Source organism: Felis catus, chromosome A3 (assembly GCF_018350175.1).
Source record: "Felis catus isolate Fca126 chromosome A3, F.catus_Fca126_mat1.0, whole genome shotgun sequence".
Classification (NCBI taxonomy): Eukaryota; Metazoa; Chordata; class Mammalia; order Carnivora; family Felidae; genus Felis; species Felis catus.
The window spans coordinates 52543901-52615989 of NC_058370.1; the positions used below are offsets into that span (position 1 = coordinate 52543901).

Below are 72089 nucleotides of genomic sequence, written 5' to 3' on the forward strand. Positions count from 1 at the left end.
TCTTGATTTCAGATGTGATTCATGAGATACAGCCCCACTTTGGGCTCTGCTGACAGCATGGAGCCTGCTTGGGATTCTCTCTCTCCCTCTCTCTCTGCTCTCCCTGCCCCCCCCTCAAAATAACTAACCAGGTAGCTAACTAACTAACTAACTAAAATTGAATGAAGCCATTACTTCTTGTTAGTACTCCAAGTATTGTTTTAAAGCATATATCAGAACGTTGTGAGAGAGAAATCCATGAATACTCTGCAACTGAAACTGATGGAGAATACAAGAATGGAATTTATTTTTATAATGAAAGTAAAGAGAATCTTACAATTCATAAAAGAATAGCTGCACATTTTCCCAATTTGTGAACTCCAGACGCATTACAGATATTCCCTTTATTTGCCCAGGTCATACTGTGTACAGAAAGGGAGTTTTAGCAGTCTGCTGTCTATATTTTTAGGTAGCTAGTAGAATGTGAGCTGGGAATGTGGTGTGGGTGTTCACTGATAAAAAATGTATTTACTATTCAATCATGCTGGTTCACTTCACCATGTATTTCCTCAGAGCAGTTTGGCACTGCACAAATACTGTACTGGATTATTTGCCATGTGGTTAATGATTTTCATGCTTAGAAAGTATGACGATGAAAGAATGCAAATGGGGCTTCTTTTGTTCCTGCACAGAGTTGATAATATTCTGTATATTATGATTTAGTGGCATAGGAATGCAGTACTCCCACAAACTGTACCTTCCTGACATCCTTTTAAAATAATACATTGATATTCACACTACTTGTGTAAATGATGCTAGACACTTTCTTGAGACAGGCTTTAATGAAAAAAAAGAGGCAGAACATAATTACATGTGTAGCTGAATAATTTATCAATATTGACCATTTTGCTTAGAGCCTCTTTTTAAGAAGCATGAAAGATGATCCTTCCAGAGATGTGATACTCAAGATTTTCTTAAAGTGCATGTGGTGCTGGTATTTTATTTTCTTTGAGGGAGGGGGGCTAACTTGAAGATTTTCCTCCATTTCTCTCTAAAAAGCCCATCTGAAATATATATTGTTTTCTGCCTGTCTGCCTTGTGTTGGTCTCAAAAGTGAACTGCATTTGTTTCTGTTTCTTGTGCTGCTTATCACCCATTCCTTTCTGGCCTTTCTTCATGTCTAGCTTGAGACCTCCTGAGTCAGACACAGTTCACTGGCTTCCCTTCTTTTTACATTCTGCACCTCATAACCTAATACTTCCAACAGCTGGGCCATCCTCTGTGTCTCGTTGATGGTTAAGGATAAAACCTGGTTCCCTTTTCACATTCTCCATAGTGTTCACCTTCTCCTTCTCTGCTCCTCACTCACTTTATCTTATGTTGAAGTTCTACTCTTCTCTATTTCTCTCTTTTAATGAATTTTGCATCCAGGAAGCCAGGCTATTGTGAGATAGTGATTGGGTTATATCAGGGGTTTGCAGATAAGCACACCATTATGTGGTGGGTGTCTATGTGAATGATCATGTAATTTAATTTTAAATTTCTACCCAAGATTTGGTTGCATTTGGATGAAGTATATCACAGTGGCATAGAATTTCTGAGAGTGTAGGAAAGCTCAGGATTAAAGTTTAAGTATTCTTGATTATGAGGCTCAAGTGTCTAAAATCTAGGAAGGAGGTCCTTGACTGATGGGCTCCCCTGTTGCCCTCAGATCTCTGTGCGGAAGGTCAGGGTGCTCCCTGCCATCTTCTTCTGGTAGTCCTTGTCAAATTCTTCATTCTGGGTCACAGTGAAATGGCTCTTCCAGTCCCCAGGCATCCCTGAAATGGAGCAAAGTCTCAGTGATTACCACACAAGAGTACAGGGTGGAGTGAGCACACACCCTTGGAACCAGGATAAGAGTGGGGAAAAAAAAAGGAAGTTTGCCTCTGAAAAATTATGTAGTGTCACTGACAAGAATGCATAATGGGGCAAGAAACATTACTGGAAAATCTAAGCAGAGCATGGGGACCACAGAGTCCAATCTGGCATCTGAGAATATGAGTCTTAACGTACCTTTCCTCATAAAAGGGGAGATAGAGTGGTCCAGGAAGCTGATAGGAAAAGTGGTGTAGTTGGCCATTGGGTTGTGCTTCATTACATCAAAGGAGGTGTGATAGATGATTTTATTCAGAGTTTCCTCTGGTATTTCTTTCTCCAAGAACTTCAAAATCTTCTGAATTTCCCGCTTTGGGTCCTGTATGTAGAATAGTTATACAAAGCAAATAATTTTAGTTTTCCATTAAGGATGACATTCTGTGTGGACAAACAGTGTTTGGGGAGAAATGAGGTAAGGGATCAGTTCAAATATATTCAATAAACATCCCTCAGGTGACGACTATGTGCAAAGGTGCTGCCAAGACACAAAAATGAGAGCTGTTCCTGCCCTCAGGAGGCTCACGCTGCAATAGGGAGATGAATGTAGACATAACTAACTGTAAGAACTGGCCCAGAAAACATGCTGTCCACACACACACACAGACACACACAAGGAGAGAGAGAAAGATTGAGAGAAAGAGATCCATGAGATTTGTTGAAAGCAGCAATTATGTTTCCTGGTAGAGATGAGGAAAAGTTGTATAAAGGAGAAAAAATGTTGCAGGTGAGTCATGGTATGACCAAATTTAGTATTTGAGCTACAAAAGATGACAAAAAGTCTGTGAATTTAATAGAAGGTCAGTAAGGGGATGAATACAAAGGAATCTCAAGTTGATACAGAAATGTGAGTTCTTGTGCACTGGTTCTTTGATCAAAGAGTTGCAGAAAAGGAGCTATAGCTTTTGATTAGATTTCTCACCATTGGCACAAGAAGTAGTTTAATTCTAGGACACTAACCCTGGGGTCCTGAGAGTGATTTTGTCATGCCTCTCATACACAATGATTTGAAATGGAAAAATCTGTCCTCTGTCCCAATATGTGAGACCAATCCTGCCAATGATTAAACTTCAGTTTGTAATGTGGGCCTGGGGTGTGGAAGAGGGAGAAGGAAACTCTCCCTGCACGTTCACTGAACACAACTAGGCACTTTGCATATGTGATCTTATAAATCCTTATAATAATTTCATGAGATACAAAATGAGATGATACCCACTTTGTAGGTGAAGACATGGTTCATGAGTGTCAGAATTAATTCAACTATAAAGACATGTGATATTTCCTGAGGAGGAAGGATCTTCCAGAAACTGTGAACTGAAGCAAAAAAAAATTGAGAAGAGCAGAAAAGTAGTTAGAGCTTTCAAGGGTAAAACTGAGTCAAGAAGAGTGTCATGGAGAGAAAGGACTTGCACTGAAGGCTCTCCTGTGGGCAAGCCCACAAACAGGATCACGACTGTGGTTTGCTGCCCTGGAGAATATGGTAGACTGCACTGCCTCTCACCTCCTTCATGTCCTCATAGAAGATGTAGAGAATACGGTGTTGGTCTTTTGCATCCCACCATCCCTTCACATGGTCATACCAGGAGCCCCATAGCACTGGAGGGAACAAGAGAGAAGTGGGGGGGGCATCAATATCAACTTGAAACTTATAAAATGAGCATGGATGTCTCAAATAAAAGGGAAAAAGGCAAAGAAGACAAAGACCCTGGACAGAATTCTTATTTGCAGAAGACAGTTTTTTTTTTAATATTTAGGGAGATGATAAGAAGTATTCTGGATTCCTTGGTTTTATATTTCTTCTCTGGAACTTAATAGCACATTAGATACTGTGTAGTTGCCAGGAGTCATAATCTTTCTTTCTTTTGCATCACTACATGATGCCTAGATTAGTGTTACACAATAAACATTGTATCCTAGTAGGCTGATTTTCATTCTGGAAAATCTATAATTACCAGATATTTGGGCACCTTTACTCTCTGTAATGGTGAATGAGAGGAAGAGAGGTGCACCGGGTGTCTTCTGTTGGCCCTGCCAAATCCACTCTGCACCCTCCTCCACCCTGTGAGATTGACCTCTAAGGACTGCGTTGATGCCTCCTTTGTGCTCAGACTTCCACCTGGGCTTTGCCAGGAAAAGGTACTCAGAGGCTTTTGGGGGTAAAGGAAAGTAGGGAAGGTATGTTTATTTCCCTGATGCTCTTCCTGTTGGCTCACTGTTGTGGTCTGTTTCCCTTAATGAAGGCTTCAGCTCCTGTTAAGGGGCCCTGTCCTTTTTCCAGGGGGCAATGGCTCCCTGCTCGTACTCACCCAAGAACACTGTATTATCACCTGTTTGTTTCTTTAAACTCTGCCCGTAACTTTCTAAATAGTCTCTTGGTTAAATTCTCCCCAAATGATCCAGTTTGAATGTGCCATCACACCCTCCCATGACCTTGATGACTACAATCATTCACTGAAAACCCATCCTTTCTGAAGTCAGTAGTGAACAAGGAAACATGAATGAATAAGGACACATGCACCCACAATTTCCTTTCACTTACCTTTACCAGCTTTGAATGTCTCAACAAACTCCTCCCATGTACCAGGGTTAGGTAGTAGTGCAGCCATTCTTGAGAAATGGTAGTAGGACACCACAGTGTCTTTTGCATTTCTAGCCACATAGATAATCTGAAATCAGCCAGCAAGTGATTGAGACAGAGAGAAAACAAAACACAGAAATATTATTGCTCAATGCAGAGGACCTTAGTATTAGAAGAATCTTAGACTATCCCATTTGAGTATCTGAACGTGTGTGCCTTTTCTGTGATCGGGATGACCACATTTTCCGGTTTGTCCAGAGTTCCAACATATATCTGTGGTTTCAGATAATGATTAGGAGCATCCCTCCTTTTCTTAAAAGTACCCTGGTTTGCCTGATAAATACTATGGTCACCCTAACTATGATATTCCTGGAGGCTAAAGAGGCCCCTGTGTTTTTTTCCAGTGTGTAAGGTAGGTCCTCCTTGGCTTGCACTAAGTGAGGACTCTAGGTTATTTTATGGGGGTAGCTAATGCAGTCAGCCATTTGGTCTCATCTGCACATGATGAACTGCAGCTTTATAGATTAATGATATCACTCCTACTTTTCATTTGTGGTAAGATTGCAGGACTTTTGACGGCAGTGCTAAGTCTCCCTTTGGAGCTGCTCGTGATGATTCTTTTCATTGGAAAAGCAGGGGTGTGGTCTGGCCAGGGAGATCTCACCTCTTTGCTTTGTGTCCTGTGGTTCCCTTTTTCCCACTCACTGTCCAGGCTCTAATGCCCACCTGTGCTGCTGTGTGCATTCTCAGCAGAGCCGGAGAGGAGGAGAACATTAATGGTGTCACAAGCATTTTCCCATGTCTCACTTACTGAACAGAATTTCTGTGTCCAACACAACCATTCACCCAGTGGTATTTCTCTCTCAGCCAATCTCCCCAGACTCTTGCTTTCCCAGCTGCCTTTCCCCCACTGCTGTCTTAGAGGAGCACAGACCCAACATGTTTCTCTGCCTCTTTTCCTACTGATTGATTTTTCTCTGATATTTGTGAAAGCATGTAGGGAACCAAAAAGTGTGACACAGCTGCACCATCTTATAATGTAAATACATTTCTTAATGCTGGTGTTGGTTACTGCCTTTTTGTAAACTTGAGTAATTGTGAAGGGGCAGTCTGTGCTAGACGGGGAACATATCCAGTGTGCTTGTGGCAGGAGTCTGATGACTGGATATGACCTAATGTCCAGGACATTTTCTGAGAGCCTGCTGACTTATCTGTGTGAATCCCTCATGGCTGCTGTAACAAATGTACTGGCTTAAACAATAAGAGATTTATTCTCTTATGGTTCTAGAGGCTAGATTTCACTGGGCTCAGGTCAAGCTGTTGGCAGGGCTGGTCCCTTTGGTGGCAGTAAGGGAGAATCCCTTCACTTGCTGTTGCTAGCCCCCAAAGGCCACTTGCATTCCTTGGCTCTTGACCCAATCCCTGGCTTCACTTTTCACATCTCCTACTTTTTACTTTGATCTTCTTGTCTCCCTCTTCTAAGAATCCTTTTGATGATATTTAGGGCCCACCTATTAATCTAGGATAATCTTCTCATCTCAAGATCCCCAACTTAATCAAATATGCAAATCTCATTTTACCATATAAGGTAGCATTCACAGGTTCTGTTGATTAGGACATGGATATCTTTAGGGGATGGCTATTTAGCTTACCACTGCATCATAAAATGAAAATCTTGGCCTAAACTCTCTAATGTCACTTCCTGCTCAAATAATCCACAATTCTAAACAGATAAAAGGAGGTGCCATCATTGAGATTTTTACATTTTTGGAAGGCCTGATTTTTATAAAAAGAAGGTGCTAGTATGATGACTAACAAAATGCTATTGTGTCTTCTCACATTGAATCTATAATACCATTTGGAAATAATATTGCTTGTTGAGCATCAAGAGTCACATGAGTTATCTACCTGTGGGAACAAAGCAGGAAGTTTTCACAAATCAAAATGACCTGGGTGTAATCTCAGAGAAGCAGGTAATGAATGGGATAGCATATTGGAATGTGGAATTTTATTCAATTGTATTGTACCTTGTTTGGAGATGGGAGATGGGCAAGATGAAGAGCTGGTGACTCATGGAAGCCCAGAAAAAAAAAAAGAGTCAAAAGCAATCACTTGCCCTGTGTATCTGAGCACCACACATAGGGGAAATTGTCTTGACTAAATAGACTTGACCCTTATGGTTTTCTTGGTAAGGGTTCAGTCTGGGTTTCTAAAGTAGCTTGCCTGCAAGGAGAAGATGTTCTGGTCTAGTTGATACAAACATTTTGATTCTGCTGGATGGCTACACTTTTCACTGCAAATTTATAAGTCCGTATTTTGCTTATATTCCATATTTCATTGACTTTAAGACTCACTGATGAAGCATATATCAAAAAGCAACACTAGCATTTTGCTGTACATTACACATTGATCCTGAATTTGGAAGGTCAAAATAAATGAGAATTTTTGAAAACGGAGGACATAGTGTTATAACAGTTCCTGGGGGCTTGCTCCACAAGATATTCTGTAAGGGTGGTCAATGTAGTATCATGGTCTTATGGTTGTTCATCTTTCTTTGTATTGCTCTACCTTTCCCTTCACAAGTTTTCCCTAAATAAATCACTTTTATGCCTTGGCTTTTGCTTCTTAGATGATTCAAACTAAGATAAAAGCCTTCAGGAAATAGGTGCTTTGTTTCACAACTTGCTGTCTTTGGATGTGGCTTCACTGGCAGCTAATCAGAATTATTTTGTATTAAAACTTCCTAGTATATACTCAGAAATAATATTTTGAAAGAAAGTTGGATCCAGGATGGAGTATGTGGGAATGTGGAGGTAAGGACACCATCTGCTGTATACCTTCATTGGTTATTTATCTTTCAACATCTTTGATTGTTTCCACTTAGACAGAGAGAGTGTTTGTCCATATGAACAAAACTGGCCTTGAAGAGTTGGATTTTCCTACCTTTGAATTTTCTTTCCAGAAGGAAGGTGGCAGCAACTGAACAGGAAGGTGAGTCTTCATAATTCTAGGAGAAGGCATTTTTTCGGCCAGATCTAGACCTGGGAAAGAAGGCCACACCATTTACTTGAAAATTTTTCATCATCAGCCCCCTGAATTCAATATTATTGTTTGTTAAATATCTAGAATGAGATTTACCAGTTGTCTTTGACTAAAATTATGGTTTTACATGTCTAAATGCTTCCCTCCTGGTGACACCTCTACCATCCATTCAGGTAGAGGAAATCACTGATGAGATACTGGAAACCACCAACGGAGGCAACATTACTATTCTTATTTGATGGGTTGGTTGTACTTGTGTGGGAAGATGAAGATGCTTTGGGAGGTCTGAGGATGGTGATAACTATGACCCCAACAAGCACTTGGATATTTTGTCCTTTGGGGTTTTCTATTACTGCAATGGAGAGTAGATTAAAGCAGCTGGAGAAGAGCTGGTGTCCCTCTTGATGTAGGTGAATTACTGGCCAGCTCTACAACACAAGCAATTCCATTGATCTTTCTTCCAACCTTTACTTTCCAGGCCAAGAACTGCAACAGCCACTATCCAAACACCACACTGGTCTCTGTGCTAGGATGTATTTTCAGATGAAAAATTGAGCCTTACAGTAGTCAAGTAATTTCAGTAATTTCTCCAAGTTAGTAACTATGACAGCCAGGGCTGGAAATCAGTTAGTCTTTGGTGTGGAAAGCCAGTGGAGTGGGGGGAGGTGGGGCTCAAGAGACTTCGTGAAAAGCACCAGAGAGGCAAGGAACAATTAGATAAATCACAACCAAATCCTCCTTGGAAACAGAATGTCCAATCCTGAGTGTTAAAATACCAAATATAGGCTGGGATTTGGCCACACACAGTACCAGTCTCAGGGAGGGGGCTTGTCACTGAGGCAGAAAGGAAACCTTGGTTGGAGAAGCACAGCTTCTAGTGGAGAATCAGAAGGAGGAGGCACTCCCTGGAGACCTGGCAGTGATGGGAAATAAGGAAGTAAGAGAAAGAAAGATAAAGATCCTGCAGAAATGAAAGAAACAACATGCCAATTCTTCCTCCCCACCAACCACCAATGCTGTCCATGAACACAACTGCACAGTAGAGGGCAGAATGGACAGAAGAGGGTGCTTTCAAACTAGAAATTATGACAATAAAATGAATACAAACATAAAAAATCAGATCTCATGAATACAAAACTGCTATAAAAAACAGAAAAGGCAAACCCGAAGCCTTTAACCTGATGAAAATTCTCCCCCCAAAACCAACTACAATCCTAAACAAAATTGTGATACAATACTCCAATATGATTAAATATCCAAAACAAGCGTTTGGGAAAAGGAACAAACAACTCACAAATATAAAAATTAGGAAATGAAATAGACAAAATTTATTTATAAAAATAAATAAAATAAAATATATAAAAAAAGAAAAGGGGATAAATGAGAAAAGATTTTATGGAACTGAGAAAAGAAAAAGCACAATAACATAAGAAGGGAAGATTAAATCATAAGGTTGACAATGAAGGATAGGTTTGAAAGGAAATTTAAAAAAGGATGTTGAAGAAAAGCAAGAAGGTAACCAAGAGATGGACAATGAGGTAAATAAACAAATAAAAAGGGTCAGAGAGAAAGGGTCTGATCTGGAAGACAAGTCTGGCAGCTCTAACGTTGCTATCAACTGCAGTTCCTGAAAAGAAAATGAAAATGGTGGAATAGAACTAATATTGAAACTTATAATATGAACAAACTTTCTTGAAAAGAAGACTTGAATTTGTTGAGATTTTAGCTAAACTATTCCATAATATTGTCTCGTAATCCATTCTGGGTGGCCAAGCAGCCTACAGGGGCCTTGAGCATGCCATTTCACGCCCCAGCTGCATAACAGTCTGCAGAGACTACCCAATGGCCCTGAGATCAACAGTGTCTGTTACCTCCCAAGGCCTTCCCTGGGAGCACCCCTTTAGACAAGACCCCTGTAGAGCCTACCAAAACCCTGATCCTTTTGGTTTGGATTGACTGTTCTGGACTTAGCCCAGAAGCCCCAAAGCTTTCCACTTATGGACCTTAATAAGGGCATGTGCTCCAGGTCCCATCTCTCTACCAGCATCCTGCCTTGACCTCTCATTTGGTCACTCAAGGCATGCCCTGTACTTCCTCCAGGACCAAGGAGTAGTGGACAGTGCTATTTCAATTCCTTATGGTCTTTCCTTGAACTGAGGCTCACCAGACCACCAAATGTTAATTTAACAAAGTCACAATTAGGTTCACAAGTAGGATGGACTAAATCAGCTTGCTTTTGATAATAAGAAATGCATTTTAGTTTCAATGGCTTACTGACGGGCTTTCTCATGTGCATAATTCCATGGAGGAGGAATCCACTGCCTACTGGAGTTTGGTTGCACTGCTTTGCCCTACTGCATACTGCCTTTTCAGAGAGCTGCCCCAAGTTTCCATCCCAAAAGTGCAAGTTACAAAAAAAGCAATGATAATTCTCCCAAACCTTGAGAGTATTGCTAATCAGAGCTGGTTTGAGGGGCCATGGATGTATTTCCCACTTATTAATGCCCAAGGGTTACCCTCAGTGGCTGTTAGACTTTGAGCATGTTTCTCAGCTTGTAGTACAGACCCAGATGCTGACTGTTAGGGACAACTAGCTAAGATTTTAGCAATATCCTGTTGCCCTTAGTTAACAGAAGGGAATATGTGAGTTGCACACCCGGCTCACATATAGGGCCACATAAATGTGCAGTGCCCCTAAGAGGAGAGGGACACTCCCTGTCTCTGATTGGCGGTGCTTGTGGGATGTACTAGGACTCTAAGTTATAACTTGGATGATAGGGATGTCCTCACTGGGGAGGTAATGGCCCCTCAAAAAGGCAAGAGTGGCTGGGTCCCACGGTCCCTCTGTCACTGCATACCTTGCTGCTGTGGCAGTTTGTCCCCTGACCCTATGAGGTATCAGGGGTCCCACTCCTGGTGTATAGGGGCACAAAATCTAATAGCCAAGTACAAATGACTTGAGCACCTGGTGCCTGCATCAACTAAAACTGTCTGAGGAAATTATCAAGCTCTGTACTAAATGGAAAACACTCATAGAGGTGCTGTGGGCACTGCTCAGTGTTGTGGTGTACCAACAGACCAAGGGACTGGTTCTATACTCTAGGGACCTGGGGCCAGCCCTAATGATTCTGCCACTGCTGGTCTGATGGAGACTAACACTAAACCCAGTGAAGTCAATTGGGACACCCTGGAGAGGGAAGCAGCAGGTATTGGCCACTGGGGACGTCTACCACAGATTTTTCCAGTGAGGATTCAGAAAGTCAAATCAGTGGTGGGTAATAGAGAATTAGAAACTGAAATTTGAAGCTTTACACACCTCAAGATTAAAACTATCTGAAAGGACTGTAGAGCAGGAGGAAGGAAAAGGGGTTGACTGGCTGTTGAGAGTGTTTAATACTGACTCTGAGCTATTATTACTCAACTCACAGACATGAGTCAGTATTTACTAGTCAGTATTTACAAGAAGCCCCAAATGGATAACTTTTTAAAAGTCCAAATTCTGGACAGACACAGATGACCCAACCCCCAACCCACAAGAGACTACCCCAGGACTAATTCAACCAGAATGAAAGCAAAAATTGCAGCCACAGATTGTCTCCATGTCCTAACTGGGATTTCTAATAACAAGGGAGAATCCAAACCCAAAGGCACAAGCCCCAAAGATATAGAGGGCAAATCCCACTCTCTGCTTACTTGGATTTTCAAGGTTTGTTGTGAAGTCTACCCTTTTATCATAGTTATTACTGCAAAGATTCAAAGCCAGTGGAAGATATTCAATGAGGCCCAACTCCTTTCCTGTATGATTGATATGGTCCTGTGGGTATATCACTCCTTTGAATATAGCAACCTATCCAGATGACCTGGATTTCATCTCCAATCTGAGGAAGTCCCAATTGATTATGAATCCAGAGAATTCTTCTTGCAGGGAGCCTCCACCAAATGACAGGACCAAACTTCATTTTAAGAGGACCTCCCATAATATTCTGGAGGCCATGCTGGGAATAGACTTGACAGTTCTTCCTTCATGAGGGAGACACTCTGCCAGCTGGGGGTCCAGATTTCATATCTGGACAGTTATGGTGCAAGCTCCTCTCAAAAACTCATGTTCATTTTGAAAAAGATCCCAATCTCAATGGCCCAGATGACTTTAGGGGGTTTCAAAGCTCCCTCTGCCCCAAACAACATCACTGACCTGTGGGCCTGACAAACCCCCAGAGCATTACCCTAGAACTGAATGGCTCATGGAACTTGTCATCTCCTGGGGATAATTGCCTATTCATGACTCAGTAGTCCACAGGGACTAAGGCAGTAACCTGACATTCTTTTCTTTGTTAAACACCATAGCCCAAGTCATAGTAATCCCAGGTAATCCTTCTAAATTTCTCAAATAATCTCCTACAGCCTACAAGTCAAAGCCAATAAAACCACAAAGGGAGTACAAGGAAAGCTGGCTATGGCTTTCCAAACCAGTTGCCAGTGGTGGTGGCCTCCCTGGCTCTCTTTTTCCCTATTATAGGTTTGCATGCACTTACTTCATGACATGCCTAGTAAAATAAACCCAAATTCCTGGATTTCTCATAAAAGGTGCCAGACAGTAACTTGCCCAATTGCCTCCTCCAGGAAAAAAAAAAAACTAAATACACCACATTATTGACTGAGTACACAGGACCTAAGGTCTGTCATTAGAGATATACTTGAATTGGGGTCAGTAGGCCCCCCATCTCACACTTTAATAGCCTGGTCTTGTCAGTGTGAAAACTGGCTACTAGTTAATGGAGATTAACTATTGACTATTATTGGAGGTGGGGGGGGGGTGCCTGGGTGGCTCAATCAGTTAAGTGTCTGACTCTTGGTTTCAGCTCATGTCATTATCTCATAGTTCATAAGACTGAGCCCCACGTTGGGCTCTGTGCTGACTGTGTGGAGCCCGCTTGAGAATCTCTTTCTCCCTCTATCTCTGTCCCCCCAACCCCCGTTCACCTCTCCCCTTCTCTCTCAAAATTAATAAACTTAAAAAAAAAGAAATACTTAAAAAAACAGAATTGACTATCAAAACTTAAATGCACAGGTTTCTATCATTAAGTTTCCCATTCCCAGTATTATAGACATGGTAGATGACATCCAAAAAGCATGCAGTCCTTACTTTGATGTCCTAGATCTAGCCAACGTGTTTCACTTGATCCTGATAATGGAAGACTCACAACTTCAATTTGCTTTCCGTTTCAAGGGCATTTTGAACCTTTACTTGGGTGCCCATGGGTTATTTAAACATTTAAGCACCCTGCTTTTGCATATAACCAATGCAGACAAGATTTAAATTCACTCCAATTAACCCACTGTAGCCTTTGATATTATATAAGTGACATTCTCCCTTTGGAACCTTTTGAGGATGCCATCCAGGAGACTTACACTTAGTAATGTATTTATAGCAGAGACGATGGGCCATTACCTTGCATAAGAACCAAGGACCAGCCACTTCTTTCAAGTTTCTAGACATAATGTGGCAGCTGAGGACTGTGAAGTTTCTCTCACTATAAAACATCAACTCCTTATAATTAAGCCTCCTGTTACATTATAGCAGGCAAAACACATATCAGGTGTCTTCACTTTTTGGGGGAAACACATTCTACATTTACCATTTTACTAAAACCTATTTGTGCTGTTAGATGCAATCCAGCTTCTTTCCATTTGGGAGAACCTCACCAAACTGTCTTGCATCTGGCCCAGCAAGCCATACAGCAGGTCCTGTCCTTAGTCTCTCTGGGCTCAGGCTTTTGAGTTGAATCAGTGGAGATATTTGATTAGGCCTTGTGGAGTCTTGGGACTAAGCATGGCTTTATCTGACTGTCCATGGGACCTGGATCAAAGATCTGTCCCAGACAGCAGCTTAGCACATGCCACTTGAGCATGAAATTTTGGCAGTCCACTGGGCCCTTTTGGGAAAAAAGGCATTCATAGCCCACACTGATTTGCAAAAAGTCCCCATCCTTCATTGGGTTAGCAATTCAACCCAGCAAAGGTTCAGCATGGTCCTGAGACCTCATTGTTAAAGTGAAAATGGTACCTTTAAAAAAGCTCAATCTGATGTCAAGGGCCTTTCCAGATTACAGGAGGGTGTGGCTCCTCAAAGCTCAGCCTCTTGCTTACTATTAATGAAGGCAACTGGTGGCACCCCCAATGTTGGCCCCTATAGCATTTTGAGAAGCTCCCTGGGACCAGTTGTCTGGCATGGAAAGGGAGTGAGTGTTCTTCACATACAGCAGTGCTGCCATCATACACAGTGCTGCCCACCAGCAGGCTGCAGTGGTCATCCCTAGTCAAGAAGGCCGCTTCTGGCTTGGCCCAGATGGCAGGGTTGGTGGCAGTGTGCTTGGTTCCACAACAGACCACAAAGTGAGACTCCCAAGGGCATATATTTTTACTGACTCCTGAGCTCTTAGCCAGTGGGTTCTCAGTCTGGTCTGGATAATGGCAAAAGGATAATTCAATGTCTCTGGGTGTCTCCATTTGGAGAGGGACAGCCAATTCACTTATGCCAATTATAGTCACTCATGTCTGTGTACAAATGACAACAAACACCAGAAGCACATTCTAATAACATTGCAGACTCCTTGTTCCAACATTCCAATAACATTCCAGACATAACCTCCATATAACTATTCCTCCAGAGATGCCATGCCCACCAGAAGAGCAGACCCCTATTTCAGGCCACAGGGGAGCAACAACACTCACTGATTGGGGAAACAGGCGTGGAATCCTTTTCACCCTTGCTCTATCCAAACTGGTGGTAGATAATTGATTGCTTCTTTGTCGCCAAACAAAACTCTGGAAGATTATCAGGTCAGTGTGACAACTTGTGATGGCAAATTTGTTGTACCAGACTGCTGCTGCCCTCTGCTGGAGCTAGTGGGTATGTAAACACCATCATCAATACCTTCTCAGGATGCCTACAGGCTGTTCTCTCCAGAAACACTGCTTCCTATTGCTCAATATCCTCCTTAACCAGATATGTGCTTGTCCCCTTACACCCACCAGACATTACAGATTCAGATCAAGATCGCCTTCCACCTCCCAAGCAGTTCAATAATGGGCTCTGGAACATGGAATCTTGTGGAATTTCTGCCTAGCTCACTGGCCCCAAGCAGGTGGACGTATGGAGAGGAACAATGGCCTTCAGAGACATGCTTCTCAAATTTTAAACAGAAGGGAGGCCCCAAGTGGACAGAAATTTTCCTCGTGGCTCTAATACTGCTTGATTCCTGGCTCTCAGCTCTTCCTACCCCCACACCAAATACATCTTCTCCAAAAACCCCCTTCTGGTACTGACAGGGAACCCTGACTCCTCTGACATCAAGGAGGATGTCATTCACTTCTGTTCACTGGATGAATGCTTCCCTCACCATTGTGGTCTTTCCATTGTCTCACTGTCTTCCATATGCTGGCAACCTCATCAGGGGTGGATTGTACAATATGACCCTCTTCTAATAGAGAGCTCAATGGAACAAACTCTACCAAATTGCTTAGAGATCATGATTATACCAATTTCTTTGGCATGGATGATGGTCCAGTATTAGCCACAAAGGTAAGGACACTGGCCTTGCTCAATATTCTGGTTTTAAGGCAGGTTAATTAAAGCAATTTCATAGAAAGTTTTGTGGGAGATTGAAATTATGGTTTCAGGGTCAACTAGTGGGATTGTGGATCTCAGAGAGAAGAAAAAGGTATTCTGCCCAGGGGATGCCAGTCACATTAAGAAATGAATCCCCTAGAGAAGCGGCAAGATGGCGGCTTAGGAGGACGCTGGGCTCACCGCGCGTCCTGCTGATCACTTAGATTCCACCTACACCTGCCTAAATAACCCAGAAAACCGCCAGAGGATTAGCAGAACGGAGTCGCCGGAGCCAAACGCAGACGAGAGGCCCACGGAAGAGGGTAGGAAGGGCGGCGAGGCGGTGCGCTCCACGGACTGGCGGGAGGGAGCCAGGGTGGAGGGGCGGCTCGCCTGCCAAGCAGAGCCCCCGAGTCTGGCTTGCAAAAGCGGAGGGGCCTGATGGACTGTGTTCCCACAACAAGCGCGACTTAGCGTCTGGGAGGTCATAAGTTAACAGCTCTGCTCGGAAAGCGGGAAGGCTGGAGGACAAAGGGAGGGAGAGCTGCTGAGCCCCCTGACAACAGAGCTCAGTTTGGTGGGGAACAAAGGCGCTCGCCAGCGCCATCTCCCCCGCCCATCCCCCAGCCAAAATCCCAAAGAGAACCAGTTCCTGCCAGGGAACTTGCTCGCTCTGCGCAAACACCCAACTCTGTGCTTCTGCGGAGCCAAACCTCCGGCAGCGGATCTGACTCCCTCCCGCTGCCACAGGGCCCCTCCTGAAGTGGATCACCTAAGGAGAAGCGATCTAAGCCTGCCCCTCCTGCCCCTGTGCACCTTGCCTACCCACCCCAGCTAATACGCCAGATCCCCAGCATCACAAGCCTGGCAGTGTGCAAGTAGCCCAGATGGGCCACACCACCCCACAGTGAATCCCGCCCTTAGGAGAGGGGAAGAGAAGGCACACACCAGTCTGACTGTGGCCCCAGCGGTGAGCTGGGGGCAGACATCAGGTCTGACTGCGGCCCCGCCCACCAACTCCAGTTATACACCACAGCACAGGGGAAGTGCCCTGCAGGTCCTCACCACGCCAGGGACTATCCAAAATGACCAAGCGGAAGAATTCCCCTCAGAAGAATCTCCAGGAAATAACAACAGCTAATGAGCTGATCAAAAAGGATTTAAATAATATAACAGAAAGTGAATTTAGAATAATAGTCATAAAATTAATCGCTGGGCTTGAAAACAGTATACAGGACAGCAGAGAATCTCTTGCTACAGAGATCAAGGGACTAAGGAACAGTCACGAGGAGCTGAAAAACGCTTTAAACGAAATGCATAACAAAATGGAAACCACCACAGGCTCGGCTTGAAGAGGCAGAGGAGAGAATAGGTGAACTAGAAGATAAAGCTATGGAAAAAGAGGAAGCTGAGAAAAAGAGAGATAAAAAAATCCAGGAGTATGAGGGGAAAATTAGAGAACTAAGTGATACACTAAAAAGAAATAATATACGCATAATTGGTATCCCAGAGGAGGAAGAGAGTGGGAAAGGTGCTGAAGGGGTACTTGAAGAAATAATAGCTGAGAACTTCCCTGAACTGGGGAAGGAAAAAGGCATTGAAATCCAAGAGGCACAGAGAACTCCCTTCAGACGTAACTTGAATCGATCTTCTGCACGACATATCATAGTGAAACTGGCAAAATACAAGGATAAAGAGAAAATTCTGAAAGCAGCAAGGGGTAAACGTGCCCTCACATATAAAGGGAGACCTATAAGACTCGTGACTGATCTCTCTTTTGAAACTTGGCAGGCCAGAAAGAATTGGCACGAGATTTTCAGGGTGCTAGACAGAAAAAATATGCAGCCGAGAATCCTTTATCCAGCAAGTCTGTCATTTAGAATAGAAGGAGAGATAAAGGTCTTCCCAAACAAACAAAAACTGAAGGAATTTGTCACCACTAAACCAGCCCTACAAGAGATCCTAAGGGGGACCCTGTGAGACAAAGTCCCAGAGACATCACTACAAGCATAAAACATACAGACATCACAATGACTCTAAACCCATATCTTTCTATAATAACACTGAATGTAAATGGATTAAATGCGCCAACCAAAAGACATAGGGTATCAGAATGGATAAAAAAACAAGACCCATCTATTTGCTGTCTACAAGAGACTCATTTTAGACCTGAGGACACCTTCAGATTGAGAGTGAGGGGATGGAGAACTATTTATCATGCGACTGGAAGCCAAAAGAAAGCTGGAGCAGCCATACTTATATCAGACAAACTAGACTTTAAATTAAAGGCTGTCACAAGAGATGAAGAAGGACATTATATAATAGTTACAGGGTCTATCCATCAGGAAGAGCTAACAATTATAAATGTCTATGCACCGAATACCGGAGCCCCCAAATATATAAAACAATTACTCATAAACATTAGCAACCTTATTGATAAGAATGTGGTAATTGCAGGGGACTTTAACAACCCACCTACAGAAATGGGCAGATCATCTAGACACATGGTCAATAAAGAAACAAGGGCCCTGAATGAGACATTGGATCAGATGGACTTGACAGATATATTTAGAACTCTGCATCCCAAAGCAACAGTATATACTTTCTTCTCGAGTGCACATGGAACATTCTCCAAGATAGATCATATACTGAGTCACAAAACAGCCCTTCATAAGTTTACAAGAATTGAAATTATACCATGCATACTTTCAGACCACAATGCTATGAAGCTTGAAATCAACCACAGAAAAAAGTCTGGAAAACCTCCAAAAGCATGGAGGTTAAAGAACACCCTACTAACGAATGAGTGGGTCAACCAGGCAATTAGAGAAAAAATTTAAAAATATATGGAAACAAACGAAAATGAAAATACAACAATCCAAACGCTTTGGGACGCAGCGAAGGCAGTCCTGAGATGAAAATACATTGCAATCCAGGCCTATCTCAAGAAACAAGAAAAATCCCAAATACAAAATCTAACAGCACACCTTAAGGAACTAGAATCAGAACAGCAAAGGCAGCCTAAACCCAGCAGAAGAAGAGAAATAATAAAGATCAGAGCAGAAATAAACAATATAGAATCTAAAAAACCTGTAGAGCAGATCAACGAAACCAAGAGTTGGTATTTTGAAAAAATAAACAAAATTGACAAACCTCTAGCCAGGCTTCTCAAAGAGAAAAGGGAAATGACCCAAATAGATAAAATCATGAATGAAAATGGAATTATTACAACCAATCCCTCAGAGATACAAACAATTATCAGGGAATACTATGAAAAATTATATGCCAACAAATTGGACAACCTGGAAGAAATGGACAAATTCCTGAACACCCACACTCTTCCAAAACTCAATCAGGAGGAAAGAGAAAGCTTGAACAGACCCATAACCAGCGAAGAAATTGAATCGGTTATCAAAAATCTCCCAACAAATAAGAGTCCAGGACCAGATGGCTTCCCAGGGGAGTTCTACCAGACGTTTAAAGCAGAGATAATACCTATCCTTCTCAAGCTATTCCAAGAAATAGAAAGGGAAGGAAAACTTCCAGACTCATTCTATGAAGCCAGTATGACTTTGATTCCTAAACCAGACAGAGACCCAGTAAAAAAAGAGAACTACAGGCCAATATCCCTGATGAATATGGATGCAAAAATTCTCAATAAGATACTAGCAAATCGAATTCAACGGCATATAAAAAGAATTATTCACCATGATCAAGTGGGATTCATTCCTGGGATGCAGGGCTGGTTCAACATTCACAAATCAATCAACGTGATACATCACATTAACAAAAAAAAAAGAGAAGAACCATATGATCCTGTCAATCGATGCAGAAAAGGCCTTTGACAAAATCCAGCACCCTTTCTTAATAAAAACCCTTGAGAAAGTCGGGATAGAAGGAACATACTTAAACATCATAAAAGCCATTTATGAAAAGCCCACAGCTAACATCATCCTCAACGGGGAAAAACTGAGAGCTTTTTCCCTGAGATCAGGAACACGACAAGGATGCCCACTCTCACCGCTGCTGTTTAACATAGTGCTGGAAGTTCTAGCATCAGCAATCAGACAACAAAAGGAAATCAAAGGCATCAAAATTGGCAAAGATGAAGTCAAGCTTTCGCTTTTTGCAGATGACATGATATTATACATGGAAAATCCAATAGACTCCACCAAAAGTCTGCTAGAACTGATACAGGAATTCAGCAAAGTTGCAGGATACAAAATCAATGTACAGAAATCAGTTGCATTCTTATACACTAACAAGGAAGCAACAGAAAGACAAATAAAGAAACTGATCCCATTCACAATTGCACCAAGAAGCATAAAATACCTAGGAATAAATCTAACCAAAGATGTAAAGGATCTGTATGCTGAAAACTATAGAAAGCTTATGAAGGAAATTGAAGAAGATTTAAAGAAATGGAAAGACATTCCCTGCTCATGGATTGGAAAAATAAATATTGTCAAAATGTCAATACTACCCAAAGCTATCTACACATTCAATGCAATCCCAATCAAAATTGCACCAGCATTCTTCTCGAAACTAGAACAAGCAATCCTAAAATTCATATGGAACCACAAAAGGCCCCGAATAGCCAAAGGAATTTTGAAGAAGAAGACCAAGGCAGGAGGCATCACAATCCCAGACTTTAGCCTCTACTACAAAGCTGTCATCATCAAGACAGCATGGTATTGGCACAAAAACAGACACATAGACCAATGGAATAGAATAGAAACCCCAGAACTAGACCCACAAACGTATGGCCAACTCATCTTTGACAAAGCAGGAAAGAACATCCAATGGAAAAAAGACAGCCTCTTTAACAAATGGTGCTGGAAGAACTGGACAGCAACATGCAGAAGGTTGAAACTAGACCACTTTCTCACACCATTCACAAAAATAAACTCAAAATGGATAAAGGACCCAAATGTGAGACAGGAAACCATCAAAACCTTAGAGGAGAAAGCAGGAAAAGACCTCTCTGACCTCAGCCGTAGCAATCTCTTACTCGACACATCCCCAAAGGCAAGGGAATTAAAAGCAAAAGTGAATTACTGGGACCTTATGAAGATAAAAAGCTTCTGCACAGCAAAGGAAACAACCAACAAAACTAAAAGGCAACCAACGGAATGGGAAAAGATATTCGCAAATGACATATCGGACAAAGGGCTAGTATCCAAAATCTATAAAGAGCTCACCAAACTCCACACCCGAAAAACAAATAACCCAGTGAAGAAATGGGCAGAAAACATGAATAGACACTTCTCTAAAGAAGACATCTGGATGGCCAACAGGCACATGAAAAGATGTTCAGCGTCGCTCCTTATCAGGGAAATACAAATCAAAACCACACTCAGATATCACCTCCCGCCAGTCAGAGTGGCCAAAATGAACAAATCAGGAGACTATAGATGCTGGAGAGGATGTGGAGAAATGGGAACCCTCTTGCACTGTTGGTGGGAATGCAAATTGGTGCAGCTGCTCTGGAAAGCAGTGTGGAGGTTCCTCAGAAAATTAAAAATAGACCTACCCTATGACCCAGCAATAGCACTGCTAGGAATTTACCCAAGGGATACAGGAGTACTGATGCATAGGGCCACTTGTACCCCAATGTTCATAGCAGCACTCTCAACAATAGCCAAATTATGGAAAGAGCCTAAATGTCCATCAACTGATGAATGGATAAAGAAATTGTGGTTTATATACACAATGGAGTACTACGTGGCAATGAGAAAAAATGAAATATGGCCTTTTGTAGCAACGTGGATGGAACTGGAGAGTGTGATGCTAAGTGAAATAAGCCATACAGAGAAAGACAGATACCATATGGTTTCACTCTTATGTGGACCCTGAGAAATTAACAGGAACCCATGGGGGAGGGGAAGGAAAAAAAAAACAGGTTAGAGTGGGAGAGAACCAAAGCATAGGAGACTCTTAAAAACTGAGAACAAACTGAGGGTTGATGGGGGGTGGGAGGGAGGAGAGGGTGGGTGATGGGTATTGAGGAGGGCACCTTTTGGGATGAGCACTGGGTGTTGTATGGAAACCAATTTGTCAATAAATTTCATATAAAAAAAAGAATGTAAAAAAAATAAAATAACTCATTTATCCTCACGTAGTGTTAAAAAAAAAAAAAAGAAATGAATCCCCAAAAGAACCATAGAATCCAATGGTGGCTCTCAGTGGATGCAGGCCAGGTCTCTACCCCACCTTAGATGAAGAGGTAAATGACCTCTTGCTCCTAAGCAAACATGCTCCTCCTTTTGTTGCTATCCAGATTGCTTTCCCTGAAGGACACCCCACAAGCTAATCAAATGCAAATGCTCTCTTTTACTGTGGCTACCTTGGATAATAGGGTTGTTGGTAGATCCCTCCAGCCTAACTCTATCTCAGGAGATGAGCTGGAACAAAATTAGCCAGGTATACAACTGTACTGAACGATGGCTGAGCACCAAGTGTTGCAGGCTCTATGTAGCAGGGGTCAATTCAGCAGGCACAAATTCTGACCCAGAGTTCATCTCTTCTACATTAAATGGTGCCAATGGAAGTGATGCTTAAAAGAGACATTCCATCCTTACACCATGCCTCAAATTATATTTACCCCAGGCCAAATGGCCCTACTGTCATAACCAAATCAGACCCATCTTGGCTGGCAGGTTTGTGCTCTAACCACCCTATCATAGTTTTCATGGGGTTATCTCTGGATTGTACATCTGCCATCCACAAAATATCCCTACTGTGAGCCTATCAATGTATCCAGAATCTATATGCATTATGGATGTGGTCCCCACAAAGTTCAGTCATGGATATTGCATGCTCCTTTGCAAAGTGCACCCTGATGATCTAACGGAGCCCAATGAGGTCTGCCCATCTAGTAGTAGAGTCCACACTTGTAGTCCCACCCCGAGCCAGGCCTCTAGGACATGTACTTGGTATTTAACACCAGCAGCCACTTCTACCCTTCATGGATCTTCACCTGGGAAACCACCCTCTCCTGGCCTCACCATCCCCAAGCACAGCAATGCCACAGATGACATCGCCCCAGCCCAAGAGCTCTTGCTGCCATTAGAGTTGTGACTGCCTTACAGACAGCAATGCCACAACCCAAGGGAAAGATGAGAGACAATGTACTTCAACCTTACTTGGCCTTGGGATTCCCACCTTGAGATCACCTCTGCCCCAGGAAGGAAATGACTGTGGTAACTGTCAGCACAGAGGCCTCCATTTGTAAAAATGCCTCCACTTGATGGAACCTGAAGACCTCATAGATTCTACTTTTCTGAAAGAGCTATATGCTTCTCTGGAGAAACTTGCCTCCATCAAAACAATTGCAAAACCTCTGTTGACTGCCTGGTGGTGGTAGACATCATTTTACCTTTGTGGCAGGCCAAACAATGTATTCTTAAACACGCTAGCCAAAATATAACACTTCTTTGCAAAACTTTCTTAACCATGCATATCATAAAAAGTTGATTATTATTGATCAACTCTGAAACATACCAAACTAAAATTATTATATTTTAAGATAGAGAAAAAAATTCTTACTCCAGGTAAAAGATGAAATGATTCATAAAGTCAAGAGAATTAAACTGGCATCAGACTTATCGAAAACAGCACACAAAGCAAGTAAACAGTAGAACATTTTCAAGAAACTTAAGGAAAGAAAGTGTGAATGAAAGATATATCCAGGCAAGCTGTGCTTCAAGTATCAACACTATAGAAAACAGCTTAAAACATTCAAGAACACACACAGAATACAATATATATGTATTTTCCTGAACAATTCACTAGGGTAAGTTTGATTTAACCAAAAGGAAAACATTAGTACAAGGATTGATAGTGAGAATTTCACATTATTTAATACTAGAACTAAAACTTAAAAGGGATGAAGGGATAGGTGGAAGAACAATATGTAAACCTTATAGGCTGTAATAAAGTAGAAAGAATGCAACTTAAAATTTAGAGTAGGATTACTGGTGGTTGTATAAGTAACGGGGGAATAAAAAATTCCTTTGAAACTGGCAGATCAGGTAGTAAAAGCTTAAGTAAGAAAAAAGAGGATTAAGTACTTATAAAAGGTGATAATAATACATAAGCAACCAATTGCTAGAAAAAACTTAAGAATTTCCTAAAGAAAAAAAAATGAAAAACTCCCACACAAAGCCATCCAAATTGGTAAGAAAGAAGTAAACCTTTAACTATTTGCAGATGACATGATACTATATATAAAAAACCCCTAAAAACTCCACCAAGAAACTATTAGAACTGATAAATAAATTCATCAGAGTCACAGGATACAAAATTAATGTACAGAAATCTATTGCATTTGTATACAATAATAACTAAGCACCAGAAAGAGGAATTGAGAAAGTGACCCCATTTATAATTGCATCAAAAATAATAATATACCTAGGAATACAGTTATCCAAGGAAGTGAAAGATCTGTACTCTGAAAACTATAAAACATTGATGACATAAATTGAAGATGACACACAAAAAATGGAAAGACATTCCATGCTCATGGATTGGAAGAACAAATATTGTTAAAATGTTCATACTACCCAAAGTAATCTACACATTTAATGCAATCCCTATCAAAATACCAACAGTACTTATTCTCAACAAATAATCCTAAAATTTGTATAAAACCACAAAAGACCCCAAATAGAACAATCTTGAAGAAGAAAAACAAAGCTGGAGGTATCACAATTCTGGACTTCAAGTTATACTACAAAGTTGTAGCAATCAAAACACTACTGTACTGACACAAACATAGACACATAGAGCGATAGACCAGGATAGAAAGCCCAGAAACAACCCCAAAATTATGTGATCAGTTAATCTTCAACAAACAGGAAAGAATATCCAATGGGAAAAAGACTCATTCTTCAACAAGTAGTGTTGGGAAATTTGGACAGCTACAGGCAGAAGAATGAAGCTGGATCACTTTCTTACACCATACACAAATATCACTTCAAACTGGATGAAAAAGGCACCTGGGTGACTCAGTCAGTTGAGCATTTGACTTCAGCTTAGTTTATGATCTTGCAGTTTGTGAGTTTGAGCTCCACATCAGGCTCGCTGCTGTCAGCTCCTTCAGATCCTCTGTCCTCCTCTCTCTCTGTTCCTCCCCTGTTTGTGTTCTCTTTCTCAAAAATAAATAAAACTTAAAAAATGGGTGAAAGACCTAAATGTGAGACCTGAAACCATAAACATCCTAGAAGAGAGCACAGGCAGTAATTTCTCTGACATTGGCCATAGCAACATTTTTCTAGACATTACTCCTGAAACAAAGGAAATAAAAGCAAAAATAAACTATTGGAACCACATCAAAATAAAAATCTTCTGCTCAGAAAAGGAAACAATTAGCAAAACTAAAAAGACACTTTACTTAATGGGAGAAGATATTTGCAAATTATATATCTGATAAAGGGTTAGTATCTAAAATATATAAAGAACATATATAATTCAATGCCACAAAAACCAAGGGCACTTGCCACTAAAGTGGGCAGTTTTGCCACTAAAGTGGGCAGAAGACATGAATAGACATTTCTCCAGGAAGACTTACAGATGGCCAACAGACACATGAAAAGATGTTCAACATCACTCATCATCAGGGAAATGCAAATCGAAACTACAATAATGGGTGCCTGAGCGGCTCAGTCGATTGAGTGTTGGACTTTGGCTCAGGTCATGATCTTGCAGTTCATGGGCTCGAAACCTTCATAGCTCAGAGCCTGGAGCCTGCTTTGTATTCTGTGTCTCCCAATCTCTCTCTGCCCCCTTTTCATGCTCTCCCTGTCTCTTTCTCTCTCTCTCTCAAAAATAAATAAACTTAAAAAATATATGTATATATTTAAAAAAATATGAGATATCACCTCACACCTGTCAGAATAGCTAAAATCAAAAACACAAGAAATAACAAGTGTTGGTGAGGATGTGGAGAAAAAGTAACCCTTTTGCACTGTTGGTGGGAATACAAACTGGTACAGTCACTGTGGAAAACACTATAGAGCTTCCTCAAAAAATTAAAAACAGAACTACTCTACAATATAGTAATCACAGTACTGGGCATTTACCCAAAGAATATAAAAACATTAATTCTAAAGGATATATTGACCCCTATATTTATTACATCATTATTTACAATAGCCAAAATATGGAAGAAGCCAAGTGTCCATCAATAGATGAATGGATAAAGAAGATGCAGTATTACTGAGCCATAGAAAATAATGAACTCTTGCCACTTGCAATGAGGTAATGACATGGATGGAGCTAGAGTGTATTATGCTAAGTGAAATAAGTCAGTCAGAGAAAGACAAATACCGTATAATTTCACTCATATGTGGAATTTAGGAAACAAAACAGATGAACAGAAGAAAAATTAAAAAAAGAGAGAGAGACAAATCAAGAAAAGACTCTTAACTATGGAGAACAAACGGATGGTTACCAGAGGGGAACTAGATGAGGAGATGGGTCAAATAGGTGAAAGAGACTATAAATACACTTATTGTGATGAGCACAGAGTAACATATAGAATTGTTGAATCACTGTATTGTATACCTGAACTAATATAGCACTGTATGTTTACTATAATTGGAATTAAAATAAAAAACTTAAAAAAATAAAAACTCCCACACATTAAAAAAAAAAAAAGAAAAACAAAAAGGATATAACAAATAGGGAAAGAAACTAAATATTTCTTATTGCACAGACAATATTGTCACTAGCTAGACACCAAGACCTGATCTTACCCACCTGCTTGTAACCACCACCATTTGTCTCACATTTTCCGTCAAGCTCTTCTTTTCAGCTTATCTCTTAACTCGGGCAAAAGACCCAATGGTCATGGCATCCTGTGATGGAAACCAAAACTATCCCTCAAGCAATAACGACTGCCCTGATGATGAGCTCCAACTGGCCCAGACCACCCAGACCAGTTTGAGCTCAACATTCAACTCACATCTGTGCAGATGGACCATGGAGTGACCTGTGGAGTGACCAACAGTTACCTTTACTTCATTATAATATTAAAATCTCCACCCAAGGAGGAGCACAGGCCTCATTAACATAACATGCAATGTATGTATAGGCATGTTTCCTTAAGGCGCATGCATGACGTTATGCCTCCCCTTAACATACATGACAAAACTCCCCTTTCTGAATATTTATCCTAACCCTAAATAAAATGAACCCATTTACCCTTGTTGTGAGAGTCATGGCTTTGGAAATTATTCCCCATGATCTCCTTATTTGCTGCAAATAAAGTTTCCTTTGTGTGACAGCTCTACCTGGTGTAGTTTTTATCTGTGACTCACTAAGGAGTAAACTCATGTTAGTTTGACATATGACATATGATATATGACATAATTGTGAACAAACATATCAGTCATATCAATAAATGTGAGTGGGATTAAATCATCTATTATAAATAGATGATTCAAGGGGTGCTTGGCTGGCTCAGTTGGAACAGCACATGACTCTTGATCTTGGGGTTGTGAGTTTGAGCCCCATGTTGGATATAGAGATTACTTAAGTGAATAAAAATAGGTTCAAATTGGCTCATAAGAGAAAACCCAATCATATGCAGCATAGAAGACACACCTAAAACACAAGAAAGAGTAAAAATAAAAAGGTAGATAGATATACAAAATGCAAATGGAAACTACAAAAAAGCAAGGATTATGATATTATCAGATAAAGTAGTATTCAACCCCAAAAGCATTATATAAGAGAAGAAAGGAACTCTAGAGGTGTCTGGGTGGCTTGGTCAGTTAAGGGTCTGGCTCTTAATTTTGGCTTAGGTCATGATCTCATGGTTCATGGGATTGAGCCCTGCATCAAGCTCTGTGTTAACAGTGCAGAGCCTCCTTTGGATTCTCTCTGTCCCTCTCTCTCTGCCCTTCCTTGTGCATGTACTTGTGTGTGCTCTCTCTCTGTCTCAGCATAAATAAATAAACTTAAAAAAAAGAACTTTATAATGCTAAAGTCTACATTATAATAATACAATAGAAAAATCATGAATATTTATGTACCAAATAACAGAATAACCACTTATATAAAACAGAAACCACAGTAGATGTAAGGAAAGATAGAAATACACTAATAATAGGATGTTTAATTCTTAGTACATGACAAGTCAAGTGGACAAAAAGAAAAAGCATACATAAGATTTAAGCAACATACAGAATATATTAGATCTGGATAATACAGAATGTATTTTCTCAAGTGCACACAGAATATTCATAAAAATTGATAATATAGTACAAATGAATAATTTTCAAAAAGGTGGAATACTACAAACAACACTCTTTGATCACAAGTGCAATAAAACTAGTAATTAAATACAAAGCATCCCCCCCCCAAAAAAACACCCTTCCATCTGGAAATTAAAAGCATCTACTAAATGTCTCTGGTGTAAAATTACAGGAATTCTGAAAAATGTGGTAAAATGAAATGTAAAGAAAACACTACATATCAAACCCAAATATATTTAAAATAGCAATCGAGAAAAAATGTATAGTCATAAACAGAGAATGGCTGAAAATGAATGGATTAAATCCCCAGCTCAAAGAACACTGACAAAATTCAACAGTAATTTATGATTAAAGACTCTGAGAAAATAAAGAATTGAAGGGAGCTTCTTTGCCCTGATAAAGAATATCTACAAAAAAGCTTTAGCTAGCATCATACTTGATGGTAAGACCTGGATGCTTTTCCCTTAAGATCAGGAAGAAGACAAGGATGTTTGCTTTCATGATTTCTGTTTGACATTGTACTGGAGGCTCTAGGGAATGCAATAAAGCAAGGACAAGAAAATAACAGATATCCAGACTGGAAAGGAAGAAGAAAAATATTCATTATTCACAGAACACATGATGGTTCATGTAGAAAACCCAATAGAATATACAAAAAAGTTACTAGAGTCAATAAGCTAGGATGCAGAATACAAGGTCCAATACAAATAGCAATTATATTTCAGTATACCAGCAACAAATAAAGATTAAAATAGAAAAATGCCATTTATAATAGCATTAAATAAACATTTTTAGGGTTAAATTTGATTGAAGATGTGCCAGACATAAGTGATAGAAGGTACCAGACACCAGCAAGGGAAATTAAACAAAGCCTAAATAATTGAGATGAACCACATTCCCAGGTCAGAAATCCTGATTTTGTTAGGGTAATACTTCTTCCCAAACAGATCAATAGATTCAATGCAATCCCAACCAAATATTGGAATATATTTTTTTCCTAGAAACTAACAGCCTGATTCTAGAATTTACAAGGATCCTAAAATAGCTAAAGCAACTTTGAAAAAGAAGAAATCTGAATTTATAATACCTAATTTCAAAGCTTATAAAGCTACAGCAAGCAGAAGGTGTAGTGTTGGCATAGAGATAGACACAAAATGGAGAGGAACAGAATAGAAAATCTAGAATATACCTATACATATATGGTTAGTTGATTTTGGAAAAGAGGCCAAGGTTATTCAATGGGAAAAAAAGATATTTTTTTTTCAACTAATGGTGTTAGAATAGTTGACCCAATCAATAATGGGTTTTCTTTTTTTTTTTTTTTTTTTTTAATTTTTTTCAACGTTTTTATTTATTTTTGGGACAGAGAGAGACAGAGCATGAACGGGGGAGGGGCAGAGAGAGAGGGAGGCACAGAATCGGAAACAGGCTCCAGGCTCTGAGCCATCAGCCCAGAGCCTGACGCGGGGCTCGAACTCACGGACCGTGAGATCGTGACCTGGCTGAAGTCGGACGCTTAACCGACTGCGCCACCCAGGCATCCCAATAATGGGTTTTCAATAGGTATTATTTTAAAAATAAAAAAATAACTTGGGCTTGAGAGTTAATAATTTGCTCAATGTCACCCAGATAAACATTTGAAGCTGGATTATTTGATTCCAAAGTCTATGGCTTTTCATCATTGGGTTGTCATCTATTACAAAAGCTAGTATTTGCCACTATTTACTTTATAAAAACATGTCCTTTATTCTCAACTGATTTCAAGCTCTTCAAGGGTGCTGTGACTGTGTGCTGTTTCCTTTTTTTTTTTTAATTTTTAAGTTTAATTTTGTGGTTTTTTTCAAACTTTTACTTACATTCTAGTTAGTTAACATATAGAGTAATAATGGTTTCAGGAGTGGAATTTAGTGATTTATCACTTACATATAACACCCAGTGCTCAACACAGCAAGTGCCCTCTTTAATATCCATCACCCATTTAGCCCATCTCCCACCCACCTCACCTCCATCAACCCTCAGTTTGTTCTCTATGGTTGAGTCTCATATGGTTTGTTTCCCTTTCTTTTTTTCCCTTCCCCTATGTTCATCTGTTTTGTTTCTTAAATCCTACATTTGATATCTGTGTATGTGTGCTGTTTCTTAGTATCTTTGGTGTGAAGTGTAATTGTTAATGATAATGATGCTATATATAATTTTGTTGGATTCTGTGGTTGACTGGTTATAGATGAAATATATTTGAAGATAATCCTCTACGCCAAAGGAGCACAATCACAGAGGAATATGGTTCTTAATCACTGGATGCTAGGAGTCCTCACCCTGCCTTCTCTGTGTTATACATTAATGATCACTCTTGAATTCCCAATCACCAGTAGGAAGTAAGCTGTCTGATGTTACCCAATTGCATATTTTATTTTATTTTATTTTATTTTATTTTATTTTATTTTATTTTTAGATTTTCTGTTAACAAAATTTCTTTTTTTTAAATTTCTTTTTAAAAACTTACATCCAAGTTAGTTAGCATATAGTGCATCAATGATCTCAGGAGTAGATTCTTTAATGCCCTTTACCCATTTAGCCCAATCCCCCTCCCATCTGGTAACCCTCTGTTTGTTCTCCACATTTAAGAGTCTCTTTTGTCCCCCTCCTTGTTTTTATATTATTTTTGCTTCCCTTCCCTTATGTTTATCTGTTTTGTATCTTAAAGTCCTCACATTAGTGAAGTCATATGATCTTTATCTTTCTCTGACTAATTTTGCTTAGCATTATACCCTCTAGTTCCATCCATTTAGTTGCAAATGGATTTCATTCTTTTTGAATCTTATGGGAGTCCTCTGTGCTTCCTGGATTTTGATGTCTGTGTCTTTCCCGGGTTAGGAAAGTTTTTCTTTTTTTTTGAAAAGTTTTTTTTGCTATGATTTGCTCACATAACCCTTCTATCCCTTTTTCTGTCTCTTCATCTTCTGGGACTATGATTCTGATGTTTTTCCTTTTTAATGAGTCACTGATTTCTCTAATTCTTAAATCGTGACCTTTTGCCTTAGTCTCCCTCTTTTTTTCTGCTTCATTATTCTCCATGTTTGTCCTCTATATCACTGATTTACTGTTCTGCCTTACCCATTCTTGCCACCGTGACATCCATTCGACATTGCAGCTCAGTTATAGCATTTTATTTCATCTTGACTAGCTTTTACTTCTTTTATCTCCACAGAAAGGGATTCTAATCTATTTTTGACCCCAGCTAGTATTCTTATTATCATGATTCTAAATTCTGGTTCAGACATCTTGCTTGTATCTGTGTTGATTAAGTTCCTGGCTGTCATTTCTTCCTGCTCTTTCTTTTGGGGTGAATTCCTTCGTTTCATCGTTTTGAAGGAAGAAAAGGAATTAATAAGGTAAAAATTTTTTTAGTTAAAAAAATTAAAAACAACACACACACACACACACACAAATCAAATAAATGATGTTAGGTCCTAGGTGTGTTTTGGTCTGGTTGTTGAAAGAAGCTTGATAGACTAGAGAAAAGAGAGGGGGAAAAAAAAGAAAAACATTCGAAAATTTGAAAAAATGAGTAGAATGAAATAAAATGAAATGATGGAATAGAATTTGAAAAATTTTACAAAAAAATAAAAATATATAGTAGAAAAAAGTTAAAGAAAAATATTTTTAATAAAAATGGAAAATAAAAATAATTTTTTTCTCTTTCTGTTTACAAGAAAAAGAAAAGAAAGGAAAAAGGAAAAAAAAGAAAATTGAATAGATGGACCAGTGAATGACTGAAATACAACTGAAATTACATCATTTTCTCCTAGATGTCAAACTATGAAGCACTTTATAGTCCATAAACTAAGCAGGCAGGGAGAGTTGTGGTGTTCCTGAAGAGTGAGATTGGCCCAATTGGGCTAGGCTTAGTGTAATGGCTCCATTCTCCAGTAGGTGGTGCTGCTTAGCTTACTAGGGTGGATTGTTGTGGCACTTGTAGATGTGTACACGCATGCACGGGAGGGGTGAAAATGATGCCACCCAGTTACCTAGTCTCTAGTATCAGTACTCTGTTCTCCCCAATCAGCAATTGTGCACCCATCCTTTGTCTCTGGCTTCCATCTGCTGCCTGCTTTTACACTGTCTGTGACCACGCCATCAGGTTGCCATGTGGCACCTCTCTTCTGAGTTCTATCTCAGATGTGGCTGTGTTTCCTGACCCCTCGCTTCTGAGGGACTGCAGCTTTGACCCTCTGGAGGAGGGTCTCACCAAGCAATGGCTGGGTGCTGGCTGCGCCCAGGAACGAGGGACCGAGCTTCTGCAATGGCAGCTTTGTGGGACCAAGCTGCTGCCAGTGCCCAGAGACTGGGGCTGGGTGTCAGCCTTCCCCAGAAAAAGTTCACATGATCATGTAGCAGCAGCATTTCAGGGATTATGGAAAGTCACAACACACATCTGGCACCAGGCTTCACCCTTAATGACCTTGTTCCAGCAGCAGCAAATGTGGTTGTTCTCTAGGGTCTGCTGGGACCAGGTGGCCACACAGCCTCTACCAAATGATTTCCAGCAGGGGAACCACTTTTCCTCATGTGGCCTGAGGATCCCCAGACCTCACTCCGCTCCTGGGAATTTGCCCTTCCCACCAAAGCACTGCCAGGTATTGAGCTGCAGAGTTTCAGACCCTGCACTCCCCCTGTTTATAGAGTCTCAATGGAATTTAAACCCTCTCCTTTCTCCTTTCTCCCTTTTTAGTTCAGTTCCTGCAGCTGTTTCCACTTTTCCACTTTCTCTCCAGCTGCTTGGGGGGGGGATGCCTTTCCTGTACTCTCCCCCCATTTCTGTCCTCTCTCCTCAAGCAAAAACAGCTCCCTGCTCTCCATGGCTTCTCTCTCCCCAGTTCACCTCTCCACACCATATACCTGCTGAGTTCTCTGGTTCAGGTTGTGCAGATTGTTGTGTTAATTCTCAAATAAGTTTTCTAGGTGTTCAGGATGGTTTAGTGTTGATCTGGCTGTATTTCATGGACATGAGGTGCAAAATAAAACTTCCATGCTGTTCTGCCATCTTGGCTCCTCCCCAATCATATATTTTAGAAGAAGAATTTAAGAGTATTATTTCCCAATTGAAGTGAGTACTTTGATCATAACCTTTTCCCCAGTAACCTTGAAATATTTTCCAGAAGGTTGATTGTAGAAATAATTCTATTCTCAGATGCAAACTCACCTAACACAGTAGTCATGGGTCTTAGCTACAACATCATAGGCCTTATTTGGGCACTTACCTGAGTTGAAGGGTGGGGGTAGAGTCCACTCAATGAAAGGATGCCGGTCAAAGGTGTTGGCCCGTTGGCACTTCTGCACATCTCCGTCATTTTGGATCATGTCCACAATCTCCTGTGTCCAGGTGGTGCCTAGAGGCAATACTGATTGTCAATTCCATCCACTCACTGCACAGTTCAATTAATTTCCTTGATTATTTATGTATTCAGTAAAATTTACATTTGCTGAGTGTTAAACAGAATCAGCTTACTTACCTTATTCTCTTTAATTCCCAGTGCCTTGCATAGGGCTTTGTAACTGGTAAATGTAGTCTGAGTGAATGAATACTGAATCAAGTGAATGTAGGGACATACAGAGATGAATTAGCCACCCTCCCTGTCCTATGACATTTACAATCTTTTTGGAGGAGATAAGATAGGACAGTGACTGCTTTTTGCCTAGCTTATATCCATTCTTCCTTTCTTTCTCAAGTTAATAGATCCTTAATTTTTAGCTGGGCATATAGTTACTTGCCTCAAAGGTAATATTTTTCTTGCATGATGTGGCCATGTCATTTTGGGAGGTTGTCTTTAAAGGGAAGGGACATGAACTTACTCCTCCCTTCCTACCTTCTTGCTGCTTTTTGGAATGTGCATGTGATAGCTAGAGCTCTAGGAGTCAGATTGGACAATAAAACCAAAAGCTACACCTGGAGATGATGCAGCAGAAAGTTAGAAAAAGCCCAGGTCTTTGATGATCAAGGCAGCCACCATTTCATAACTGACTACTAATTCTCCAGACTGCTTTTTCTTTTGTGTTATTTTGGGTTTTTGACACTTCTGGCCAAATTGAATCCAAACAGACACAGAAGAGGAATGGACATAGACATATAGATAGGCAAAGAGGTAGACTGTGCTCATTGTCCATCAGATACCCATTTTCCTCTTTACATCAGAAGTATTTGTGTCTTTCTGGCTTTTAGCAAAACCTGCTCTTTACTGATACATATGACATATACACAGATAACTAGAAGATTAACAGTATATAGTAAAAGCCAGAAAGGATGTGCAAAGGGCTAGAGGACTGGTCTACAGAGGAGGAGATCCAACTTGCTGTGGAAGAGGTCAGTAAGACTCAGCTGAGATGGCTTTGGAGTGTAGAGTCAAGCAGGACTGAATGTGCATTCACATTAAGAAGCTAGGGCATCCCAGGCAGGGAGCCTCAGGAGCAGGATAAAGAGTCACATTTCCTCACTGGGAAGTAAAAGCAGGCTCACAGTGGGTAGGAGGTGGTAGGGAAGGTGAGGGAATAAGGCTGGAGACTTGGGGACTGTCTTATGAGGGGCTTTGGGACTGACTGCATAATTTCAAAGGTGAGCTGAAAAACATTTCTGCTCTGAGGTGCAATGCAAATTCAAATTCAGTTCTGGGCAGGAGAAATGTCCTGTGCAAATCAGACAGAGAAGAAGATTCTTGAAACAACTGAACCCTGATGACAGGAAGACCCTTCTCTAGTTTAAGTAATGCTGAATCATGGGAATTCAGCATTAAGCATTAAGGAGGGAATTCCCAGCCAGAGAGGACAGGAACAGTCTAATGAAGGTTTGAAGAACTGTAGTGACCAGACTATTTTCTGAGTTATTTCTGGTTATGAATACCTAGAGTCCCTCTTTGTGAGTCAAATGGTCACTGGGACTTTCCCAAACTGGCTACAGCTTCAACTTCCATGCCTCACTCAGTCACTTGACATTATAAGCACAGGGAATGCAGGGGGATCATCAATCATTCCTGGAGCTTCCCCAGTTAGGATTCTCCCAACCCTGTACAAGCCTGGGAACACTTGCCTTTTCAGACTTTCACTTTTGTCACAACCTCCTCTTCATTTTATGAGGTCCTGGTAAGTATCATCTCCCCTCCTCCAGATTCTTCCCACAGTGCTTGGGGTTTGGACCCAGTACTATCAGAACATTTCATATTGGGGTGAAAGCCCTCATTTCCACATCAGTGTCCCCCACTAAGAGATGTTTTTTATGGGCAAGGGGTGCTGTCACTCCAGGACTTCCTCGTGGATGGGAACCAGGAGTGGCTGGGTTGACAAGATGACTGTGATAACTTCTGCGCAATTTCTCAGACTCTGCTTTTAAATAATTCATTCAGTCCTTTGAAGATTTGGGATTCTGGCAATCTCTTTCTCCATCAGAGACCTAAGAAAACAGGAGAACCTTGGATCCTAGGGGATTGGAGCCCAGAAACAAGTCTGGTTTCATTTTTCCTGGGGCCAGGCCTGGAGAAAATCTGCATTTTTTAAAATCAGGAGGTCCCTGCTCCTCTATAGCTGGCCTCCCCACTTCCAGTTTCGCAAACCTACCTGCCTTGGCATAGGATGCAATGAGGAGATCATCAGGTCTTGCTTGGAAATTCCAGATGTTGTCCCAATTTTCACTGATCATCTTGGTCACAAGGATTCCATTCACTTCCTTGGTTTCTGGTTGTATGTATTTTCCCACCAGCTGAAGGTCTTTCATTTCCTCCAGGGACATCTTTCTACATAGACTTATGAGACAGATGCATAAAAGAAAAGTGTGCTTGTGTCAGCTTAGAACAGTAATTCCTGTCAAGAAAATATTCTCTGAGAAAGGAGAAGGGCACTTGGGTGCCTCAGTCAATTAAGGGTCTGACTTTGGCTCAGTTCATAACCTCTCGGTCTGTGAGTTTGAGCCCCCATTGGGCTCTGTGCTGACAGCTCAGAGCCTGGAGCCTGCTTCAGATTCTGTGTCTCCCTCTCTCTCTGCCCCTACCCACTTGTACTCTCTCTCTCTCTATCTCAAAAGTAAAATAAACGTAAAAAAAAGAAAGAAAGAAAGGAGAGACATGGTGGGCATTCATTACTATGCTTAATGTTAACTTAAGTAAGAGAAGTCATGGTGGAGCCAGAAAGCATTTTAAATAGCTTTGTTTTAGAGCATCAGGATGGTGAAGACAGGAACATATTTCAGAGGAAAGCACACTGGGAAATCAGCTAGACTGCATGGGTTTCAAGGAGCTCATCAGAGATGGCTTGTCTGAGGCCTGAGTGACAAGAGGGGACCAGGGCAGAAGGCCACTGGGTTCACAGGCCCTTGTCAAGTTTGAGCAACAAGAGAGGGCAAGAACAGAATCAGCACTTGGGCTAATTGGGTCGGTGAAATAACGTATGACCTAGACAGCTCTAGATCTGACCAGAGTCATAGAGCAGGTGGGGCAGAAAGGGATCTCAGTGTGTCAGGTCTGCATTACACGAAAGTCTCCCTGCGGGTCTACAGCTCCAGGTATCACACCCTGCCCCAAATCTCTGGCTGAAGAGCAACATTTGCCAGCTGAGAAGGTAACCTCAGTTTGCTTGGGGGAGTAACCCCCACTGGCTTGGGATGCCACAGCTGTTCCTTTTGCAGATAACTTATTTCAGTTTCTTGAAATCCTACATCTATTATAGAAATGTAGCACACTAAATCAAACCACAGCATTACTAGTTTTAAGTTTAAGAATAATCTTGGCACACTTAGTAAGTACTTATTATGTAGAAGAAACTTTGACATACTGGAATATCCAAAAGATAAGCCTTGCAATTAGAAGTTAAAATGTTATTGGGGTGCCTGGGTGGCTCAGTCGGTTAAGTGTCCAGCTTCGGCTCGGGTCATGATCTCAGTTTGTGAGTTCGAGCCCCGTGTTGGGCTCTGTGCTGACAGCTCAGAGCCTTGAGCCTGCTTTGGATTCTGTGTCTTCCTGTCTCTCTGCTTGCACTCTCTCTCTCTCTCTCACAAATAAAATGTTAAAAAAATAAAAAAAGAAGTTAATATGTTATTATTTTAATGTTTAGACTTGGGATTTTAGGCTGAAAGTTTAGGCAATTTTACTTTGTTTATGAGAAATGTTTAAGAGAATTTAAGAGTCAATTCAAAGCTTAATTTTGCTAGATTTGTGAGATTTAATGAAGTAATTAGGATTTCTTCCTATTTTGTTATTGTCAGACAACCAAAGAACTTAAAAAGAATAAATGTAATTTAAAATATTTAGTGGAATCTTATTAACTAGGTTGAAGAAGCCTTTGTAAGTGGAAAACATTTACACATATGCCCTTGATATTCTGTAATCTACTGTTTTAATCTTAATTCTCAGTTTTGCTTTCTCATCTGTAGCATGAGGGGATCAGGCTATAACTCCAAGTTGCCTCTGACTTAACTGCATATCTAATTTAACATTTTCTTTAGCTGAAAGTCAGATAAAATCATGACCACTCCATTCACAAGGAGGTTTTTGCTTCCTGAGATCTCTTCCCTCAATCCTAAAATTTAAAGTGATCAAGCAGAATATGCAATTGTGCTCTTGACAGAGCTTGACTGTGGCATTTCCCTTCACCTGTCCTCCACCTTGGGGGTTTTCATGCAGGCATGGCACACCACATCCAGGTCTGTCATTCCAACTGGTCTGTCCCTCCTCCATCTCTCTCCTAGCTATTTTCAGGCAGCAATAGATGCTTCTGGATCACTTGGGATGCCTCTGTGACTGCAGGGGAGGCTTGGGAGCTTGTGGTTCTCCAGCAGATGGGCTCTGGGTCTTGTTCTTCCATTTGGATGGGGCAGGTTTGCATTTACCTATCTTCTATTTTGGGTTTCCAGATACATTTTGTTTTGAAGAAAGGGCTCTGGGATGCCTAGAACAAGTGTGACAACCACCTTTTTAGGACACTGCTCTCCACTTCTAAAGCAACAATTACAGTACTTTTCCAGGAATTAATGTCCCTAAAGTCAGAGGAGACGAATATTGGGGGTGGAGGAATAGAGACAGGTGGAAGTGTACCCTAAAGCATACTGAAGCAAATGAAACAATTTTGGAGAACTTTCTTTTCTCCTAATGATTAAATGAGTTGCAGTGGAATATTGTTCAGAACTAAAAAGATGTGAGCTATTAAGCCATGAAAAGACATGGCAGAAACTTAAGTGCATACTACTAAGTGAAAGAAGTCAATCTGAAAAGACTTTATTACTGTATGATTACAACCACCTGCCATTCTGGAAAAGGTAAAACCATGGAGACAGCAAAAAGATCAGTGGTTGCCAGGGGTTGGGGGGAGGGAGGGAAGAATAAGTGCAGCAGAGACTGTCTTTAGATACTCTGTATAATACTATAATGATGGACACATGTCATTATACATTTGTCCAAACCAATAGATCAGATGGCACCAAGAGAAAAACCTAATGTAAACTATGAATTTGGGATGATTATGACGTACTGATGCAGGTTCATCAATAGTAACAAATGTGACACTCTGGTGGAGGATTTTTCAAAAAAATTTTTTAGTGTTATTCATGAGTGGTATTTTAAAAAATTCAATTTCTGATTGTTCCTGGTATATAGAAATACAATTGATTTTTGTGTATTGATCTGTATTCTGCAATCCTGCTAAATTCACTTAATTAGTTCTACAAGGTTACTTATTGGTTCCTTCAGAAAAACAATATTACTTCCTTTCTTCCCATTGCCTTATTGCATTAGCTATGACTTCCAGTAAAATGTTGAACAGAAGTGGTTAAAAACAAACCTCCTGGTCTTGTTCCCAATTTTGGGAGTAAAGCATTCCATCTTTCATCTTCAAGTATGACATTAGCTATAGGTTTTCTGTAATGCCCTTTATTAGTAAAATGAAGTTCCCTTCTATTCCTAGTTTGATGAGAGTTTTAGCATAAATGGATATAGAATTTTGTCAAATTATTATTCTGCATTTACTGAGACCATTACACAAATTTTTCTTTTTAAGTCTATAAAAATTGTGAACTACATTGTTTGATTTTCAAATGTTAAACCAACTTTGCATCCTTGGGATAAACCCTACTTGGTCATGACATATTACCATTTTTGTCAATTGTTGGGTTGGATTTGGTAGAATTTTTGGATCCATGTTTGCAAGGAATATTGGTGTGTAGACTGTAGTTGTTATTCTTTAATTGAAATGTCTTCATCTGGTTTTGGTGTTAGGTTAATGCTTGCCTTTGACTATTTATGCCTTTAAATTGTGTGTTTAGATCATTTTCATTTGCTGTGATTATTGATATGGTTGAGTTTAAATGTACCACTTTTCTATGTGTTTTCTATTTGTCTCATCTGTTCTTTGCGGTTTTTCTTGTCTTACCCTCTTTTGGATTAATTAGAATACTTTTTATAATTTTATTTTATCTTCTTTATCTGCTTATTAGTGATATATAGTTGTTTTTGTTTTTAAATGATTGCTCTGGAGTTCACAGTATACATGTTTTAATTCATCACATTCTACCCTATGTAACATTATACTAATTCATATATAGTATAAAGATGGTAATAGCACATACTTCCTTTTGTTTCCACTCAGCCTTTGTGCTTGGTTGCCATTCATATTTACCTCCACGTACATTATAGACTCTACAATACCTTGTTGTTATCTTTTGCTTTCAACAGACATCTTTATTTTAAATATTTTTTAAATTATGAGAAATGCCTTTTATATTTACCCACATATTTACCATTTCTAGTGCTCCTCATTCTTTGTATAGACCTACATTTCTGACCGGTTATCGTTTACCAGAAGAACTTCCTTTTCTGTTTCTCCATTTCTTCGACTGGTCTCCTGGTAATTCTCTCAGCTTTTCTATGTCAACAAGTGTTTTTATTTTGACTTCATTTTTGGAAGCTTTTTGCTGGGTCTGGAATTGTAGGTGCACGTTTTTGTCTTTCAGTACTTTCAGGATGTTGTTCCATATACTCTGGCTCATCTCTGTTTCTCTGTACTGAATCTTGTTTCTTGGATGGCTCTTAATATGTTCTTTTTGTTTCTGGCCCTCAACAATTTCATTTTATTGTGCATTCATGTGTTTTATCTCATGTTTCTTTTGCTTGAGATTTATTTGGGCTTCTTGGATCTGTGAGTTTATACTTTTCATCCAATTATGAAAATTTTGGTCATTACTTCAAGTTTATTCCATTCCTCATCTTTCTCCTCCCATTTTGAGACTCACACTACACATTTGTTAGACTGCACAATGTCCCACAGTTTTTTAATTTTTATTTTTAAATGTTTATTTATTTTTGAAGGAGAGACAGAGTGTGAGTGGGGGAAGGGCAGAGAGGTAGGGAGACACAGAAGCTGAAAAAGGCTCCAGTCTCTGTGCTGTCAGCACAGAGCCTGATGCGGGGCTTGAACTCATGAGCTGTGAGATCATGACCTGAGCCGAAGTCATATGCTTAACCGACTGAGCCACTCAGGCACCCCCACAATGTCCCATAGTTTAATGATGCTTCATTATATTTTTCCCCTAATCTTCTGTGTTTCATTTTGAATAATTTCTATTTTGTTACACCTCCAAGTTTACTAATCTTTTCTTTAGCACTGTCCAGTCTGTTGCTTATCCTGTTCATAGTGTTGTCCATATTTGATGTTGTTTCTTTTTTTCATCTCTGAAAGTTTAATTGGGTCTTTTATATATCTTACATATCTCTGCCACCATGATCACACTTTACTCTACCTTTTTGAAGGTATGGAGTATTTTTAAAATAGCTGTTTTATTTTATTTCTTTTTGGGGGGAGGATATTTTTTAAAAATTTATTTTATGTAACCAAAACAATTCATTCATTTCTCATAACACTTTCTCCTCACCTCTCCTCACCTCTGACAACCACCAATCTGTTTTCTGTACCTATGAGCTTACTTTAAAAAATACATGTATATTTTTTTCTGGATTTCACATAGAAGAGAGATCATACAGTATTTGTCTTTCTCTGTCAGATTTATTTCAGCTAGAATAATGCCTTTGAGGTCCATCCATATGGTCGCAAATGGCAATATTTCATTATTTTTTTAAGTAATCTCTACACCCAATGTGGGGCTTGAACTCCTAACCTCGTGATCAAGAGTCACATGCTCTACCAACTGAGCCAGACAGTGCCCCTTATTCTCTTTTTGTTTATGTTTTGTTTTTAATGTTTATTATTTTTGACACAGAGGGAGAGAGAGAGACAACACATATGTGTGGGCACATGTGTGTGAGAGGGGGAAGGGCAGAGAGGGGGGACATAGGATCTGAAGCAGGCTCCACACTGACAGCAGTGAGCCTGATGTGGGACTCGAACTCATGAACCATTAGATCTTGACCTGAGCCAAAGTCAGACGTTAAACCTACTGAGCTGCCCAGGCACCCCCCCCTTTTTTAATGGCTGAATAATATTCCATTGTATATGTACACCACAAATCCCTTGTCAATTTATTCATTGAGGAACACTTAGGTTGTTTCCATATCTTGGCTATTGTAAATAATGCTGCAGTGAACATGGGGGTGCATGCATTTTTTTAATTAGTGTTTTCATGTTCTTCATTAAATACACAAAAGTAGAATTGTTGGATCATATAGTAGATGGATTTTTAATATTGTGAGAAATTTCCATACTGTTTTCATAATGGCTGCACCAATTTACCTTCCCATCAACAGTGCACAATCCTCACCATCACTTGCTATTTGGTGTCATTAAACAGGTGGGCCTCCTTCACTTTAAGTCTGGGAGTGGTCAGCTGCCTCTGTGTTGAGCCCTGGGGTGGGGGAGTCTGAGCACATGAGCCCCTTAAGAGCTGTTTCTCAGTTTGCTATATACAGTCTTATGGGTCTTGGGACATGAGCTTCCTTGGTTTTCAAAGTTAGATGTTTTAGAGACCCATTTCTCAGGTGTATGCCTTAAAAGTTGGGGTGCTCAATGTGGGCTCTTCAGGGAGAAACTGTGGGTTTTGATTTTCCTCCCAGCTGTGAGTTGCAGCACCAAAGGTAGGATTTTTGGTGAGATTTTGTCCCAGTCTCTCTACCTACTTCAATGTGGTCCTCCCATTTGCCCAATCCATAGCTGTTGCTCAGTCAGCCTTTAGGTTTTTTATTCAGGAAATTGTTCCATATGTGGCTATAGACTTAGTGAGTTTGTGAGAGGAGCTTGAGTTCAGGATCTTCCTACATCGTAATCTTGAACTGGAATTCAGTCTTTGGTGGGAAATATCCATGATGGGGAAGCTAGGCATACATTGGGAGGGGATATACGAAGAATCTCTATACCATCCTCTCGATTTTTCTGTGAACCTAAAATCACTTTAGAAAATAAATTCTTATAAAAAATTAAAATGAGTTTTCCATTCTTCCTTGTGATATATCTATTAATGTTTCATATAACAATATTTTGTCTCCACCCGGAATATTCAAGTAAACTTGATGCTTCAGAGATATGTAGTCTATTTCATGCACATCCAGAGCCACTACACATATTTTCTTTAGCATTTGTAGATTCGTAGATGCTATTTAAAAACAAAATTAACAGGTTACCAGTCTGGCAGGATGGCTTTAATAGGGCCATGGAGACATAGTCATAACTTTAAGAAGTGATTCTAATTGTAGAAAATCCTGACAGGCCAGTGAAACCAACTTTGGCAGGTGTTGCCCGCCATACCTGTTGGTGCTACCTCTTCTTCCTAAATGGGATGTATGTTTTGCCTGAGTTCTTTTAGAAATTGTTCTAGGTTTGGGTAGAAGTATGAGATATTTAAAAAATGGCATTTTTTCCAAATGTAGAGAAATATGATTCTACCAGTGATTCCAAAGACAGCTTCAAGGAAGAGAGAATCTGGTCCCTGATGGAAATCCCTTTTCATCTACTATCATCTTCCTCTCCACCATGCCTGTGCTGTACCCATACTGGACTTATTTCCATTTTCTGAACCAGTCACAGTTAAGATTACTACCATTTCAGCACATACAAATGACCATACCAGAGGCTGTACTTAACCACAAGGTGGATGCCTCTCCCCTAATAATGGTCACCAACCGTTTGGGGCTTTCAACTTTTGACTCTACCAACAACTCTACAGGCTCCACTTTCCATCATAAAACCAAAGCTCCCACCCCCACGCCCCCGTCATTCTCTAGGTCTCACCTCCACCATTTTGGCCTTTCTTAGTTACCTCTCCCTCACTACTTACTCTTCCCATGTCTCTTCAGGTCGGGGGGGAGCTGCTGCCACACTGGTCTGGGCCCACTGTAGGGCAGTTGACAGCCCTTGCAAAATGCATTGTTCTGAATTGCAAACTATACTCTCAAGCCAAACACTGGAAATTTTCAGGTCATGCTTCAGTTCAGGGAGGGGACTGCCTTTTCAGCCACTGGCAGTCTGATTTCATAGGACCACTTCCTCTGTTAGTGGGCACTACCCACTTCACTATTACCTGTGTGGATACTTTTACCAGCCTACTGCTTGCTACACCCACAAGGAACATTTTCATAGAGCAGATAATATTTCTTTTCTAAGTATGTCCTGCCCCCATTCAGCCCTCTTGATACCACTGACTCAGTTCAAGGATCTCATTTTACTGCCCTGGGCCCTACTTCAGGACATCCAATGGAAATTTCACATTCCATACCACCACAGTCCTCTGGCATTATTGAATGTCACAGTGGTCTTTTAAAGTCTTTGCTCCTTAAGTGACAGGGCAACATACGGACTCCTAAATGAACTTCGTTGCTGCAGGGACACTTTAAACTCTTGGCCATATGGCCACCACTCTCCTCACACCAATGGGCTTGTCTGGCCCTGCTGCCTGATTCTTATCACACGAATCTAATGCCTTCACCTTATGGGAGATATTATTTACATGTTTTCCGACATTTTTGAGTCCCCTTCCCGATTTCAAACGTCAAACATCTTGCTTTCCGATATTCACTGGTGACCCAATGGGGGACAGGTGGTTAGTGATGATCCCCTGGTTGTAGGTAGTCCTGGCCCATTAGAAAAACAAAGACCCCCTCTACTGCTGCTGGGCCACACTTACCCACTTGATATGCAAATTCCAGCTGAAATTCCGAAGTTTAGTGGCTTCAGTGGATAGCTCATTTTTCCTAACCACACCTCCCCACACGAAGTGAGACCCTAAAAGCCGATAAGGAGCTCAGGATGCCTGACACCAGAAATGTTAGATGATCGTGTGTTGTGACAGTCACAACACTTTGTCCTATCCCACTTTGGGATACCAGCAAGCAGCTGACCCACAATGGTCCCATAGTAAATCACTACGAGGAGCAGTCAGTGCACAGGCATGAAATTATAGCATACGGATGTTTGCTGCTGCTGGTCTTACTCTGTGCCTTGTGTGCCATGCCATCTGGGTCATGGGGCTTCGCCTGGATCCCAGAGAGGCAACACTAGAGAGTTGCTGAAACTGCCTGGCCACTCGCCTGCAATTGCACCCAGAGTCAGGGGAAGGCTAGTGTTGGAAGTCAGTTCTGGAGGGGCTACACCTGAAAGGACGCCACATGTGGATACTAGCCGGCAATTCAAGCCCTCTCTCTTAAATGGGACCAATGGCACAAATGCTTAAAGGCCACCAGCCCTGCCCAAATGATCACCAGCATCCTCACCTCTTGGAACAGGCCATTACACTTCCCTAATTTCAATGCTAATTGACTGATAGGTGTATGCAGTTCACACCAATCTCTGGCAAGACAAGGCCAAACATCAAACTGCCAAGCGCATATCACTAAATTTTCTTAAAACCACGGCTATACGTGTGCCTCCAGCTGTTCTGTTCAATGATGGAGACTCATGCCTTGGAGGAGAGCACCACCCAATCATTTGTGAGGTGCATCTCTGAGGACCCCCAAAATTTATTGAGAATTTGTGATAAATTCTCCTGGCAGGGCAAGCAAACCTTAATCAGGGCGTTTTAAATCCATGAGACCCTGTTAGACCTCTTGGCCCCTCAGTCCCCCTCCTAAGTGGCTCCCTGGGAGAGCCACTCTACTATAGCATGGCTCCCTTTGACTGTGGCTATGCTGGAGATGGCAATGCCCATGTCCACAATGGCATGAAATCTGAGACATGACCATACCAACAGTATGGGACTTGAGGATTCTGGACATGATAGAACCCTAGCCCATGACACCCCAGGGCACAGCCTCATCCTGAATGCTATCTCTGTGACCTTCTCCTGTAGCAGAGATTACATCCAGGAACACATGGCAGTTGATGATGGTGAATACTCCTCGGGACTTGGTTGTGAACTGAACAGAATTTATTTATCAGAATCCCCTGCTGTTGATCCCCATTTGGCATAGTTAGCTATGTTTATCCCAGGCCCCCTTGCTTGCTACTTGACTGTGAGGCAGGCTGCTCTCTGCTGTGCCTTTAAGCTTTGGGAAGCCAAGGTATGTGTCCAGTCTTACCACTTTGTGGGGCCCTTTTAACACATCACTCAATTGCTTGCTGTCATCACACCTGTTAGATTGGTCCATATCATGCATCCTACTAGGAGTTAGTGATTTTAATTTCTGTTGAGAGGACCCTTCCCTGGCTAGAGGTGCACCTGGCATAGCACTCCCCACTTCAAGAACAAAGCCGCAGGGTCACCTTCCCACACCACCCTTCCCCATAGTCACTGCTCAGGGCTCCATAATCTCCCTGTTAAGCCCTCTAATAGTCTTGTTTGTTAGTGCATTTCTTAGTGATTTCTTAATGCAGATGGTTTTAGATAACCATGTGGCTTTAGATTACTTATTGGCCCAGCAAGGAGGTGTATGTCCTATAAAGGCCACCCCCTGATGCATATGTATTAATAATTCTGGACAAGTTCAGACAGCCCAACAGGTACAACTATCTTATCCAAGGGCTTTGATTTATTTTCTTGGCTGGACTGCAACAAATGAGGGGGAAGATTTGACAGGATTTCGAACTGTTGTTTGTTGAATTATATTGTTTGGCATTTATGCTTTGCTCATATGTTTCACGTGCTGGGTGACCAATCCATGTCAGCAGCTTTCATTATCTCTGCTGTCTGGACAGTGCCCATGAGTTTCCCTAAAGACTAAAGTCTAGGCATTGAGGGGTCACTTGTGATGTGAAAACAGCTATTTTGAGTTGCTGCCCAGGGATTTCACAGTATGACAACTTGCTCACACCCAGGGTCTGAAATTCATTTTAGGATGCCCACCATAAGTTCCTGCTTGACTTTTACCAGGGCACCTTCTAAAATAACCACTTAGGGTTAGGCCCACGAAAAGTCAGTGACGACCATCCTGATCACCTTGTAAGAGATGCTTGCTACCCCGCTCTTGATCTCCTGCCTGCTGGTGACCTGGGACTGAAGACAGCCCTTCCCTGGGCTCATTGCATCACCTCCCTTCTGGGATCTCTAAATAATAAATCTTGTGGCTGTACTTCGTTTATGTGGGTATACTGAAATTGCATCTTCAATCAAAATGACTCCAGGGTTTTCATGGCCCCAGACTGGGAGGTCAGATGTTGAGAGAGCTACCTGTTGCCCCTGAGCTCGTGCCTCATCATTCAGCAGGTCAGTCCTGCATATTCATACTTCAGCACATTTGCTCTGGCTTCTCAGCACAATTTATGGTCAGGAACACTTGAAATGTGGAACTTCTTTAGTTCTATTTTGAAGGTAGGATCCTCCAGACAACATTTTTGTTTGCTCTGCTGGGCTCTGTGACTGCTTTTAAAGCATTTCAGCTGATCTTCTTTGTGGATGAATACAGCTAATAAATGTAAAAGGAGTGGTAGATATAAAAACAGCACCAGTGGATGCTAACCACCATTAGATACAGTGTTGAGAGAAATAGGATATTCATACAAAGTATCCACTCACAGCAGATTATAGAGGAGAAAACGTACTTTCTAATGAAGAGATGGGGAGGTGATGACCTCCACCAAGTGTAAATTAGCATTCCTGATAGCAGAATGACCTGGATTGTGTGCCAGCTGCGATGCAGCCAGATATCAGAGGCATCACCTGGGGCATTTTCTAGTAACAAAGTCTAACCTGAATTTCATCATCAAGAATTGGATGCAACCAGAATGTGGACTGTTCTGTGAAATAACTGGCTTGAATTTTTCAAAAGAATCAATATCAGGGAAATAGACAACAAAAGAGAACAAAATGGTTTGGGCCAGGGGTACTGATTCAGATTTATAAGAGACAAAAGAGACATAACAAAAGGCAACGCAAGGATGTTTACTGAGTTCTTAACAGGAAAAAAAGCAGCTTTACAGGACATTATTGGGCAAGTTGGGGAAGTCTGAACATAGATTGCCTGCCTAGTGGTGTTCTAATAAGAGAAGAGAATGTCCTTACTTTTAGGAAATACCAACTGCAGTATGTAGGAGGTGAAGTGTCACAGTGACCTCAATTTACATTCTGATGTTCCTTTAAAATATTATACATTTATTTGTAAATAGAGGGAAAGGGTGGGGAATAGGTGCAGCAAAATCTTATTCCTTGTTGAATCTAGGAGAATGTTTATAGGTGTTCTTCACACTATTTAAACAAAAATTCATGTAGGGGCACCTGGGTTGTTCAGTTGGTTGAGCATACGACCCTTGATTTTGGCTCAGGTTGTGATCTCAAGGTTGGTGGGTTCCAGCCTCACATGGGTTCCAGTACCACATCAAATACAAGATATATTTGAAAAATATTTTGTCTAGTTTTTTAAAAGGACGTTCTATAACTATCGGCTTGTTCAGGGTATTTGCTTCTCTAAACATACAATTCTGTCTCTGGCTATGCGTAATATAAACTTTAAAATATTGATGGCTTCATAGTCATATTACCTAAAGTTCTAAGAAGTCTTCATATGCTGTTTGCCCTTTCTGCTGGTTCTTTATAAATGAGGTTTTAATTTTGGAGTTGTGAGTTTGTTTTCTGTGGGGACACATGTCAGAGTCCTATGTGGTCTGGTTGCGGGCTTGTCTGTCTGAGGTTTGGATGTGCCCCTGTGAGGTGGACCAGAGCTATTTCTAATTTGTGACTTATTTTTATGTTAATTTATTGTTTTGGGGTTGCTGGGCCCAGTGGGTTGTAGAATTTGATCTGTAGCACAGACTCAAGCTTACAAATCTGTAGGGGACACTTTTTTCCATCCATAACCCACGAAAACATAGTCAAGCTTCCTCACTGTCTCCTGGTACAGAGAGACAAGTTTTCTTCAGAACACTTTTTTTTCAGAATATTTTAAAGAATCCAAGTTCACGACAGGGCTGTTTATCTTCAGTTCCCTCAGGTCCCCGCTTCTGACCTTCACAGGCGAGGAGGTGGGCATTTTCCCCACCACACCCAGCAGTGGTCGGTGCCCTGCTACACCAAGCCTTTTTTCCCCTGGGTACCTTTAAATGTCCTTTTTTTCTTCCTCCATGCTCAGCTTCACATTTAGGTGGATGGGGAAGCAAGATACATCCCTGGCCCAAAAGTATGCTTGTTGTATGTAATAGAATTTCTTTGCATTGTCAGGATTTTCAAGCAATTTTGTTTGTTTTGTTATTGGAACCAGTTCATTAATCTATTATTTTTGGCTTAAGGGAAGAAACTATTATTCTGTACACCAGCAGAAAGGACTCCCCTGGGTTTTAAACTTTTAAAACTTCTTACATTGATTGAAAAATTAAATAACATTTATTTAAAAACCAAATTCTTTCTTAAAAGATCATCTAAACATAATAAGTTTGGTGAAAACAATTTCCATGACACAGGAAAATAGTGGTGCCCTGGAAATCTATAAACAAACTAGTTTCAGCTTCTTGATCTCAGGAACCACATTCCATTTATCTCAGGGCCTCCACAGTGCTGGTTTGATAACTGGCACAGAGTGGGATCCTGATTTTTGTTATTGTCATTAACTGACTTTAAATGTGCTTATCTACCCATCAAATAGGAAGACACATCTTTTTCTTTCTGAATCACAGCTTGCCTTCTGTGCGACCTTAACCCCAACAGCATATCGTCATTGCTACTACTTACAGACAAAGCCCCAGCCTGTGTATTTTGTTGTGGGAAAATGGAATTGGCACGTGGTCAGCTCTCCTGTGCACTGTGAAGGTGGGAGTTTCCTCCTGATTTCAAGCCCTCTGGGTCCAACCTCAATCACAGCTAAGCCAGTGGAGGCATGCATGAGATAGGACTTGCCCAGGACACTAGCCCATGAGTGCCCCCCTGCAGGCCCCTAGTTCCAGTCCCCTGTCTTGGTGGAATGTGAATGTGTCCCTTTGGGCCAGGGATGTATCTTGCTTCCCCATCCACCTATTTACTGCATTCTGACACAACTTTGTTGGGCTCCAAGGCAAGGTGAAGGGCCCAGGAGCCCACACTGCCCTATAGAGCAGCTTTCAGGAGGTTACTGGGGGTAGTAGTTAACACTACTAGTGCCCACCTGAGGGGAGAACTTCAGCTCTGGAATGTCACAGAATTGACCTGATGCAGTTCACTCACTTGATCATGCTGGCCACACAGGGACTGTCTCCACCACCCAAGTTCTGGCATCTCGGGAAGGGGTGGGGGTTTCAGTAACGGGAGTTACTCGGGAAGGGGGTGGGGGTTTCAGAGAACCTCTGAGCCTCACTTATGCAAGATGTGGGTTATGCAAGATGCTCTGCACTACCTCAGGCTCCTGTTTCTCCTGTGGCTTTGGAGTGTCACAACTCAATGTCACAGCTCCCTGGCCTGAGGCTCCAGAGAGCCTGCGCATTGTCCTTCAACTCCCAGAACTAAATGTCTATGGTTGCCTAGCCTGAACCTTTTCTGGAGATAGTAAGTTAGGAGGAGAGAATTCTTTCTGTAGCCACAGAAAGGCAAAGAAGGCCTATGGTCATCCCTGTAGGCTGCTTGCCTGGGCTCCTGAATCTGCTGCCACTGTGCCCTTCAACTTTTTCAAAACAACGTCCATTGAACAGGCAGGGAATTCTGGCTCAGTCATGACACCCTTGGCAGAGAACCTGAGACCTAAGTGTCTTGGTTCATCTGAACCCTGTTTTAGGATGGTCTCTGTTATTTGACAGACACAGATTGGGAGCCTTACTCTGTGGAGGTAGACCAGCAGTATCTCCCACCTGCAGGGAGGGGAAAGACCTGGCAATAGTGTGCTCAGAGAGAATTTAAGTTAATTTTGAGGAAAGAGTTAAACTTTTAATCCAGTAAGGCCACCACAGGAACAATGGACAGAGGCCTTGGGAAATTTGGGACTAGGGGCAGAAAAGTATCTTTTTTCTCCTTCAGATCTTTGAAAAACAGATTTCTCCTTTATGAGCTGTAGAAAGTAATCGGCTTTCATTCCATCTTCCTGACCTTGCTTTATATTCTCCTTGAAGGAAACTAATCTGGTGATTCCATATAAGGACTTTTGGGTAATACTCACAAGATTCCAGGCAAGTGGTTTTATGAGACCTTGATCGTTGCTTTCTATTTGTTGACACTCGATGACTCTGCTTATTTTAGGCTTTTCTTGCAGGATTCTTTGTGATTCTGAAGCCTCAGATGTGTGCCACAAACAAGGACAGGATGTACACTGATCCTGTCCCTCGGTTCCCTTGATATAGGACCCGCTAAGGTAAGTCGAGCATCAGGCTACATCTAAGTGCTTAACAATGGAAAGAGGAGGTGAAAGAAGTAGCCAATGAAAGCCCTGGTCATTATCTCCAGCAGATCTCACTGACAACACAGACAGACCTTTGGTTCCAAACTGTTTGCTATATGGCTGTCTATTTTCTGGCACTGGTAAACTATTTTGGAATTACAAATTTGGAATTACAAGGAAGAGTAATTCTATGGCATGTGCAGCATCACTTTCCCTGTATATCTGTAGTGTGTGCTAATAATTGATCAGGAAACTCTTTCCAATGAACCGAAATGTGTTCTCAGAATCCTTCTTAACATTTTTCAAAGAGTTCCAATTGATAATAGTTGGCTAAAAGATGAAACCTTTTGCCATTCCTGGTTTATGATGTTCATAATGCTCTGATAGAATATAAGTCAAAGGTTAAAAATGCAATGGATCTTTAAAATTTGTTTAGGATTCCATTTATTGGTAATTGCAAAGTAAACATTTTTTTGTTTTGTTTTGTTTGTTTAATTGAACTACCTGGGTGCCTTACACAATTCTATTATCATAAAATGTCCTTACACATGGTTATCTTGCACATTTTCAAAATCTGTTTGTTTTAATTTATTTCACAAAGTGATAGCTACATTTGCTTATGAGTTTATGCTACTCACAGTTTAGTATATGTGCTGCTGAAGCAAGCACTGCTACTCACAGTTTAAACTGCATTTTTCCTTTCTCTGATATTTTCAAGGCTTACATGTTAATATTTGCCCTCTTATGGAAATTACCATGCAAGGAAACCATGGACCCCCAAATGAATTAAGTCAAACAATAAGCAGCTAACACTTATTAAAGGCTCAAATATATTGGGCTCAATTTCTAAGTGCTTTACTTGTGTTACTATAATTTTAAAGTTCTTACCATAGCCATGCCAGAGAGATAGTATCATTTTTTTCCTATATTACAGATAAGGAATTTTGGGGAATCAAATAGCTATGTCCTGGGTTAGGAAACCATAGGGAACACATTGCAAAGCAGAACACTGCTTTCTGGCCTTGCTGAAAACAGCAGACCATGCTTTCCTTACCTAGTTAATGTATATCCAAGGGGCTCTCACCTCACTTTTCTATATGTGTTGGAATGTCACTTAGATCATGATGGATTTCTGTCTTTATTGTTTTCTATCAATGTCCCCTACCAACTACCTACATTACAAAATTGGGTAATTCCCCCTTGCAAAGCTTTTCCAGTGTTTTCCATGGGTTGAAACGGCAGTTTCTTCTTGGCCTTCTCAGCAAGGCCTCTCTCGAGGAGGAACATGGAAGCTTGTCTTCAGTCTCCAAGGACTCTCCCTTGGGATGCCTTTTTAACCCACTGGAAACAATTCAGACTGAAATTTGGGAAGGAAATGATCTCCTGTAACACTACATGACCTTATTAAACAGGGCAAATGGACAGAGGTACCCTAGGTCTAGGCCTTCATGGCTCTAAATCAGGACCTGGACCTATGGGCCTCTTGCAGAGTGTGTTTGGTCAGGAACAAGGCCAGTAAACTCCCTCCTGATATATTGGATAATAATTATCTAAATATGCCACCTCCTAATAGAACCCAGTTGCTGGAGGAAACACAGGCCATCCATAGTGAAGGGGATGCTGACTTTCTCCTACTGTTTTTTTTTTTTTAATGTTTACTTATTTTTGAGACAGAGAGCATGAATGGGGGAGGGGCAGAGAGAGAGGGAGACACAGAATCAGAAGCAGGCTCCAGGCTCTGAGCCATCAGCCCAGAGCCTGACGTGGGGCTCGAACTCATGAACCGTGAGATCATGACCTGAGCTGAAGTCGGACGCTCAACCGACTGAGCCACCCAGGTGCCCCTTCTGTTTTTAATAAAGGTGAGGGCCTGTCCCTCATTCATTTCCCAGGTTAATGGCTATGATAATTGGAGCCAACTGTGGTTAGTCTACCTCAGGATGGCAACTTTAAAGAATATTCCCAAGCAGCTGCTGAAACTCCCTTTGTTTCAGGAAATTCCCTGTCTTCTCTAGCCTGACATGGACTGCCTAATTCCACTAGTTGGTGGAAAACAAACAAAACAAAAACCTGGTGCCTGCTCCTCTGTCTGAGTTTACAAGGTTTAGAACCAGGAGTCCTCTTTCTCTGCCTTCTATTAGCACCTCACATCTTCTGCCTTCCCCTCCCCCTCCTCCTGTTTCTGTACCACCTGGGGTGCTCCCTGCATACTGGCTCCTCAGTGCCTCAGGCACCATATGTTCCTCCTCCTATCCTCAATGTCATGAAGCAAAGAGCACCCCCTTGGACCACCTACTTCAGATTCCCCCACTGGTGTCCCAGGTAAAAACTTACAATGGGAACAACAAATTATCTTTTAATGTGTTATTTTATTTTTGAGAGAAAGAGACAGAGTGTGAGTGGGGGAAGAGCAAAGAGAGAGAGGCACATAATCTGAAGCAGGCTTCAGGCTCTGAGCTGTCAGCACATAGCCCAACACAGGGCTCAAACTTGGGACTGATGAGATCATGACCTAGGCCGAAGTCAGATGCTTAACCAACTGAGCCACCCAGGTGCCCCTAACAAATTAACTTTTTAGTGGATACAGAATGTATTGGATGTTTAAGCTAATCTAAGTTTGTTGTTTGATACAGACCTGTTTATCAGCATTAAATAAAAAACTTTTTATTCTATCTTGGTTTGCTAAAGGCCAAATAATCTCATGTTATCTCTGTTATAATTTGTTAGCAAAAGGATGACTTAGAATAATAGTTAATTCTGTCTCAAATTTTTCATGGGTAATTGAGATAGCTTTCAAAGTCTTTGGTAACCTGAAACTTTAAAGTTTTATTTGCACCATAAATGGGATTGAATTCTTTGGATATCTAATAAGATAAAAAGCTAAGGCACTGATTAGTAGATGTAGGTTTGTGCTTATTGCAGAACAACCAAGTCTATTTGGGTCTGGTAAACATGCTTCATGTTTTTTTAAGATTTTACTATGGAAAACCTTCTTTGTGCTTACTTGATAAATTTACCATCTAAAAACTGTTGTAATGTTTCTCAATTGGTTACTAAGTTTTCATTGGAGGCTAAGGTTTCTAAGAGTTAAAATTCTGCTAAGTGTACTTAAGACTGATGGAAATAAGGAAAGCAACTGTGTATGTAGGAAAGTAGGAGGTATGTAAGAAAGATATAAGGAATGAAATACATTTTTTACTAAAGGTAAAAGAATGTAATTTTGTCCTAAATGAGACTGGTTGTTTGGAGAGAAATGACGTGGGGCAAAATCTGAATGCAAAGAAAGTTATAGAAGGTTCATGAAAGGAAATCTTTGAAAATAAATTTTATGTGTGGTCAGGATGGACCAAGGTTGGAATGAATGAATTTTAAAAGTACACTGGTATAAAATTGGAATTCTGCTTCCCCCTCTATTCAAATTACAAAGTTTTCTTGGACTGTGATCTGCTCTTAATAAGAAAATGTAAACAAGGTGTTTTCTTTTTTCCTTTTTTTGTCTGCCAGGAAAACCAAAGCTTATGTTTTGTAGTTTTTCAGGTCTTTGATGACTTATTTAAAACTTCTCAGTGTTGAAGGAGCTAAATTTTGCTAACAACTAAATGACCTTACTGGACAAGCTATTATAGAATGTACACATGCCAGTTTAAAAGAAATGCTTCACAAACAAAAAAGGGGAAACCCACATAATTCCTCCCCTTGGAATTCACTGCATAAAGCCTTATACACTCTAATTTTTTAGAATTGTGTTTTCCAAGGACTCACAGCTGCCAAACAGCATTTTAAACCATCTCCTGGCTCGACTCCATGAACCAAGGTTTTACTCAAAGACATACAAGGCAATAATTCTTGGAAAGAACCTTATGAACTGATAACACGGGGAAGGCAATATGCACATGTTCTTCTCCCATCAGGACCACACAGGGTGCCTGCCCATCTGATTATAACCATATTATGAGTTGGAAGGATCAGCCCTTCACCTCTCTTTCTCCAATGGTTAATTTATCCTTACAAGGACAATAGAGGAGACCATGCCTTCGAACGACCAAGGCAAATGATGTCACCTGGGAACAACTTAAGAAGCTTGATCAAAATGCCACTGAAGTCATGCACCATGTTGGAGCATCACCAACCCCAGAAAACAGGTTTTTAGCATATTTATCTGTGGTTTCTCAAAACTTGGCTAAGGTAATGTTTTTCTTAATGTTTCTCTTTATCCAGACCTCTATTGCTTTTTCATCATTTCATTGGGCTAATATCATAGACCCCCCCCTCTTTCTTTAAGTTGGTTACATTACTGGTTAGTTGTGGCTCTGCGTCCCACCACTAACCATTAATGATTCTTTTTGGACTGGAGACATCTGGCTTCCACCAAAAGGCCCTCTTACTGAATGGAGAGATTGCTTAAAGCTGAATACTTCTGTTCCTTTTGTGTCACCTTTCCCTCCTATTTGTGTAACCACTATGAACAATTCTGAATGTTTAAAAATCACAGCACAGATATATCTTCACCACATGCCTAAACAAAAACTATAAAACAAATTTGACATTCATTTCAGTAGCTTCTTTTGCTACATACACCTCCACCAATGATTCTTATCCACCTGCCCACCCCCCATTGATCATTGCCAGATAAACAAGATATGGTCCCCTAGTAGTTCTTCAGTTATCTGGCAGCCCCTGCCAGACCTCCCTTGCCAATAAAAAGGAATTTTTTCAAAATCTTACTCTCATTAACTGGGGTCCTAAAGGACACTTAACCTCAGCAGGCAAACCTATTAGGTTTTCAGAACCTAGCAAATCTTCCATCCTTTGGACTGATGGCAGACTTTAAGGCCAATATTAAGAATTGAAAACAAAGTTTCACATAGCCCAATGCATAAGACAACTTACGGTGTCTTAGCCTCCCCCCCCCTGCTTTTTTAATACAATCTCTCCCATAGGCATTATGCTAATAATAACAGTACCTATTATATGAATTTCACAAAGAATGTCTCAGACAGCGTCATGATCTGTATATCTCATCCCTATGTTTTCATAATTTCCACTAAGCTTGTTAATATAACATTTTCCAGCCCATATTATGTTTTTGAAATACCTCCTCTGGCTTGGTACACAGCCTGTATCAGCCATTATAATACCAAACTTCCTGTCTCACATATGTGTATCTTAATAAGACGTCCTCAAATTTGGCTGCCAGTAAATTTAACAAGGCCCCGGGAAGTTTCCAATGGCTTCACTGAATTAGCCCAAGCCATTTCTAAGTGGAGACCTAAAAGATTTGTTGGATGGCTCATTGCCTTCCTTATCTCATTGGTTGTCATCTTAGCCACAGCCTCTGTTGCAGTGGTCTCCCTGACAGTCTATCCATACTGCTAAAGTAGTCAATCACTAATGACTAATATCACCAAAGCAATGATTACTCAAACACAGATTGATAACAGTATCATGCAGAAACTGCAAGCTGCAAGAACAGCACTCGAGCGGATGGGGGACCACCAACAGACACTTGTTGATCAAAATATACAATGTGACCAGCAACACGACAAAATTTGTGTCACTTCCTTATAACATAATACGTCTTATACTCCTGGGATTTAGTAAAAAAAAAAAAACACCTACAAGGATCTTTTTCCACCAATTTACAGTCTGAGATGAATGCTCTGTCTTCCCAGCTGCACCAACAACTATTAGATATTCAACAGAAAGCACAGATACAAGTTGAACAGGAGTTATCTGAAAATGTGGAATGGTTGAATCCAACCAACTGGTTCCATGGCCTCAATTTATGCATTTGGATTTTTGGAGCTTTTTGCTTGTTAATCTTTTTTTAAATTTCTCATAGCCCTTTGAATGATCTACACTGTAGTGGCCTCCTTAAGATGTCATCAACAACAACTTATTGCCCTCCTCAGCTCCCATGAACAAGAATATTCTTCAACCAAAAAAAGGGGGATATGTGGGAAATCAAAGAGCTATGTCCTGGGTTAGGAGATTATAGGGAACACATTGCAAAGCAGAACACTGCTTTCTGGCCTTGCTGAAAACAGTGGCCATGCTTCACTTCTCTAGTTAATGTGTATTGAGGATTTAGGTCCTGCCTGTGCTCATAAATTCCTTAGACCATGTTATCGCATGGAATATTTTATCTTGTTTTAACTTTTTTCTGCACGTTTTCAATATGTTCTTATTTGCACATAGACCACTGACTTATTGTTTCCCTAAATGTATGCTTAATGAATATGGGAGCTTGAGAGAAGCTTGGGGAAACTTCCCTTAGCCTCCCTCTCACCTCTCTTGTCTTGAATGGAGTCTTGAGTAATCCTTTCTGCCATCCTCAGCTTTGCTGGTCAAAGACAAAAGCTGAACCCACAAGGAATCTAAGTCCTAGAGAGCTTAAATAACCTCCCAAAGTCACATTGTTGGTCAGGGATTTCCTGTCAGCCAAGGTTGGAAGCCTCTTAACCACAATACCGTTCTTTCCACAGAGGAAAGAGAGGTTGCAGCTCTAAAGGAGATTAGTGTAGTTCAGTGCCAGAATACTCACTTTGAATAGACAGAAACAGATATATTAGATCTATTGGATTCCCCATACTTTTGTTTTTATTTTTATTTTTATTTTGAGGGAGAGAGAGAGAGAAAAAGAGAGAGAGAGAGAGAGAGAGAGAGAGAGAGAGAGAGAGAGAGAATGTGCACATGCACACACCTGCACATGAGTGAGCAAGCAAGTGGGGGTGGGGCAGAAGGAGAGGGAAAGAGAATCTCAAGCAGGCTCCACACCCAGCTCAGAGCCCAACTTGGGGCTCGATCTCATGACCCTACGATCATGACTGAGCCAAAATTAAGAGTCAAATGCTTAACTGAATGATGCACCCAGGCAACTCCAATTCTCCACATTTTGAAAGAATGACTTTAGATTATGAAATTAGAGTAGTAAACATAACTTTTTTTTAATGTTTATTTTTGAGAGAGAGAGTGTGAGTAGGGGAGGGGCAGAGAGAGAGGGGGGTACTATGGAGTTTTTTGTCTGAACTCTATAGGTAGATGGATGATCTTTATTTGTCCATGCATGCATCCATCCATCGTCCAGCAGATAGTTACGGAGCACCTTCCGTGTGCCAGGCACTTCCTGAGTGTTGGTGTGGTGGGATGAAGCTTCTCATCTGGTGCAGGGAGACACATAATAGCAACATGATGAATAAAATTGTAGCAGGTGGTATGCTATGAAGAAATAAGGAGAGTTAGTGATGGAAAGCAAAAAGGTCATGGCCAAGAAGCCAAGAGTTATAACAGATGCTCTCTGAGTTGGAATTCAGGCCTGAAGGGGTCAAGTCAGTGAAAAACCTTGACAGGGGAATGCCAGACAGACAGAACTGTGGGTTCTAAGACTCAGGGCTTTATCTGCCCTTGGAGCCAATAGAAGCCCTGAGCCTCCAAGTGTGCTGACCGGGAGCAAGATCAGAAAGGTAGGTGGGATCAGCTTAAGTAGGCTTTAAGACCTAAAGTGAGTATGGGTTTTGTTATAAATTAAGATGGCCTTTTGAAGGGCTTGACTCCCTTGCTTAAAATCAGGGCTCTGATTTACACCAGACAGGCTTTGATTTACCCTGCCTGCTGTTGGAAAATAGTTGGTAGGGGACAGGCACACCAACAGCAAGAGCATCTCAGAAACTGTTCTGCAGTCAAATAATTACTTACTGGAATTTGTTCAGCCTTGGAGTAATGCTACAAAGGCATTAGTTTTATAGACTTGTTCTAGAGTCCAAGGTTCAACAATGTACTCTGGCTAATGCTGTTACAGACCTGTGGTGTCCATGGGGGAGTGAACCAGTCACAGATCCCAGCTGCCTTACCTGTTGGCTCCTTTTCAGTGGATACACCTGTTGGGAGTATTGACTTACTATTTGGATACCTGCAGGGATCATTTCTTTCTCTCCACAATAGAAGTATTTTCAAGGAAAGCCAGACTCACTACTCGGTTACACGTGCGGGACTTCACACGATTTCATCATTGGTGAAAATAAACTCAATTGTGTGTGACCACAAAAGGATTAAAAAATTGTTTACCTGATCATGAAGAAGTAGAGGGCATGTGGAAGTGAGCCTGTGAACAGATACACGGGCTATAGGGAGTGGGCTGCAGGGGCTGCCTGCTGACTTTATTTTTCCTTAGTGGTAAAGAGGAAAAACATAGTTGAGTAAAACTCGTCTCTCAGAAAGGGAGAGGACTATAATTTTAGTAAGTTTGTATTTGAAAACAAAACAAAACAAACCAAAAAACTTTCTAGAAGAGAAAAGTAAACTTTTCTGAGAGATGGAGTTGCATTCCCAGGAAACTTGTTACCCCAACTTGGATTTCCTAAATAGATTCTTCTGTAATTACTGAACTTCTGAGATCAGGGCTATGTCCCATCTGCACTTCCCCAGTACCTATTATTTGTTCTAGTTTGGAGAGGAGGTTATAGGACAGTGTATAAGAGAGGGAGTTAGCAGAGGTGGATCCTAGAGGTGTTCTAAAGGAAACTTGGGATTTTAGAAAAGGTTCATTTCCCTTCAAGGGGGGGACTCATGATTGCCAAGTTCAGAGGCTGGGATATGGCTCCAGAGTTGAACTGGAACCAAAACGGCCTTGGCTGGTTAGACACTCATAGTCGCAACATGGAGACATTTCCCAGGAATGCTATAGTTAGGACTCTCTCCTAACCAGGCAGGCAAATGAGCTCAATGTCTCTCCTGGGTGGCTTAGAAGTGCCTGGCCTTCAGCTCTTGGTGTGCGCATCTGAGAACCACTCAGCTCAAAAGAGAGTATAGAAATAAATTCAGACACATTTGTTAAAGGTGAAGAGAAAACAATGCTTCTATTGCAATCTTTAGCAAGATACTGTTGCATCTGTCCGGACCACCCCCAACTTAGTTTCTGGCCAGGATCTTGTTATGGGTTGAATTCTGCCCCCCTAAATTCACATGTTGAAGTCCTAACTTTCAGTACTTCAGAATGTGACTGTATTTGGAAATGGGGCCTTTAGTTAAAATGAAGTCATTAGGGTAGACTCTACTCCAATCTGACTTGTGTCCTTAAAGAAGAGGAGATTAGGGTGGAGGCACACACAGAGGAAAAACCATGTGAGGACACAGCAAGATGGAGGCCATCTGCAAGCCAAGGAGAGAGGCCTCAGGAGAAACCAAACCTGGTGACACCTTGATCTTGAATTTCTAAGCTCTATAACTGTGGGACAATAAATTTCTGTTGTTTGAGTCACTTAGTCTATGGTATTTTGTATGCCAGCCTGAGAAAGCTATAGACATTCTTTAAGACCCAGCTGAAGCTTCCCTTTCTTTGGTAGTCTTCCTTGACCTGTGTTTCCTGATTTAGTCTGTTTTGTGCCTCTCTCCTCAGGTGACTGTATAATTTATCACCTAATGGAGTGAAAGGAGTTACTTTTAGCAACTCTCACAGGACAAGTAGATTTAAACTTGTTATTTACTGGGCAAATGGAAGATATGGGGTCATCTCTCCCTCCTCCATGCCCCCATGACACTTTGTGATTTCATCTATGAAGCATGCTGTCAGTAAGTCTCCTAATGAACATCTATCTCTCCCTCACCAATAGGACAATAAGCTTCTCAAGAGCTGGATTGTGACTTGCTGACTCTGTGTCAGTCACTGGAACAGTGGCTGGCACATCGGTAAATTTGTTAACATTAATTGAAAATTGAAAGCAAGAAAAAAAAATGGGCATTCACTTTTGAATATTCCCTCTCTATAAAGAGAGATTTCCTACCATTCTTACTTTTTGTTTTTTAATATTTATTTTTGGGAGAGTGCAAGCAGGGGGGAAGGGCAGAGAATGGGGACAGAGGATCTGAAGCAGGCTCTGCACTGACAGGCTGACAGCAGTGAGTCAGATGTGGGGATCAAACTCGCGAATGTGAGATCATGACCTGAGCCTAAGTGGGACACTGGACCCACTGAGCCACCCAGGTGTCCTACTTCTTTTCTAATTTCATACTCTAATAAACTTTTCCCTGCAGTTCAAAAAAAAAAAAAAAGGAAGAAAAAATTTAAAAGCACAAAGGCAATATAGGATGGAAAGTAGCCTTTCTCCCTTCTGTTTCTACTCTCAGCTCTTTTCTCAGAAGGTAAACAATTGTCAATGGTTTCTAGTGCATCTGTCCATTAAAAAGTTATGCATGTATGTCTGTAAGTCTGTCTACATCTATCTCTCTATCATCTATCATCTCTATATGATCTATCATTTCTCTGTTTTATTTGGTTTATCCAGAAAAGATCATCTTAAAAACACTGCTTAGTACCTTGCCTTTTAAAACCTTAATACAGCTCATATATCTTTTGATATGAGTGCTTACAAATATTTATTCCCATCCATTATTTTGCACAAATACTCTTTATTCCATTGCACAGATGCATAGTTTATTTAAGCAGTCCCCTAGGCTATAGAGGACTTTTTTGGATATATGTTTTGAAAAGTTTCATGATCAGATCTGCACTGCAAATTGTAGGGCAGGGGAATGTACATTTAAATTTTTGATAGACACAAATTTCCTCCCAAAACAGGACTAGGATGAGCATGTGTCTCCTTCCCCATATCCCTTCTCGCACTTGGTGTTCTCTAACTTTGTGATATTTATCAATCCGTGAGGAGGAACATACCTCATTTGAATAGAAGCCTTTTATATCCAAGAAAGAGCAAATATCCTGCACATAAATTTCAATATTGTTTCCCCAGTTTGTCATTTGTCTTTTAGCTGTGACATTTCTCTCCTGAAAGTAAAATATATAAATATTTACATATTTAAATTTGTCAATATTTTCCTTTATGGCTTCTGGGTTTTGTGTGCCATGCTTTGCAAGATCTTCTTTATTCTGAGATTCTAAATAGATTAACTCTTCAATTCCTTGATTTTTTAAAAATGTTTAAGTCATTTACTCATTAGGAATCATTAGGAATTGGTTCACTTTAATAAGAAGACTGTGGTAGGATGTTAGCTTTATTTGGTTCAAGGGTGAGCCCCTGATTTGAATATAGTTATTGAAAAATGTATCTTTTCTCCACTGGTTTAAAATGCTACCTTTATCATTATCTAAATTTCAACATGAATTTGGAATTTTCTCTTTTATTCTAAAGGTATATTTCTTCTTTATTGTAGAAGAAACTTTTTTATATATTATCATAATATATTTTATTTCATTAGACCTAGCTCTTTCTTATCACTTTTATGTTTTAGCATTTCCCAAGATATTCTTACAGGTTTATTAATATTTTTTTGGTCAAATTCTCAGAAAAAAAAGGAAATGTAAAGGAAAAGGAATCCCCCCCAAAAGAAATTGCGATAATATTTAAAATTGTAAAACTGCATCAAACTTTTGGTTAATTTATGGAGAATTGACAGACAGATTTCAAAATTGAGTCTTTCTATCCAAGAGCATGGTGTGCTTTAAACATTATTTCAATCTTATTTAATGTCTAGAGATATTTAATACAAATTACATCAGTCATGAATATTTATAATATTAAAAGTCATTGTATTAAATTCTACAAAGTGAAAATTAAGAAATTTTCAGTTTCATGGTAGAATTGATCACATCTTTCTCTGAATTTGGGAAATCACATAGATAAAAATAAACAAAAGTATATAGCAAGAATAAACTTGGGTTCTTCAAGCACAGGGTGGTAAATTTATTTGGGGAGAGGAATGGATATAGTAGGGCCTGTTGTGAAGTGCAGAGTCTGTATACAATCTCAAGGCATTCAAAGTAAAAAATACTTTTTTTTAGGAGAAAAATAGATTGTTTTTCCGAGCAAGTAAATAATATATGTTTGTAGTTGTCTCAAAAATTTGTAGTATATTATGACCTAAGGAAGAAATGGTAATCACTCAAAATAACACCACCTTCATACATTTCCATATTCTTATGTACAATCAAATGTAAGTATTCTGTATCTATAGTTACATATATATAATGTATCTATCCATATTTATATTTACATATGCATATATATTTCTTTACATATACATAATATAAAGTTTTATATAGGCATCCTTTTAAAAATGCAGTTAAAAATTTTTTTTAATGTTTATTTTCTGAGAGGGAGAGACAGAGTGTGAGTGGGGAGAGGCAGAGAGAGAGAGGCAGACACAGACTGTGAAGCAGGCTCCAGGCTCTGGGCTGTCAGCACAGAGCCTGATGCAAGGCTTTAACCCATGAACCTTGAGATCATGACCTGAGCTGAAATCGGATGCTTAACCGAATGAGCCACCCAGGTGCCCCTTAAAAATGCAGTTTTGTGTGTGTGTGTGTGTGTGTGTGTGTGTGTGTGTGTGCGCGCGCTTTATTCTTCTATTATATACCATACCTCTTAATGAATTAAAAACCTGATATGTGTCTTTTCTTTATGCTTAAACACTTTTATATAATGTGTACCTCTACATGCTTATTGTTTACTTTTTTAAATGAGATCCCATTTTATGCATTACTCTATGTTTAATTGCCATGTGAATACTGCTAACCTTGTTGATTAAAAACAGCCCAAACTCATTATTTTCAGTGGCTGAATAACATCCTATGACGTGGATGTTGGGGAAATAAAACTTCCCTGAATTTCTCAGTTCTCCTATAAAAATCCCTAATATCCTGAGAATTCTGAACATTAATAAGAATTAGATCTCTAGTCGTTGGTCTAGTTAGTTAATCTGACTCAGAAGGATAAAAACACTGCTCTTCATCTCTTCCTAGAGGGCCAAAAGTTTAGGGCCTGGTTTAAGTTCCTGAGTTAAGCCCCAAGAAGCCCAAGAAGACAGTACATTTTTCCCTAATCCCTGGCCTATGTTGTGTCTGGATGCTTTTGTGGGAATTTTTCCATCTGGAGCACTGCAGGAAGAGCACCTCCAAGTGAGCATTAAGGCCCACCAACCACTCATCTTTCTTTTGTTTGCATGTTTGAGTACTAGACCAATCAGTATGGGCAGGGAAGACTCTAGGAATGGTTTTTAAAAGATTAGCTGCTATTTTGCAAGCTTTCTCCGGTCCAAAGAAGACCATGTTGGAGACTGAGGATCTCAGATATCATCCTAGAGATTATATCATTCTTTTTCCAACATCCATTCTTCCTCTCCTACTAATAGGTGCACAAGCTGATAAGTTATCGTTTAGTCTGGGGTCATAGATCCTGACAAAGAATTTAAACTCTTTAAAAAACCATTGGGGAACCTCCCCTGGTTTAAGAAATTCTTTAACTATGGCCCTTAGTTCAGTCTTTGACCAAGGAGTACAAGATATCCGAGGAGGACTCCCTACAACCTCAGGAAGTTTTAGTTTAAAAAGTAACTGCTTCATTTTCTCTTCAGAGTGAAAAATTGTGGACCATGAGTACTCAGGTAAAAAAGAACAGAAGGAGGCACATCAGTCCTGTAATCTTTTGTCTTAAGTACTGTCAGCAACTAGACCCCAAGACCTGACCTTTCCTGACAAGCTTCTTGTACCCACCAACTTTTGTCCCACATTTTTTCTCTTAAGTTCCTCTATCCAGCTTATCTATTAATTCAGACAAAGGTCTCTACAGGCATAACATCCCAGGACAGAAACCAAAGCTACCCATCAGGTAATAGTGATTTTCTGGAAGAAAAGCACTGGTGGCCTAGACCACCCATGTCAGTTTAAGCCTAACCCTCAATTCACATCTGTACAAATGGACCATGAAGTGTCTTCTAGAATGACCGACAACTACCTTCCCCTCATTATAATACTAAACTCTCCACCCAAGGAGGAGCACAAGCCTCATTTACATAATATACAATGTATGTATATCCATGTTTTAAAGCACATGTATGGCCTTCTGGTTGCCTCTACACACAGTCATAAGCCTTCCTTATCTAAATATTCATCCTAACTCTAACCCTAAATAAAAGAAAGTCATTCACCCTTGCTCATGGAGTCACAGGTTTGGAAGTTATTCCCTGTGATCTCCTAATTTCTGCAAATAAAGTTTACTTTGTGTAATGACTGCACCTGGTGTATCTGTGAAGCACCAAGGAGTAAACTCACATTGGTTTGGTGACAGCACCTCTTGGGTTTTTAATTTTTTACCGGCCTTCTGTAATGAGTTTTTCAATGAGGCTATTTTAGAATCTTGACTTTTGGAGGCTTCTACATACCAATTAAAGTATGCATCCCATTCTATTTGTTTAATTTGGGAACCCTTATTTTCAAGTCCACTTTTTTTTTATTTTTCTTTTTTTTTTTTTAATTTTTTATGTTTATTTATTTTTGAGACAGAGAGAGACAGAGCATGAACAGGGGAGTGGCAGAGAGAGAGGGAGACACAGAATCTGAAACAGGCTCCAGGGTCTGAGTGGTCAGCACAGAGCGCAACGTGGGGCTCGAACTCACGGACCATGAGATCATGACCTGAGCCGAAGTTGGACGCTTAACTGACCAAGCCACCCAGGCGCCCCACAAGTCCACTTTTTAAATGAATAACCTTATCTAACTGGAATGTTCCCCATGATGACCACTGTAATTCTAGGTTATTTTTAATAAATTTTTTTCCATCTTGCAGGATATCTGCAACTTCCAGGACTGTAGTTCTTAGACATAAAATAAACAGGTATGCCTGAAGTGTCATGCATGACTCTAGAATTTAAGGATCTCATTAGCTAAGTCTTTGGATTTCTTGGAGCTGAACCAATACTGTAAGGGGATGTGCTGTGGGTTTGGGGGTTGTGTATGTTATACAGCATATCTCATTTTCTTGAGCCTGGCAGGTGACCTAGTATCCATCTAACCCATTCTATGACCAACTTACCCTATCATGGGAGTCTTCTTGAGGTGAGCATTCACTTTTAAATGCTTGACCCATCCCCACCATTTTTTGTGACTTTTTGGCTTCCAAGATGCCCATACATTGGACCAGAGAAGGCTCGAAAAATAGCAGCTGATCTTTTATTTTTTTTATTTTTTATTTTTTATTTTTTTGTTAGGACTTTTTACTTTTTTTTTATATGAAATTTATTGACAAATTGGTTTCCATACAACACCCAGTGCTCGTCCCAAAAGGTGCCCTCCTCAATACCCATCACCCACCCTCTCCTCCCTCCCACCCCCCATCAACCCTCAGTTTGTTCTCAGTTTTTAACATCTCTTATGCTTTGGCTCTCTCCCACTCTAACCTCTTTTTTTTTTTCCTTCCCCTCCCCCATGGGTTCCTGTTAAGTTTCTCAGGATCCACATAAGAGTGAAACCATAAGGTATCTGTCTTTCTCTGTATGGCTTATTTCACTTAGCATCACACTCTCCAGTTCCATCCACGTTGCTACAAAAGGCCATATTTCATTTTTTCTCATTGCCACATAATATTCCATTGTGTATATAAACCACAATTTCTTTATCCATTCATCAGTTGATGGACATTTAGGCTCTTTCCATAATTTGGCTATTGTTGAGAGTGCTGCTATGAACATTGGGGTACAAGTGGCCCTATGCATCAGTACTCCTGTATCCCTTGAGTAAATTCCTAGCAGTGCTATTGCTGGGTCATAGGGTAGGTCTATTTTTAATTTTCTGAGGACCTCCACACTGCTTTCCAGAGCGGCTGCACCAATTTGCATTCCCACCAACAGTGCAAGAGGGTTCCCGTTTCTCCACATCCTCTCCAGCATCTATAGTCTCCTGATTTGTTCATTTTGGCCACTCTGACTGGTGTGAGATGATACCTGAGTGTGGTTTTGATTTGTATTTCCCTGATAAGGAGCGACGCTGAACATCTTTTCATGTGCCTGTTGGCCATCCGGATGTCTTCTTTAGAGAAGTGTCTATTCATGTTTTCTGCCCATTTCTTCACTGGGTTATTTGTTTTTTGGGTGTGGAGTTTGGTGAGCTCTTTATAGATTTTGGATACTAGCCCTTTGTCCGATATGTCATTTGCGAATATCTTTTCCCATTCCGTTGGTTGCCTTTTAGTTTTGTTGGTTGTTTCCTTTGCTGTACAGAAGCTTTTTATCTTCATAAGGTCCCAGTAATTCACTTTTGCTTTTAATTCCCTTGCCTTTGGGGATGTGTCAAGTAAGAGAATGCTACGGCTGAGGTCAGAGAGGTCTTTTCCTGCTTTCTCCTCTAAGGTTTTGATGGTTTCCTGTCTCACATTTAGGTCCTTTATCCATTTTTAGTTTATTTTTGTGAACAGTGTGAGAAAGTGGTCTAGTTTCAACCTTCTGCATGTTGCTGTCCAGTTCTCCCAGCACCATTTGTTAAAGAGGCTGTCTTTTTTCCATTGGATGTTCTTTCCTGCTTTGTCAAAGATGAGTTGGCCATACGTTTGTGGGTCTAGTTCTGGGGTTTCTATTCTATTCCATTGGTCTATGTGTCTGTTTTTGTGCCAATACCATGCTGTCTTGATGATGACAGCTTTGTAGTAGAGGCTAAAGTCTGGGATTGTGATGCCTCCTGCTTTGGTCTTCTTCTTCAAAATTCCTTTGGCTATTCGGGGCCTTTTGTGGTTCCATATGAATTTTAGGTTTGCTTGTTCTAGTTTCAAGAAGAATGCTGGTGCAATTTTGATTGGGATTGCATTGAATGTGTAGATAGCTTTGGGTAGTATTGACATTTTGACAATATTTATTCTTCCAATCCATGAGCAGGGAATGTCTTTCCATTTCTTTAAATCTTCTTCAATTTCCTTCATAAGCTTTCTATAGTTTTCAGCATACAGATCCTTTACATCTTTGGTTAGATTTATTCCTAGGTATTTTATGCTTCTTGGTGCAATTGTGAATGGGATCAGTTTCTTTATTTGTCTTTCTGTTGCTTCATTGTTAGTGTATAAGAATGCAACTGATTTCTGTACATTGATTTTGTATCCTGCAACTTTGCTAAATCCATGTATCAGTTCTAGCAGACTTTTGGTGGAGTCTATCGGATTTTCCATGTATAATATCATGTCATCTGCAAAAAGCGAAAGCTTGACTTCATCTTTGCCAATTTTGATGCCTTTGATTTCCTTTTGTTGTCTGATTGCTGATGCTAGAACTTCCAGCACTATGTTAAACAGCAGCGGTGAGAATGGGCATCCTTGTCGTGTTCCTGATCTCAGGGAAAAAGCTCTCAGTTTTTCCCCGTTGAGGATGATGTTAGCTGTGGGCTTTTCATAAATGGCTTTTATGATCTTTAAGTATGTTCCTTCTATCCCGACTTTCTCAAGGGTTTTTATTAAGAAAGGGTGCTGGATTTTGTCAAAGGCCTTTTCTGCATCGATTGACAGGATCATATGGTTCTTCTCTTTTTTTTTGTTAATGTGATGTATCACGTTGATTGATTTGTGAATGTTGAACCAGCCCTGCATCCCAGGAATGAATCCCACTTGATCATGGTGAATAATTCTTTTTATATGCCGTTGAATTCGATTTGCTAGTATCTTATTGAGAATTTTTGCATCCATATTCATCAGGGATATTGGCCTGTAGTTCTCTTTTTTTACTGGGTCTCTGTCTGGTTTAGGAATCAAAGTCATACTGGCTTCATAGAATGAGTCTGGAAGTTTTCCTTCCCTTTCTATTTCTTGGAATAGCTTGAGAAGGATAGGTATTATCTCTGCTTTAAACGTCTGGTAGAACTCCCCTGGGAAGCCATCTGGTCCTGGACTCTTATTTGTTGGGAGATTTTTGATAACCGATTCAATTTCTTCGCTGGTTATGGGTCTGTTCAAGCTTTCTCTTTCCTCCTGATTGAGTTTTGGAAGAGTGTGGGTGTTCAGGAATTTGTCCATTTCTTCCAGGTTGTCCAATTTGTTGGCATATAATTTTTCATAGTATTCCCTGATAATTGTTTGTATCTCTGAGGGATTGGTTGTAATAATTCCATTTTCATTCATAATTTAACTATTTGGGTCATTTCCCTTTTCTTTTTGAGAAGCCTGGCTAGAGGTTTGTCAATTTTGTTTATTTTTTCAAAAAACCAACTCTTGGTTTCGTTGATCTGCTCTACAGGTTTTTTAGATTCTATATTGTTTATTTCTGCTCTGATCTTTATTATTTCTCTTCTTCTGCTGGGTTTAGGCTGCCTTTGCTGTTCTGCTTCTAGTTCCTTAAGGTGTGCTGTTAGATTTTGTATTTGGGATTTTTCTTGTTTCTTGAGATAGGCCTGGATTGCAATGTATTTTCATCTCAGGACTGCCTTCGCTGCATCCCAAAGCATTTGGATTGTTGTATTTTCCTTTTCGTTTGTTTCCATATATTTTTAAATTTCTTCTCTAATTGCCTGGTTGACCCACTCATTCGTTCGTAGGGTGTTCTTTAACCTCCATGCTTTTGGAGGTTTTCCAGACTTTTTTCTGTGGTTGATTTCAAGCTTCATAGCATTGTGGTCTGAAAGTATGCATGGTATAATTTCAATTCTTGTAAACTTATGAAGGGCTGTTTTGTGACCCAGTATATGATCTATCTTGGAGAATATTCCATGTGCACTCGAGAAGAAAGTATATTCTGTTGCTTTGGGATGTAGAGTTCTAAATATATCTGTCAAGTCCATCTGATCCAATGTCTCATTCAGGGCCCTTGTTTCTTTATTGACCGTGTGTCTAGATGATCTATCCATTTCTGTAAGTGGGGTGTTAAAGTCCCCTGCAATTACCACATTCTTATCAATAAGGTTGCTAATGTTTACGAGTAATTGTTTTATATATTTGGGGCCTCCGGTATTCGGCGCATAGACATTTATAATTGTTAGCTATTCCTGATGGATAGACCCTGTAACTATTATATAATGTCCTTCTTCATCTCTTGTGACCGCCTTTAATTTAAAGTCTAGTTTGTCTGATATAAGTATGGCTACTCCAGCTTTCTTTTGGCTTCCAGTCGCATGATAAATAGTTCTCCATCCCCTCACTCTCAATCTAAAGGTGTCCTCAGGTCTAAAATGAGTCTCTTGTAGACAGCAAATAGATGGGTCTTGTTTTTTTATCCATTCTGATACCCTATGTCTTTTGGTTGGTGCATTTAATCCATTTACATTCAGTGTTATTATAGAAAGATACGGGTTGAGAGTCATTGTGATGTCTGTATGTTTTATGCTTGTAGTGATGTCTCTGGGACTTTGTCTCACAGGGTCTCCCTTAGGATCTCTTGTAGGGCTGGTTTAGTGGTGACAAATTCCTTCAGTTTTTGTTTGTTTGGGAAGACCTTTATCTCTCCTTCTATTTTAAATGACAGACTTGTTGGATAAAGGATTCTCGGCTGCATATTTTTTCTGTCTAGCACCCTGAAAATCTCATGCCAATTCTTTCTGGCCTGCCAAGTTTCAAAAGAGAGATCAGTCACGAGTCTTATAGGTCTCCCTTTATATGTGAGGGCACGTTTACCCCTTGCTGCTTTCAGAATTTTCTCTTTATCCTTGTATTTTGCCAGTTTCACTATGATATGTCGTGCAGAAGATCGATTCAAGTTACGTCTGAAGGGAGTTCTCTGTGCCTCTTGGATTTCAATGCCTTTTTCCTTCCCCAGTTCAGGGAAGTTCTCAGCTATTATTTCTTCAAGTACCCCTTCAGCACCTTTCCCACTCTCTTCCTCCTCTGGGATACCAATTATGCGTATATTATTTCTTTTTAGTGTATCACTTAGTTCTCTAATTTTCCCCTCATACTCCTGGATTTTTTTATCTCTCTTTTTCTCAGCTTCCTCTTTTTCCATAACTTTATCTTCTAGTTCACCTATTCTCTCCTCTGCCTCTTCAAGCCGAGCCTGTGGTGGTTTCCATTTTGTTATGCATTTCGTTTAAAGCGTTTTTCAGCTCCTCGTGACTGTTCCTTAGTCCCTTGATCTCTGTAGCAAGAGATTCTCTGCTGTCCTGTATACTGTTTTCAAGCCCAGCGATTAATTTTATGACTATTATTCTAAATTCACTTTCTGTTATATTATTTAAATCCTTTTTGATCAGCTCATTAGCTGTTGTTATTTCCTGGAGATTCTTCTGAGGGGAATTCTTCCGCTTGGTCATTTTGGATAGTCCCTGGTGTGGTGAGGACCTGCAGGGCACTTCCCCTGTGCTGTGGTGTATAACTGGAGTTGGTGGGCGGGGCCGCAGTCAGACCTGATGTCTGCCCCCAGCTCACCGCTGGGGCCACAGTCAGACTGGTGTGTGCCTTCTCTTCCCCTCTCCTAGGGGCGGGATTCACTGTGGGGTGGTGTCGTCCGTCTGGGCTACTTGCACACTGCTAGGCTTGTGATGCTGGGGATCTGGCGTATTAGCTGGGGTGGGTAGGCAAGGTGCACAGGGGCAGGAGGGGCAGGTTAGATCGCTTCTCCTTAGGTGATCCACTTCAGGAGGGGCCCTGTGGCAGCGGGAGGGAGTCAGATCCACTGCCGGAGGTTTGGCTCCGCAGAAGGACAGAGTTGGGTGTTTGCGAGGAGGGAGCAAATTCCCTGGCAGGATCTGGTTCTCTTTGGGATTTTGGCTAGGGGATGGGCGGGGGAGATGGCGCTGGCAAGCGCCTTTGTTCCCCACCAGACTGAGCTCTGTTGTCAGGGGGCTCAGCAGCTCTCCCTCCCTTTGTCCTCCAGCCTTCCCGCTTTCCGAGCAGAGCTGTTAACTTATGACCTCCCAGACGCTAAGTCGCGCTTGTTGTGGGAACACAGTCCGTCAGGCCCCTCCGCTTTTGCAAGCCAGACTCGGGGGCTCTGCTTGGCCGGCGAGCCGCCCCTCCGCCCTGGCTCCCTCCCGCCAGTCCGTGGAGCGCGCACCACCTCGCCGCCCTTCCTACCCTCTTCCGTGGGCCTCTCGTCTGCGTTTGGCTCCGGCGACTCCGTTCTGCTAATCCTCTGGTGGTTTTCTGGGTTATTTAGGCAGGTGTAGGTGGAATCTAAGTGATCAGCAGGACGTGCGGTGAGCCCAGCGTCCTCCTAAGCCGCCATCTTGCCCTCCACAGCTGATCTTTTAAAAGACATTCCTAGGGTCTTCCCTTCCCATACTTATTGGTCTATTACTCAAATATGCAAACAAAAGAAAGATGAGTGGTTGTCAGACTTTAGTGCTCACTTGGAGGTGCTCTTCCTGCGGAGTTCCAGATTCCATATAATAAAAGAGGTGAGGAAATCTGCTCAGATGCCCTGTTTGTAAGTGGGTTAATAAAAAGGCACAAAATATGATGAGAGGCCACAGGCCTAACCGAATTCACTGATATAGCTAAGTATTTTGAAAGGACCTAGGGGAAAGATTGTAAACAAAAGCCTGCCACATGGTTGGCTTTCTAGTTACAATGGCTCCAAGGCCAGAGACCTAAAGTAACACCTGGTCTTCCCACATTTCACCTTTCTAGCTGTCCACCATCAAAATCATGGTCTTAAGATGGATGTTTCATTTGTAGTAAAATGAAGCATTAGCAAAAAGATTGTCCTCAAAGACCTTAGGCAAATTCTTCAGTTTGAGTGCCCCTCAAGGGAGGGCTCACACACAGGTCCCTCCCAGAGTTGATGGGACCCTATAGGATTCTCCAGGAAACCGCTATCAATAATTCCCTTAGAGCTCAGGGGAAAACCAAAAGTAAATAAATAAATAAATAAATAAATAAATAAATAAATATATATTTAAAAAAAAAAAAAAAACCTTGCCAAATTATAGTTGATACCAGAACCATGCTGTCTGCTTTAAACCCCCATTTTGGACAAAACAAAACAAAACAAAACAAAACAAAAAAAAAGCTCAGTGAAAAGTAGGTTTCCATATTGGGGGTAGCCAACTTTATTTACGATCAGAAACTTGGCCAAATTGAAGGGTGATATTCAGAGCCTGATAGGAATTTTTCTTGGCCTTCTCTCTTAAGCTAAATGTACCCAGAGGAAAACAAGACATTCCCATAGATGAATGGGTGTGTCAATCCTTTGGTATGATTTAGGTTGCAAACCAATTCTTTGAGAAATGAAAAACAGCTATCCTTGTTTAACAAATCCAGTTTTTACCAGGCCAGAGAAACAATTCAGAAACAGGTTCAGAAACAATTCATAGACCACCAATCATTTTTACCAACCTC

The 72089-nt window shown here is 40.7% G+C and overlaps 1 protein-coding gene and 1 long non-coding RNA gene across 2 annotated transcripts; one reads left to right on the forward strand and one right to left on the reverse strand.

Annotated features, from left to right (window-relative positions):
• Nucleotides 1-264: 264 nt before the first annotated feature.
• On the reverse strand, nt 265-49977 carry SULT1C3 (sulfotransferase family 1C member 3). The gene is made up of 8 exons (XM_019826951.3): nt 49840-49977; nt 34988-35172; nt 32644-32772; nt 7415-7512; nt 4433-4559; nt 3395-3489; nt 2035-2215; nt 265-1799 (listed from the first exon to the last, which is right to left on the reverse strand). Exons 2-8 carry the CDS (start codon nt 35157-35159, stop codon nt 1687-1689), a joined length of 915 nt encoding a protein of 304 aa, XP_019682510.2. The 5' UTR covers nt 35160-35172; nt 49840-49977; the 3' UTR covers nt 265-1686.
• On the forward strand, nt 49113-54294 carry LOC123384404. The gene is made up of 3 exons (XR_006595445.1): nt 49113-49235; nt 49793-50031; nt 54071-54294. It is a non-coding gene; the product is annotated as an uncharacterized LOC123384404 (long non-coding RNA).
• The last annotated feature ends 17795 nt before the right edge of the window (nt 54295-72089 follow it).

What these genes read in the sequence shown, in the direction of transcription:
- SULT1C3 (XM_019826951.3), bottom strand. Translation starts at nt 35,159, where the DNA reads ATGTCCCTGGAGGAAATGAAAGACCTTCAGCTGGTGGGAAAATACATA. An exon ending in ACCCCCACCCTTCAACTCAG is followed by an intron (nt 7,513 to 32,643) that starts GTAAGTGCCCAA and finishes CTTCTTTCCCAG; the next exon opens with GTCTAGATCTGGCCGAAAAA. An exon ending in TCTGGAAAGAAAATTCAAAG is followed by an intron (nt 4,560 to 7,414) that starts GTAGGAAAATCC and finishes GGCTGATTTCAG; the next exon opens with ATTATCTATGTGGCTAGAAA.